Raw genomic sequence first — 72,089 nt, forward strand, 5'->3', positions numbered from 1 at the left:
TATATATATATATATATATATATATATATAAAGAAACAGAAAGACGAATACTTCGCAAGGTTTAGCACAAAAAATCCCCCCGATGAAGAAAACAGAGCAAAAATAAAAGAGTTTTCCTACGAGAAAGTGAATTAAATAACACGAGATTTGTCGATTTTCATGTTTAAATATTTGCACGGCAATTCGCTTGTTTCGCCGTCCACCCCCGCATCAACAAACCGACATGATTGATCGATGTGTGGGCTTCTTTCCTAATATGAACATTGCGGATATTATAAAATAAATACCTTAATAATAATCGCGTGACAAACGATCAGTCTTTGACAACCATAGTTCTTTACATACACGAGAGTTTTAATAGTTTTCAGATTATCAACAGAAAAGCCGACGAATACATACATACATGTATATATGTATGTTTATATATATGTATATATACATGCATATATATATATATACAAACGCACGCATATATATGCACATATATATATATATATATATATATATTTATATAGTTAGTAAGTTATAAAATATATAAGGCGATTAAGCTACACTGAATATTTCACGTTTCATCCACTCTAGGATCCTTCAGGCTTATGCGAGAATTTTGTGATTGTTTCGCGTTTTTATATACGCACGTTCTATTGAGTTTTTAGTTAGCCAATCAGCTTTCTAGTATCCACCACACCCTTCCTAATCAGCCAATGAGCAGGCACTTACACAACAAAGGCCCGTTTGACCTCCGGTTAACCCGTTCCTTTGTGTGTGCTATTTAGCGTGGATATCTAGTGTCTTGACTTATTTTAAATCTAACCTGAAGAATACTAGAGTGGATAAAACGCTAAATATTCAGTATAGCTTAATCGCCATATATATTTTAAAACTTACTAACTTGCTCTATCTACGTATTGAGCACTTAAATACTTAAAGTTTACGCATATATTCATACTTTCGTATAATTATTTATATGAGTAAATAAAGTATATATATATATATATATATGTATATATATATATATATATATATATATATATGTATATATATATATCCAAGAAAATATTATTAAATGCAGCGAAGACATTTTGCTTCATGGTTCTTTTTTTTAATTTTTTGATTTTCCATATAATCTTTTTTGTATCAAAATCCAAATTATTAATGAAAGTTCCATAGTTGTTGCTGTCACGATCGCTTTCGATTTGTCCACGAATCATCATCAGGTGTTGAAGTAAAAGTCCAAAGGAGCGAAAATGAGAATTAAAAGTGACACCTAAAATATACAGTAAACGGCTAAAAGTTGAAATATAGAGAGAGTCGATGGAAAGTCGATTAAAAATATAGGTCAATTAAAAATTCGAGTATTAAAAACAGTAAGTTTGTGGAAACCGTTCACAAAGTCCGTCCAATACGAACTGCGCAAGACATTTTAGAATATTACTGCTTTTCTCGAATGCGATATCATTTATAGTGGGTTGAAGGGTTCTAATATATGACGCTTCAAGAATTTTTAATTTTTTAATATTATTTTCATGCTGTATAATTTTTATCTTGTCAACAAGGAACTTTATAAGATTGGAGGGGGGCAGTGATATCTTTTATCAAATTTTTATATATAGAAATGTTGTTGTATGATCAATGTATCTATTATTTTCGGAGTTACATTCTCCCATAGAGCATTTGAATTTATACACTACATTGGTTTGTTCCAACATGTTTATAGCCGGTGAGGAGGTGTTTCTTACAAAAAAGTTTTGTGTTCTGAATTTCTTGTAGTAGAAAATAAATTAAATTTTAGAATTACTGTCAACAGGCGTCAAGTGTCTACATATATTTCAATTGCGTTTTCTTCGATTTTGAAGTTCGATGTCATTTGATTTTGATAAAATATATTAATGGGCTTTGTATTGCAGTGTTGGCTAATATTATTATTAAAGTTTTCAATGGATTGTAGTATTCGTTTTATTTGTTCATCAACATTGTACTTAGGAAAATGATTGTTGATGAATACTTGTTTAATGTTTTGTTTATTTTCAATTAGTAATGATTTTTCGTGGATGATATCATTTTACCGCGATTTAATATATTTTGTACCTTTGTGGGCAATCACGTTTAAAGTTCAGGAGGCTGGAGTTCATGTTTGTTGTATTTTTTATACAGAAGTATTAAAAGTATTATTGGACGTGTCAATAAGGGTATCAAGAAATGAAATTTTATTATTATTATTATTATTATTATTATTATTATTATTATTTTACTCTACTGTAAATCTAAGAATAGAGCTAAAATAAGGATGTCATCCACGTAGCGTACATATATGGGGGGGACTTTATATTATTTATAAATATTCTGTTCTCTAAATCACCCATGGAGAATTCACTTAGGGTCGGTCCAAGTGCTGATCCCATTGCCACTCCGTTTATTTGAGTATATATGTTGCCGTTGAAGTCATAGAAGGGTACGTCTATAGTGCAGATTAATAGTATTTTTTTTCAATACTTTTTTATTAATTTTAAGTGGGGAGGAGTGTCGGATTATTATAGATGTTCTATATCATTATGTCTTTTGTTTCTACTACAGGTACATTAGCGAATAAACTTTCTACATCAAAGGAAGTAATTATTTTCTTTTCTGGTTGCACTGATTTTAATATTTGCATTAGGTCATGTGTGGATTTAACACTATATTTGTTCGGAGTATATGGGCTAATAAATCCATTTAATGTTTTCGCTAGATGATAGACGCAAGTGGGAATTAAGGATATAATAGGTCGGAATGGGAAATCAGGTTTATGTATCTTGACTGTGCCATATAAGTAACCAGTTTTATAGTCTCCAATTATTTTAGGGAGTTGATAATTTCCAATCTGTGTATTATTAGCTGTAATAAGTTTATTGACTTGCGTTTTAATTGTATTTGTAGGATTTTTACTATTGTTTTTAAATTTCGTATTGTCACCCCTTCCCTATATATATATATAAAATGAACTCATTTTTCCCCTCTGATTTTGACTTTAATAGGATTAAAACTCAAGACATCTCATGCAAATGTAATATGAACAAACTGCAGCATAAGGTGTGGTGTAGGCTAATTCTTCTCCACTTCGTTGATAATCGTATATTCCTATATTTTTTCTGCTGAGAGTTCACTGCCAAAATCGGTTAAACTCAATGGTGGTAGTAAAATCTTTTCTCTCTAATAAATTCCTCCTTCCCTCGCCACCACTTTACACCGTTGCGGGATCGTTCACAATGGACAGTTACAAAAAAAACACCGGTTTGGGGTTTCTTTACTTCGTAGACGCTGAAACAACCTTGAATGGACTTGACATAATCGAAAGGTTATTTATGACATATTTTTTTCGCTTTTCACTGTGTTTTTTTGTTTTAGTTTTTCCGAACACATTAATCATTTTTTCCTGATTTTTTTTTGTTTTTTTTTAAATTTCTTTTTTAAAGAAGTTTTTTTGTTTTTGTTTTTGTTTCGCCGATTTTTAAACAGGGTTATTACTACGCTTATTCATTACTATAGCCCCCCTTACCCACACCTACAAACAACCGGGCAACGCCGGGTACCCCCGCTAGGTAATAATATTTTAAAGTGTTTCATCACAAATAGAAACTCAAATAAAAACTCAAATAAAAACTTAGAGGCTGAAATGATGAAAGAAACTGTGAAGAATATCATTAACAGCTCACACAAGAGTAGGTCCATGGGCTCTTCCGGCGTTTGAATGGTACAACAAATACCTTGCAGCCGGAGGAGTTTTAAATGTTTATTAATTTATGAGATTCTCAAAATTGTAGCTCTTCTGTTCTGCGCTCCTTTTTTACAAAGAAAAGGCGCTAGTCATTCATTTCCCTCCCATAGTCGAAAGATGTGACACAAAAGTCTAAAAGTGGTATTAAACTGCCAGCAACTAGGAGAAATAGCACTGTGGTGTGCCAAAAAAAAAAATAAAATAAAAAAGCCTGGGCAATCAACAATCCACATTAGGTTCCCCCAGACCATTAGTAATAACCTCAAAAAGAAAAGTAAAACCTATGAGAGTGGACCTCCTAGAAATGCACGTGGCCTGCAGCATACCGGAAATGACATAGATTCTGTTTTTGTTTGTTTGTTTTCTTTTTAAGTGGAACCCCAAAATTAACAGCATTTTTTTGCGTTGCAGTTGTGAATTTAAAAAGATATTGAAAATACATATAGACTTTACTTAAACAGTGCCGATTCAGGAGAGGTGTGGTTGGTGATTGCACAATACTTGCATCACAATTACAAATTTATAATTTTTCGCGTAATCATTATTCTTGTATGTCAATGACAATACGAACAATTCTCTCTCTTTATCTATCTCTATCTCTCTCTCTTTATATATATATATATATATATATATATATATATATATATATATGTATATAGCCTCTATTTTTTTGGTCTGATAAATTGGTTTCTTTGAATTGGGATTCCACTGAAACTTTTATGGGGGGCGGGAATACGAATAAAATAAAATATTTAAAATTTTGCTGGATTAAAAAGAAAAGTAGTTTTAAATGAACCACCTGAAATCCGCAATTCAAAATGGCGGATTTAGATTAACTTCGGGTCATAATAAAATTATGCCCAATAACAAGTAAAGCCTGTTCTAACACAGGAAGATACGTGCTTAAATCCCTGACAAATAAACCACATGCTAAATGATATATAGTGGGGACAAAGGCGAGAGTTAAAATATATCACCAAATTAGTCAGTCTCAATTCTCGCACGTAGACCCTCTCTTTGTCGACAGAAAGAATTCTTCAAGTCATTAGACATATTTTGTTGTTTTGTTGGCATCAGTGATTTATTATATATATATATATATATATATATATATATATATATATGTGTGTGTGTGTGTGTGTGTGTGTGTGTGTGTGTGTGTGTAACGTTGTCAGGGAACGACTAAACGTTGTGTCCTGTTTCCATTGGAAAGGGGACCAAAGAAAAGAATATGAAATAACCCCAACTATCTTGTTCTTTGTAGCAACAACATTTATTCTAGGGCGTCATCCACACCTCAGATTAGATCGTGATCGTTATCGACGTTTCTCACGCGATCGTTCGCTTAATTTCGTATGCATTTACCTCCGCGCAGCTGCGCTATATATATATATCGTCAAGGATGAGATAAGAGTTCATATAGAAACGTTGTTTTAATTTGAATAAAATAAAATACGCATCAATTGCGTTTGAAAGCCAAATACAACGTAATATTAGAAAAAACAAAACAAATATTTTACTTGTTTGAAATTTATCACAAGTATATTTAAGAGATATACTCCATCTTCAGAATGTTGTTTTGTTTCTTTTTTTCCTTTTCTTCTTTCTTTTCCATGTTGTAAATTTGGAGAAAGAAGTCTGTTTGTAAAAAGCCGCGCGTTGTTTCTAGCGGTTGTATTTTGAGATGTTTGAACTGTGCGTAGGCAACGCGAGAACAACGTCAATGATGGGATGAGAGTCCATACAGAAAAATTGGTTTAATTTTATTTAATTATATATATACATATATATATATATATATATATATATATATATATATATATAGCAACCACATAAAAGGAAATGTAAGGCGAGTAACCTATATGTGACCTCGAGATAGAGAGGGACAGACGAAAAAGACGTAAGGAAAGTAACTCCAGTTATAAAAATACATTCCATTACAGTAAATATAAATACGCATAAATGTAGGAATAAGAATAAGAAAGGACAGAGTAAATAATAGGCAAAAATGGATATTGAGACGAAAATATAAATTACAAATACGAAAATAAGTTTTAAAACAAGTATTTTGGTTCGCACGATACCCAAGATGGGCGATCTGTAACAACGTGGGTATGGATTCCCCCCCCCCAAAAAAAAACGAACGAACCAGGTGCATCATGTACAAAATTAACTTTTTGTTAGTAACATCGGATTGAAATTACATTTGACGAGTTGGTTGATGAGAAAGAAAATTTCTATGAAAACATAAAACTATAGTATTGCCACCCTATTTCCGGCTGTAATGAAGAGATCCAAAATGAAATAAACAAGAGCTATATGAAAGAAAAATTAAAGTCTTTGAATTCAAAGATGTTTCTTATGCCGTGTATATATAAACACGGCATAAAGAGCATTTCGTTTTTTTTACATGGGGTTCACCACTTATAAAGGCCCAAATGCCACTCGGGGATAAGTGTTATTGTACAGTAATCAATGGGATAATGTACTATTGGAGAATTGATAAGGTGTCATTATTTAAGGGGGCGGTTCATCATTTCCCTTCTATTTTGTCTTCTTTGTTTTGAATAATGAATATATATATATATATATATATATATATATATATATATATATATAAACGTGAAATTGTCTCTGTCTGTACATTTCTCTTCCAAATTACTCCGTCAATTTTGGGTCTACAAACTTGAGATTAAACATAAAAGGTACTGAAATTTGGGAAAATCGTTTCAATCGGTTGGCTTTCATGGGATCAAACTGCAACAGTTTGGCTTTTAAAACTCTACCAAACTCCTCCTTCAATTTTGAATCTTAACTCTTGAACTTTATGATCAAGTTTACTTGGACATGGATCAAACTTTTTGATTGAATTTGAGCCGAAAACAATAAGTGTTAAGCGTTCAGTCAATTTTATGTGTAAAATTATAAAGCTTACACAAAGTGTAGTCAGATAGGGCAAGCTTTTTAATCGGTTTTTGACCGAAATTTTGGATACCAAGCAGTAAAAGTTCCAAATATTTTACCTTTCGGTCTCTAGCAAACTATTTAACCAATTTTGCGTCTAAACATTTGAAATTTTACATAAACTGTGTTCAGACATCTAGAAAAATTTTTTGTTAGTTATTTTGCGAAAATTTGGCTGCCAAGAGGTCAAAGTAGAAAGAGTTGGTATTTTAGGACTCTTCAAACTCTTTCACCAATTTTGGGCCCAAATACTTGAAATTTACGATGTAGGTTACCTTGACATGAGTCAAACTTTTTAACGTATATATATATATATATTTATATATATATATATATATATATATATATATATATATATATATATATATATATATACATATACACATTAAGTTATGAACAGTATATGGGACCGGGCAAAGCTGGGCTGGACTGTAAGTATATATATATATATATATATATATATATATATATATATATATATACATATATATATATATATATATATATATAGTAATTTATAAAATATATATGGCGATTAAGCTACACTGAATATTCTGCGTTTCATCCAACTATAGGATTCGTCAGGCTTATGCGCCTTATTATATATATATATATATATATATATATATATATATATATATATATATATATATATAACTACTTAATTTACTCACATAAAATTAATATACGAAAGTATAAATTTATGCGCAAACTTTAAGTATTTACTTCAAAAGTGCTCAATACGTAGGTAGAGCTAGTTAGTAAGTTATAAAATATATATGGCGATTAAGCTACACTGAATATTCCGCGTTTCATCCACTCTAGGACTCTTCAGGCTTATGCGCGAATTTTGTGGTTGTTTGTCGTTTTTATATACGCATCGATGCCTGAAGAGTCCTAGAGTGGATTAAACGCGGAATATTCAGTGTAGCTTAATCGCCATATATATTTTATAACTTACTATATATATATATATAAAGCTGAACGTCTGTGTGTGTGTATGTGTGTGTGTGTGTGGTCACCAATAGGCTCCTATATGGTTGACTATTTTTAAAAAATGATTACATATGATAGAAGATGTATCGAGGATGAGTAATGGGTATGTTTGATCTGGCAGAACTGTGGTTCATAAAAATTGTAGGGTCTGCGTTCGCGCCTGCCCCCCAACGTATGGAAATAAAAAATGAAAAAAAATAACGTTTACAAGGGGTTTTTGATATAGATGTACAGAAGAATACTTTGATAAGTATGTTTTTACTTAAATAGGGATGGTATGATAAAATTTTGGGGTCTGCGTTCGCGCCTGTACTTCATGGAAATATTGCACAAACTTTAACAAAGATTTTCATATCTATTTGCTGAAGTATACTTTGATAATTATGTTTCAGTTTGAAGAAATATGGCGTGATAAAATTATTGGGTGTTCGTTCGCGCCTGACCTCCATAGAATATAAATATGTCACAAAGTTTAACAAGGTTTTTTTAAAAGGGGTGAGGGTCCATAATAATACCATAACTTTAGTCTTAATTCACGTTAACGCTTATTTATTTTTTTTAGCTGAATCATATTGTGTCGAATAAATTCACCTCATAAATTCACGTTCTTATTAAAATAAAATCCCCGCCCAAACCTTTAGACAATTCTCGACACAAATTTTGCATAACTCTGTTTTTTCCTTCTTCACTTGCACGTGGCACTCTTTCGAAAATAGATAAATAGATAAATAATAAAAAGTAAGAACGGTACTTGGTTTTGTGTCAAAAGAAGGAAAAAATCCTGCTCATGTGATTACGTGTTTTTTAAAAATATTTACATAACCTTTTTATTTTATTTATTTATATATCTTTTTAAGCTTTATTTGTCAATGTACCAGAAGGAATTCAGTTGAGTACAACCCTTTCTGCGTGTTCTTTATATTACAATAGTACAACCCTGAATCCGACGGCGTAATACTACACCGTTCAATACTATAAAACTGAAACGAAGCTGTTCTGCTTGAAAAGGGTGCCATTGTCTTCTTATTCATATTTATATCAATTCTTTGCTTTAAAAACTAAAGTAATTACGTGTTTATTTTTTTAATATCCCATTTTGCTGTTTCGGATTATTTTACTAAAGTAAAGCTTCATTATTTTTCAAAACTGTTTTTGTTTCTTTGTTTTTCGATATTTCGTCGATATTATTTATTAAGACTGTTTAGCAGAAAGGCCAACAAACGACTACATAAAAAAATAAATATACAAGAAATAAATATTACCATAGTCAATAAAAGTTCAGTTCATGTTTTTTTTTGTTTTGAAATAGTTTTTAATGCTCTTTACTTGAAATAATTACAGCGAACCGAAATTTAAACGAAATTTGAGGCGATAACTACTTAAATGAATTTTTATATAAACTACACATGCCATAATCGAATATTCCTCAAGCACAAATTAACGGAAAACATTAAAATATGTTTAAAAATAGTCCTTACGTTGACGGAACTCTCTTAAATTGTTAACACAGAATGCTCAGGTGCCCCTTCTTCATATTGAAAACGGGGCTCTCGATTTCAAAGTAGCTGCCATTTTGTTTTTTTTTAACCGGTTCGTGAATTAAACATTTTTTTTTTACAAACTACTTAAAAATACAAACCAATGAACTTCTTACCATAAAAGTAACTTTTATTTACTATTTTAACATTTATTTCTTGTATATTTATATATAACATGTCTCTTTGTAAGGAAACATCATTTTGTTGGTCACTCCTGGCTACGAATAGAAACAAGGTTGATATAAAAATATATTTTCGCAAAAATTATCTTTACTTTCATCATATTTTGCTTAGGGTAAAATTTTTGAGTATCAAAAGCTATCTCTTTACAACGCCCTCCTTTTCATAACCTATCATATTTTCATCAATCACAGTCCATCTTCTGTATACTAGTTTTGAACACAGTCAACGACGGGTACTTCTGCTAGTAAATATATATATATATATATATATATATATATATATATATATATATATATTTCAGTGATGGGACGATTCCAATATCTTTTTCTGATTCTGATGTAGTTACCGGTTCTTTACGTAATTCTTGTTTTGCGTTTGCTTCTGGTTATAAATGATCTAGTCCGCTTCACAGGCAACCAAGCAACTCCCAATGCTGCCTCTTGTCACCGTGGAAAATGTGTGCAAGAAACAAACACATGTGATTGTTTAGCGAATTGATTACAATTGTTTTATTTATTTATTTATTTATTTTTACAGAAATCAACAAGGGTTGATGTGACATTAAGTCTGAGCGGTTGTTTTCTTTCTTTTCTTCGTTTTTACTATTCCGTTCCCTCTCACCCTTCACTCCCACACGTTCACACGCTCTCTTTCTCTCTCTTCTCTCTCTCCCTCTCTCTCTCTCTCTCTTCCTCTCTTTGTGTTCCTATTATTTGTTGTTCGACAAATAATCAAGAAAATTTGGCGCCATTTTCGCTGTCAGGTTCAATAAAAAAAAGAACACGAATCAAAATGGATGCGATGACAGAATGATGAACGACTTTACCTCTCTCATTCAACGCACACACATAGACACACACACAGACACACACACACACACACGCATACCCCCCCTCTATGTGATAGATTTTTACTTCCCGGAAAAGCCCGGAAAGAACAATCGAAGATTATTATGAATTCATGAATTCATGATTATCGAGATTATTGTGAAGTTAGAAATTGTATTTCGTAAATGATATTTTAGGAATATTTAAACATTATTTGTTATTGTTATTGGAGTCGAAGTCATGGATATTGTTTATAGTTAGAGTTGAGGTTAACAAAACAATTTGGTAAGGAATTCGAAAATCTATGGATCAAGTCAGTTGGCAACAACGTGATTCGACATTCACACGTTTCCGAGCGTGATGAGTAGGGATGTGATTAATCACACGAACTCACGACTAGAGCTGTAACAAAATCATATTCTGTTCATTGTTTTGACGCTTGCGTATATATCTGTTAATATCTTATATGTTTTTATATATATTTCATATGATTTTTTTAATGTGGTTCTTGGTTGGTTAAGTGTGTCTATCTGTGTCGGATATATGCCAGAGAGTCAAAAGAACGAAAAGAATATTCTGTTGTCACAGCCCTTGTGATGAGTGACGTCATAGGAATTAATTTAATGTAATATAGAGTCAAGTTTTTTTTTTTTTGTGGAGTTGAGATCGGAAGATCGAAGAGAGAGAGAGAGAGAGAGAGAGAGAATCGCTTTGCGACGCTGGAAGCGGCGTCAAGAGAAATTTTCATGATGTTGTAACGTCGTATTTGTGGTTCTAAAATCTATTCCAGACGTGAATAATTTTGTCTTGTAACGACTAATATAAATATTGTTGTTCCCTTTTCATATATGTGCTCCCCCTCATAAAAAAACCCACTCTTAAGTATAAAGTGCAATGTCACAAGCAGCTTTCATCCGACATATACGCGCATGTTGGTTCTTTTTTTCTTTTTCTTTTTTACACAGGCATCACCACATTATCAAGGCAATAGGCCACTCGAGGATAAGGATTAAAGAGTGTACTCTAGAAATTGGACAATATAGTAGTAATAAGTAATGGAAATTCGGTAAATTTGTTAACTTATATGGAACGGCTCATCAAGAACTTATTTACGTTAGACTTGAACACAACCATATTGTAGTCAGCCGGAAAGCAGGAAAACGGAAGACAATTCCACAGGCGTGCAGTTCTAAGAAAGAAGCTTTGTTCATGGAATCTATGTTTAGGTTTAGGCACAGATAAAGAGTGGGGGGAATTATTGATAGTGTTTTTAGCTAGACGAGTGTTTCTTGTGAAAGTTTGGCGAGGGGGGACCATAGACTGAAGCTCAGTCGAACATTTTCCATGAAAATAACGATTGTTTTTTTCCACAATTTTCGTAAAAACTCGTTAAATATGCAGATATTTTCCTAAACGTCAAAATACAATTGCGGCCGATGATCTATCGATTTTAGCTTTACTGGTAATTAAAAATCAATAAATATTTATTATTTTATCATTTATTGCCAGCAATGAAAGATTTTGATTTTAAACAACATCAGATAACAAACAAGACACTTAAAAGAATCGTTTCAGAATCGGAAAAATAGGCATCAATTTTTCCGATTCCGATAACGATTCCGATATTCCAAAATTTTCTGATGTTTCCGATTCCCGATTCCGATTAATCGTCCCAACACTACAATATGTCTATCATTTATATTCTCGTAATCCTTCATTTTATTTGGATCGAAATTCCCTAGATCCAATATACCCTCTCTTGAGACTAACACTTGACCTCTATATCAGATCCACAGATATTCGTGTATTTTTTTTTAAATTAAATTCCTCTTGCTACTAAATCTATAGCTATAAGAATGTGACAAGTTTTACCTCAATTATATCTGTTATAAGATTTTTCTTTTACATGGTAGCCACTACTTATCAAGGCCCGGAAGCTACTCGGGGATAAGGGTTATTGCGTGTACATTAATCAATGGTATAATATTGTAGTAATCGTTAGTAATGGAGATCTGATAAAGTGTCTTACTTAAGGGGGCGGTTTATCAGAAATTTGTTTATGTTGGACTTGAAGAAATTCAAGTAGTAGTCAGGTGGGAAATAGACAATCGAAGAGAGTTCACAGGCATGCACTTCTAAGAAAGAGGCTTTGCTCATGAAATTTACGTTTTGATTTAGGCACAGATAAAGAGTGAGGAAAATTCATGACAGTGGTTTCAGCTAGACGGGTGTTTTTCGTGAAAGATTGGCGAGGGGAACCAGAAATTGGAGCTCAGACGAGCACCTGTCATGGAAATAACGATAAAACAAAATCTGGCTCGCAACGTCTCTTCTGTAGGAGAGAGGTTGCAGAGAAGAGAAAAGGGCATCCCCCACTAAGCCACGAAATCTATTTTATACTCTGTCAAGGCAGGATGGGCTTTATTTTCAGCTCCTGCCCAGATGTGGCAGCAGTACTCCACCTTTGGACGTACTTGGCTCTTATATAGATAGAGAATTGCATCAGCAGTGAGATATCTTCCTTATGATTTTTTGTTCTACGAGAAAAAGAATTCATCTAGTCTGGGGCAGTATCCAGGTTAATGCTGTTATATAAAGGCGAGTTACTTGGAGAAGGTGCCCCCTTCCTATATGAGCTAGTGTATAGCTGCGTCGCGTCGATTTTATTCGGACTACAAATACTATGTTATTTTAGTAGGATCTAATTTACGCACTTTTTTTTTGATAAAGAGCAAAGTAACGGTCGAAATATTTCGATAAAAAACTTTAACACATATAATTAGCACGCGTTAACGTTTTCAATATAAAACAAAAACAATGAACAGTATATACTATATTAATAACAGAACAGCATGTTCTTTTTCGGTTTTGTTTCAGATATTCTGGTGGGGGTGGTGTAGCATGTTGTCTCATAATCATCAAAATCACAGACATTTCAATTAATCTTACATTTAAAAAGGATAATCATCTATTCCTTGGGAGAGGTCGGAGCTAAAACATATATATATATATATATATATATATATATATATATATATATATATATATATATATATATATATATAGATAGATAGATAGATAGATAGATGGATAGAAAGAGAGATAGAGAGATAGAGAGAGCGAAAAAGAAAGCGAGAGAGTGGGAGAAGTATTAATTCCATAGGCATTGGCTATTTACAAACTTTAAACTATCGCACTACATTCTTCCCCATTATATAGACCAACAAATGACTGAAGTACTAATTGTAAAAAAAATAACTCTAATAGGATTTAAGCATAATATGACGAATGTAATGAAGCGGTGCGGTCTTTCGGTAACAAAGCGTCGAGTTCTTCACTCGAATAATAACGAACTCTTTTATACACTCTGTCTAAGAGATAGAGAGTAGTGACAGATGCACCAGACCAGATATTGCAACAATACTCCATACATTGGCCAATAATGGTTTCATAAATTTCAGGTGTATGTAATTCACTGCTACTAAGACTAAGCTGCTTTCCTTACAGAATTATGAAAAAAAAAAGAAAGAAAAGATTCTCAACAACAGATTGTCATAACGGATATCATCTTCCTGTGAGCTCGTCCAAACAGCTTGACACAGCTTGACATCCATAGGCAGTTAGCTATAAAGTGACTTCTCCTAAAAGCGTGAGGACACAATATGGGAAGACATGACATAAAAATAACCACACATTTTCTTATACAAAGAGTTTACCGTATATCAAGGCCCGGAAGCAACTCGAGGATGAGTGTTAATGTGTTTAGGGTAGTCATTGAAACAATAGCGTAGTAATTGATAGTAGTGGTATACTTAGATTATAAGAGGACAGTTCAATAAGAACTTGTTTACATTGGACTTGATGGCAGCCATATTGTAATCAGCTGGAAAACAAACCAGCAGAACGGAGTTCCATTATCAGGCAGTCCAAGGAAAAAAACTTTGTTCATGGAATCCACGTCTAGGTGTAGCCACTAGTGCAGAGTTGGGGGGGGGGCATTTTTATAGCGATTTTTGCTAGACGAGTTCTTTTGCGTGAAAGATTAGCAAGGGAGGGGAACTATAGATTGGAGCTCAGTCGAACACTTTCTGTGGAAAACAGGTTGCAGAGAAGAGAAAAGAGCATAACTGACAGGATAAAAAAAAAACTCCATCGCTGCCATAATGGCCCGGCGGTGGAACTGATTCTGAAGTATTACGGTATAGCTAGACTAAAGTGAGTTCATGTGGGTAGACAGGTGTGGTTGTTAGGAAGTTGAAGCTGCGATTTAAATAGGGTAAACGCAATGTACTCGAACCTATCTAATAAACAATGCTCCAGACGGTCTTTAAACAGATTATCAGCACGACGCTTCTTGCAATGTATCGAGATGATGGTAGATAATGGATTATTATATTGACTGCCACGACATATCAGACCCCTGTAGGTTTATTCTTAGAAATCTAGCGTTATTATAAATAAACACATCATTGCAACCGGTGGTTTGATTTAACTGGTTAACACCGGTTCTAGAGAATCAATAGCTAACTTACATTTAAAAGTTCGAAGCACCAGTTTCTGAAATTTTGAAACGTATTTTCCCTAAAGCTAAGAATGCGTAAGCGCGACAATGGTTTTCTTGCTTTAGGGGTGTTTTATTGTTCTGTTCGGTCCTAGAAGGTTCACGTTCCCAGGCTTAAGATTATTTTTGTGATTGTTTTTAAAAATGGCAATCACTCCAGACATGGCATGAAGCTACTTTATGTAAGGAGCGTACAAGAACGAAAGCTGGTTATCGCAAAGAACGTTTGAAATTACAAAAATAATAGTAAGTGGAAAACAACCAGAAGGACTTAATTTGCAGAAGCCAACAGCTCTTAGAAAGAAGCTACTAAAATAGGAAGGTATATTCTAATGATGTATCAAAGCAGCGAATGAATGAAGACCACTAGACCAAGGAGTCAAACGAGCAGGAACAAAAAATGCAGAGAATAGGAACACATTTCTAAATAACACATAACATAATAGTATTTCCAAAAAGACTGAGACTAGCACCATCGCGTCTGTAAGAAAGAAAGGGGTGTTACAGAGAAGAAAACAGAATGAATGTAATCAAATTTCAGTATCTGTTTTGTTTTTTTACTCGGAAGTCATCATTTATTAAGGCCCGAGGACTGATCGAGGACAATGGTTAATGAATGTAAGTTGATAGTGTAGCAATTCAATTCCAATTTTAACTTTAAAACGTGATTGCTTATAAAAAAAAGACTGAGACTAGCAGCATCACGTTTGTGAGAAAGAGATAGAGGCGTTTTGTTTTGTTTTTTCCACATTTTAATTTACAACCTTGCCTCAACGGTTCGGGTTCGATCCTCATAATTACTTTTTTGTTTATAACTCCACCAAACACTCGGGCAACGCCGGGTACCCCTTGCTAGTTGCTTATAAAAAAAGACTGAGACTAGCAGCATCACGTCTGTGAGAAAGAGATAGACGCGGGAGTTACAGAGAAGAAGACAGACTGGGTCTAATCAAATTACAGATATGTTTTTGTATTCGTTTTTTATTTGGGAGTCACCACTTATAAAGGCCCGAGTGCCACTCGAGGATAAGAGTTAATGAATGTAAGGTGTTAGTGTAGTAATCGCTAGTGATGTCTATATGGTAAAACTTGATTATTTATGGGACGGCTCAGCAGGAAATTATTTACATTAGATTTGAAGGCTATCATGTTGTAGTCAACTGGAAAGTAGACCAGCGGAACAGTGTTCCACAGAAGGCTACCATCGCGTAGTCAACTGGAAAGTAGGTGAGCGGAACAGTGTTCTACAGGCGGGAAATTCTCGGAAATAATTTTTTTCCTGGAATCTGCGTTCAGATTTAGACACAAATAGAGGGTGGGGAAATCGTAGATAGTCGTTGTAGCTAGTCGAGTGTTTTTATTGTGAAAGTTTGGCCTTGTGTCATACATGGAGAAAATCTATGTCGTCGTATTAGTTGTGAACGTTCACAATTAAAAAAAAAAACTACCTGGGAAATATACTCGGTGAACCAAGTGCAAGAGATATACAAATCATTGGATTTGAAGGCTACCATGTTGTAGTCAACTGGAAAGTAGGCCAGCGGAACAGTGTTCCACAGGCGGGAAGTTCTGGGAAAGAAGCTGTGTTTATGGAATCTGCGTTTAGATTAAGAGACAGTTAGAGAGTGAGGGAAATCGGGGATGGTCGCTGAAGCTTTTTTTTACATAGGCATCACCACTTATCAAGGCCCAGAGACCACTCGAGGATAAGGGTTAAGAGTGTACAGAAGTATATTGGATAATATAGTAATTGTTAATAAGTCGAGTGTTTTTTTTTGTGAGAAAATTTGGCAAATGGGAAGACTATAGATTTTTCAGAAGCTCTAAAATAAAGGCAGCATGCCGAAATACATTTTACATGATATATCTTTACGGTAATTTGCGACTTTCGAAACATGTGAGTTCATTGCAATTGCAAAACCAGCCTACTCGTACGCACGATGGTTATTTCCATCGACTCGATAATTCTTGCTACGAAAATTTAATTCCAATTTTAACTTTAAAGCGTAATTGCTTAAAAGGGTTAATTAAGAGAAATGGATGCTTTCAAAATGGAATACTTTCAATATCAAATCCGTTCGTTCTTCTTAATTAAACCTTTTAATCAATTACTTCGCTCAATATATGCCATTTTGTCACTCGCATTATTTTTTTTTATAGGCTAGCCACCACTTATCAAGGTCTGACAGCCATTCAGGGACAAGGGTTATTTCAAGTACAGTACGTTAGTGTGGAGATTTGATAAAGTGTTTACTTAAGGGGTGGTTCATTTGGAATTTGTTAACGTTAAACTTGAAGACATTCAAGTTGTAGTCAGGTGGGAATCAGGCAGACGGAACAGAGCTCCACGGGCGTGGAGTTCTAAGAAAGAAGCTTTGTTCATGGAATCCACGTTTTGATTTAGGCACATATAAAGAGTGGGGGAAAATTTTCACAGTGGATTCAGCTAGACGGGTGTTTTTCGTGAAAGATTGGCGAGGGGGAACCAGAGATTGAAGTTCAGACGAGCACCTGCCATGGAAATAACGATAAAACAAGGATAAGCTCGCAACGTCTCTTCTGTGGGAGAGAGGTTGCAGGATAGAGAAAAGGGCATCCCCCACTAAGCCACGAATCTATTTTAAACAAGTTTCGCTCGAACGTGGTGTATGAGGACGCTGGTTACAAACAAATCCGCCAGAACTACCACCACTCTTTTAATCTTCAAAATAACAGGTAATCATAGCTAGTTAATATAGTGCTTCTTGTATTTGTATCTTTGTGTTCAATATATTGCCTATGATATCTTCGTCTATTGTTACTTGATTGCTATTGGATATATCAACATGACTGTCTTATAATGTGTAGGTATATGTGGTGTGTATAAGCGCCTGTTACTGACAAATCCGCCAGAACTACCACCACTCTTTTAATATTCAAAATAACAGCTAATCATAGCTAGTTAATATAGTGCTTCTTGTATTTGTATCTTTGTGTTCAATATATTGCCTATGATATTTTCGTCTATTGTTACTTGATTGCTATTAGATATATCAGCATGACTGTCTTATAATGTGTAGGTATATGTGGTGTGTATAAGCGCCTGTTACTTACAAATCTGCCACTACTACCACCACTTGTATGATGTATATGACTGACTAATGGTAAGTGTGTGTGTGCCAACCGAGTACATTACAAAGGTGTAAACACATAGATACATACAAGCACTTGTAGACACACATAGATACACGTACATACATACACACACATGCATACACATATATTTTGATTGTATGTACTCTCATTTTACCTATTTTATTTATTTATGCCCCCCCCCAAAGATGTAATTAATTTTTTTATATATTTTCTTTGTATGCACCAAATAAAAATATTATTTCGAATTACATCTAATATTTGCTAATGACTTTTCCTCAAAGGAGATGAGCCTACATCGAATACCCATGGGTTAAGGAAAAAATCTAAAATGTATTCCTTATTCAAACAACAAATTTCTACTCTTAAAATCAATGTTTTTTCTGGATAATATTTAAACAAAGAAACTATATATATAAATACATATACATACACACACACAACCCCCCATATATATATATATATATATATATATATATATATATATATATAAGCAAACAGTTAATAAAACATGTTAAAAACACTTTGAAATGAGTTAAAAACATATTTAATCCGAAAAGGAAACACTAGATAAGTGGATAGTCCTTAATCCGCGGACTTTCGAAGAAATACTTTCCTTCTCATCAAGGGTAGGAATTAGCAAAATGCGAGATCGGATTTTTCATGCAAAAGTATTTGATGAAACAACAAGTAAGTCAAAGATCTTACTTGATAACAAAAAAAGTGAAGCAGAGGGAATATGGCGAAGAAAAAGATGATTACACATGAATGGATAGTCTGCTGGAAGATAAAAAAATCCAATGACGGTAAAATCCAAATATATAACTTCAAGAAAGTTAATTGAATTTCCATTTGCACAAGCAAAATCCGAGGAAATCTCGTAACTGGAAGAAGATGGTCCATAATAATCCAAAGGCAGAAATCCATGGAATAATTCACAAAAATGTGTACAAGGGGAAAAAAGGAAAAAAATCCCAATAATATTAATAAAAGGAACATAAAATATGCTTTTCACTCTAATATAAATGAGAAAGATCAGGGAAGAAAAAGAGGAGAAAAAATAGTGATAGAATTAAATATAAAATAGAGAAACAAATGCCAAATGACCCAGACAGGAAATGTTAAAGGCGCGAAAAAATATATAGGGCAAAATAATATAGGTCAACTGAAATGTACAGGTCATCACTTAAAAAAATGGCAGCAAGAGTTGTTAGAAGACACTAAATGGAAAATAAATAAATTAATAAATAAATAGAAAATAAAATTTTGGTGTACAGACTAAAAACAGTATATATAAGTGGTTTGGTCATGTAGAAAAAATGCGACTTAGTCTTCAGCCGGTAAAAATAGCTGCTAAAAGATAAACATTTAAAAGTTATTTAAGTTGGCGGGTATATACCAACTGAAAGTGCTCTTTGTACCCATGTGCAAATATACATTTATACATTAAAGTCATCGCATAATTCTGATGATAGCTCTAACGGTAACGACTAAAACTGGAGCGCTAAATGTTTTGGTTTCGATTCTAGATGATTGTACACAAGTCATATTTTTCTTTTTACCTTTTTAAAATAACAAATGTATTCGGTACAATATAATAATCAACATAGAATTCACTCCATGATACAAAAGCTGCATGAATTAAAATATCATATTTAAGCATATGTTACGACTGTCAAATGACGGGCGCCCTACTAATATATATATATATATATATATATATATATATATATATATATATATATATATATATATATATATATAGTAATTTATAAAATACATATGGCGATTAAGCTACCCTGAATATTCTGCGTTTCATCCACTCTAGGACTCTTCAGGCTTATGCGCGAATTAATATATAAATCGATATAAATAATATAAAAACGATAAACAACCACAGAATTCGCGCATAAGCCTGAAAAGTCCTAGAGTGGATGAAACGCGGAATATCCAGTGTAGCTTAATCGCCATATATATTTTATAAATTACTAACTAGCTCTACCTACGTATTGAGCACTTTTGAAGTAAATACTTAAAGTTTTACGCATAAATTTATACTTTCGTATATTAATTTTATGTGAGTAAATTAAGTAGTATATATATATATATGTATATATATACCTATATATACATATATATACATATATATGCATATATATACATATATACATATATATATATAAATATATATACATATATACATATATATATACATATATACATATATATATATATATATATATAAATATATGCATATATATATGCATATATACATATATATATACACATATATACATGTATACATATATACATATATACATATACATATATATATATGCATATATATATACACATATATATATATACACATATATTCATGTATACATATATACATATATATATACATATATACATATATATATATATATATATATATATATATATATATATATATATAAAACTAGCATTATCTGTGTGTGTATGTGCGCACATGTGTGCATAAAGCCTCTACGAAATTATTGTAACCCTTTGGACTGCAGACTTGAAATTTAATATACAAGGGATCCGGACCTGTGGAACGAATTCGTTTTAATTTCTAACCGATAACACTACACCGAAATGAAAATCGAAAAATCGGAACTTGACCGATATAAGTGCTCCTCTACGCATGCGCAAATATACATTTATACGTTAATCTGCGTTAATCTTTACCATTCGATGTGCATCTGAACTTAGCTCACGTTATAGAGAATAACGCACCCAAGTCATTTATACTATTTTACTTTTAAACTCACTACGTCGAGCCTGGTTAGTAGCAGATGGGTGACCATCCGGGAATTCTAGGCGCTGTATGAGCTCTCCGCTTATCCCGGCATTTCTTTCCAGTCGTCCTGTACACACTTCATTGGCAACTGGTATTAAACAATGTTGACTAAGGAGAAGTGTGGTTGGAGATTGCGCACCTCCTACCTCAAAAACAAATTCATGCGCAGACCTCCCTTCGTGGGTATCCATAGTCTGTCAACGGCTGAAGGAGCCCTGATTTTATTTATATAGACATAACATTACATAGTCGTCGATACACTGAATATGCTAATCTTTCGGAACACCTGATTTATTGAATAAACAAAAGCACTTTCTCAGGCGACAGAAATACAGCTCCTCTGCAGTTCCAAATAGCTGGTTCTCAAATGAAGAGGAAGAAAAAATGTTTACTTTTTTAATTATAAATTTGAAATATTTACTCGCTTACTTGAAGTGGGAGGGGTGATACTAAGTGACATTATAGATTCAAAGATGCACAAATGTGCAATAGATTTTAATTATTGATGTCATTTTCATAAATATCGGTACATTAATTATAATTAATAAATTTACTAATTATTAAATAGAACATTTTTGGCAAAATATTACTAAATTAATAAAACTTGTTAGTACGAATGGATCGGTTGAGTTACTTTATTGCTAAATTCAAAATGGCGCAGTGGAAACATATTATAAGGCATTTACAGCTTCTCTTCCAATTTTCGGATTTTTAATCAAATCAAAACGCTCTTTATTTCCTTTTGACGGATTAGTTGTTGTTATTTCTTCTGATGAGTTAAGGGCAAAATAGATAATATATTTATATTACTTACATATATATTTATATATATATTTATTAATATTTATATAACAATTAAGTGCGTTATTTTGTGCTACGAAACAGATAATGTCTAGAATTGTAAATGTCAACTGAATTAAAGAAACAAAGTGTAAGGTGGACAACATCATGAATTTTTGTATATAGACTTTTGTCAATCATTCACGATATTGCTCTGTAATTACATTGAGCTTCTTAAATAAGCATTGACAAAAAAAAAATCCCTAAGTATGGCAACATTTTGTTACATTTTTTACAAATCCCTTTCGTTATACAAAAAGAACCGGCTATTATTTTTCCTATACTGGCTTTTTTCGTGCATACACTCCTCAGAAAAATGAGAAATTCTTCCTTATAAACAGACAATCTATGATAATATAATGTTGAAAAAGAAAAAAAAAGAACACTCATAGAAAACTACACATCGTGCCTTTGTTCTGGCAGCCATCAAATATAACTGAAGACATATTTTACAAAGGAAACACACACATCTGTTTATATAAATATTTATGTATATGTAGGTCTCTGTGAATATAATGCATTTAAGACAAATGCTATTTCTCACGATTCTCTCAGCGTTGTCATTATTTTTAATCCACATCGGGAGACATTTCTCACTCACTTATATGACTTAACTCGATCAAAGAAACGATCGAAACCTGTTAATGTGACTCTTATTTCTTGGTTCTTAGATAAAAGTAACAGACACGGCCACCCGTAATTCAGTTTATCTTCTGAACGAAGCTTGCTTTTAGCGATGTTTGCTTTGTGGTGTCAATTTAGAGTTGGAATCGATCGAAGATCGCTAACTGAATGATCAATATCTAATTTGGCACATCGCTCTTTGATACCGTCTGGGCGAAAGCACGAACAGGCAATAGTTTCATTTTTGCTTATGCAGAATACGGAATGTATCATCGTCGGCAATTTCTGAAAATATTTGTGTGGATCGCTGTTTTATATTGACAGAATTCCATTTCTCCTTCGACTGACCATTGATGTCACACTGCGGTCAATTTATAAAACGTATTTCATCATTGTTTCGTTTGCTATTCTTTTTACATATACGGTGTTTCCCGGATCGTAGGATTAAAAACGCGGCATTGTCCGGCTATAATCTAACAATATAAGGAGTGGTTTTACGTAAACCGCCAGAAAATGCACAACCGCTTAGCCACGATAAACGGTGTATTCTGTTCAATATTTTTGTTACGATATCTTTGAATTCTTAAGTGAAAGCACCGAATAGTTAAAAAAAAAAACGACCCTTTCTGTACGCTCCGGTTTAGCATGTCTTTCGAAATAAAAAACATAAAAAAAAAACTCTTATCCGTCGAGTGATCGCCGGGCCTTGATAAGTGGTTACTCCTATATAAAAACAAAATAGATAGCGGGAAAACCTTCGGCAAACTGAATAGACAAAAAGCAAATGATGACATCCCCAAGTATAAGCAATAAAGATCTGTAATGGGGAAAAGTAGACTTAATGGGCAATGTGAATAGATTGAGAGGACTAAAATAACAAATCGTAAGTACATTCAAATGACGCCATAGGCGAATTATCATCCTCTCATAGCGGTTTTTTTTACATAGGCATCACCACATTATCAAGGCTAAGAGGCCACTCAAGGATAAGGGTTAAAGATTGTACATTAGAAATTGGACAATATAGCAATCATTAGTAATGAAAATTTGGAAAATTTGATAAATTATATGGAACGGCTCATCAAGAACTTATTTGCGTTAGACTTGAAGACAACCATATTGTAGTCAGCCGGAAAGCAGGAAAACGGAAGACAATTCCACAGGCGTGCTGTTCTAAGAAAGAAGCTTTGTTCATGGAATCTACGTTTAGGTTTAGGCACAGATAAAGAGTGGGGGGAATTATTGATAGTGTTTACAGCTAGACGAGTGTTTCTTGTGAAAGTTTGACGAGGGGGGACCATAGATTGAAGCTCAGTCGAACACTTTCCATGAAAATAACGATACATCTGAGAGAAACTCGCAACATCTCTTCTGTGAGATAGAGGTTGCAAGGAAGAGAAAAGGACATCTCCTACGAGGCTACGAAGTGTATTTTGAACTCTATCAAGGCAGGACAAGTCCTTTCTAGCAGCTCCGGCCCAGATGTGGAAACAGTATTCCATCCTTGGACGTACCTGGCTCTTATATAAATAGAGAATAGCATCAGCAGTGAGATATCTACCGGATCGATAGAAAGATCCCACCATTTTTCCAGCGGCCTTGGCAACAGGTTGTGCAAAATCAAAAGATGGGAATCTGCTGATGGATAAAACAAACATACTGAACAGATAAACGGAATATATTGAAGACTACGATGATGGCAACACAAGAAATCAGCCCGAGATTACCAAATCAACCGAGAAAAACATTGCACTCTATTTTTTCAAATTGTTAGATCTATGTAAATAAACCATATTTTCTCGTGTGCTTCTTTGCATGTTGTATAGAAGGTAATTCGTGTTTATGAAGGCAATAATAATTTTTCCCTAGGTTGTGTTGCTAGTAATTTGCACATTGATGATAAACATATTATAAGCATCCTGATTATGAGGATAGTTGGTTTTATATTTTGCCTTCCATTCTGATGCGTATAATTCATGGATATATCTCTTCAGGTTCTGAATTGTATTTTCCTGTAGTGTTGTAAAATTTATATATATATATATATATATATATATATATATATATATATATATATATATATATATATATATGCATTTTTTATGTTATGACCTAGTGATCTACACTTTGCATGGGTTTATTGGGTGATTTCTTGATTTATTTCTCTGTCACATTTCGATTTGCTGTGATTTTTCTTTAATGTCTCATCATTCAGTTGCTCTTATCATATCTGCCTCCTTTATTTCATTTTCATTTTTAGAAGGACCACCAATGTTAGAGGCAGTTAAAAACGCCATAAGAGAAATTGACCGGATTCTCTACCAATGGAAAAATATGAAGCACTAGACAAAATAGTCATTAATAATTAGGGCAATGACAATAGAAAATTCTTCATTGTTTTGACTCTCGAGTATATATCCGAGACAGTTAGACACAATTAATCAATCGAGAACAACATCACACTCTATTTTCTGTACGCCAGGGGTAAGAATTTGTTTATTCTGTTTTCTGGGTGCTACAGTGATGAAGCACCTTATTTCTCATATGTAAGTCATAAACTCGAATATTAAACGGGACTTTTTGTATGTCATATGTAAGATTTTCTTTGTTTTTTTTTCATGAGTACTATACTACACAAGTACCTTATTACTTTGATAGAATTTCTTGTACACATACATACATTAAAAAGTGATCATTGTTTGTGATTTGTGGAATATGTTTTTTTTTCTATAGCATCATGACAGTAGAAACATACCTGCAGACATGTTTATCTCCAAAATCATCACACTCTCTATAAATCCTGGAACAACCGGCAGATTATCTTCAGAGAACGAGTATTTAACAATATAGCTGTTGTATTTGTTCGTTGTTTGTCTGTAGTTGTTTGTCTTTATTTTCATGTGTCTCTTATAGCCCGTATGCGAGAGACTATCCGTTGTCCTTGGTCGTGCACGGCTGAGTTTTCTTTTCAAATTATGCACTACGTGGCTACTTTGTGCTAAAAGATGTATTGTTACGGTATGCCAAAATGAACGACACCCAACTAAACGGGTGTATACGGTTCGTGTTTGTGACGTGCTCATAATTTGTTACTTATGTATTTAGTGGTTCTTCACTTTCTGAACCGTGCTCATCTATTTATATTGTATAATGTATATATGCACATTTTATGTTCCGTGATCGCCTAATTTTATATGCGTGTGCGTGCCTGTGGTGGTGTCATATATCCGACATACTTTATATTCACTGGTTCATCTGAATTCATCTTCTTGGAAAGGTTAGAAAGAATGAAGCCACATCCAAGGGAGGTAACTTGCATAATGATTGTATATTATTCTAATGGTATTCGACAACAAAGCTACATCCAAGGGAGGTCAGTTGCATATTATAACAATGATTGTATATTATTCTAATGGGATCTGACAGTGAAGCTTCATCCAATGGAGGTCACTTGCATAATGATTGTATATTGCATAATGATTGTACATTATTCTAATGGTATTCGACAACAAAGCTACATCCAAGGGAGGTCAGTTGCATATTATAACAATGATTGTATATTATTCTAATGGAATCTGACAGTGAAGCTTCATCCAATGGAGGTCACTTGTATATTATAACAATGATTGTATATAAATGTAATGGCATTCGAGAATGAAGGGAGGTCACTTACATATTATTGCAATGAATGCATATTAAGCTAATGATATTCGAGAATGAAGCTACATCTAAGGGAGGTCACTTGCATATTATGACAATAATTGTATATACATATAATGGAATTTTAGAATGAAGCTACACTCAATGGAGGTCACTTACATATTATGACAATAATTGTATATTAATCTATAAATATTAATATTAAGAAGATAATTAGTTTTAGTTTTTTATTCACTTTCTCAGATGTCGAAACAGATGAACATGTGAAGTGAGTTCTTTTCTTGTGGTCTTAAACAGTCTCCATTGAGAGACACGTCACCTCCCTTCAAAGGGAGAAGGAGATAATAATTAACCCAACCGCTGTTCACCGTGTCCAAATTCCAACTCCAAGTCATCCCCAGCTAACCTGGTCCACGTGACTCATGACAAATTGAAATGGGTACCTTTTATGGGCAGATTTATATGGGTACTTTTCTTGTCCAAATTAGTGAGGGCACATGTATTGGTTAGATTTGTAAGGATATCTTTCTTAGCCTAATTTGTAAGTTTACCTTTCTTGGCCAAATTTTAAATCGTGCCTTCTTTGGTCAAATTATTAAGGGCACTTTTCTTGGCCAAATTTTAAATCGTGCCTTCTTTGGTCAAATTATTAAGGGTACCTTTCTTGGCCAAATTTTAAATCGTGCCGTCTTTGGTCAAATTATTAAGGGTACCTTTCTTGGCCAAATTTTAAATCGTGCCTTCTTTGGTCAAATTATTAAGGGCACTTTTCTTGGCCAAATTTTAAATCGTGCCTTCTTTGGTCAAATTATTAAGGGTACCTTTCTTGGCCAAATTTTAAATCGTGCCGTCTTTGGTCAAATTATTAAGGGCACCTTTCTTGGCCAAATTTTAAATCGTGCCTTCTTTGGTCAAATTATTAAGGGCACCTTTCTTGGCCAAATTTTAAATCGTGCCTTATTTGGTCAAATTATTAAGGGCACCTTTCGTGGCCAAATTTTAAATCGTGCCTTCTTTGGTCAAATTATTAAGGGCACCTTTCTTGGCCAAATTTTAAATCGTGCCTTATTTGGTCAAATTATTAAGGGCACCTTTCTTGGCCAAATTTTAAATCGTGCCTTTTTTGGTCAAATTATTAAGGGCACTTTTCTTGGCCAAATTTTAAATCGTGCCTTCTTTGGTCAAATTATTAAGGGTACCTTTCTTGGCCAAATTTTAAATCGTGCCTTCTTTGGTCAAATTATTAAGGGCACCTTTCGTGGCCAAATTTTAAATCCTGCCTTCATTGGTCAAATTATTAAGGGCACCTTTCTTGGCCAAATTTTAAATCGTGCCTTATTTGGTCAAATTATTAAGGGCACTTTTCTTGGCCAAATTTGAAATGGTGCCTTTCTTTGCCAAACTTGTAACCTGTCTAGCTTTGTTATATTTTGACAGGTTTTATGAAAACATTATATCCATCTCTTGTCTACCTCTTCAGTTTGATAGATAGATCGAGATGGGCAGATAACTAAATCGATAGATAGACAAATAGCTACAGATTTAGATAGATAACTTATTCTGCTCTGCCTCTTCCAAACCAGTATCTATCGTCGAATGCTTGATGGCATCACCACGTATAAATCTAAGAAATAAATATGTGTACTGGGGCAAAACAGAGTAAACAAGGATGGAATACTGTTACCATATCTGGGCAGGAGCTGCTAAAAACAGCCTATCCTGCCTTAAGAGAGTACAAAATCGACTTCATGGCTTAGTGGGGAATGCCCTTTTCTCTTCCCTGCAACCTCTCTCACACAGAAGAAACCTATCTTTTTTTAATCGTTATTTCCATGGAAGGTGCCCGTCTGAACTCCAATCTCTGGTCCCCCCCTCGCCAATCCTTCACGAAAAACACCCGTCTAGCTGAATCCACTGTGAAAAACTTTCCTCACTCTTTATATATGCCTAAATCAAAACGTAGATTCCATGAACAAAGCTTCTTTCTTAGAACTGCACGCCTGTGGAACTCTGTTCCGTCTGCCTGCTTCCCACCTGACTACAACTTGGATGTCTTCAAGTCCAACGTAAACTAATTCCTGATGACCTGCCCCCTTAAGTAGACACTTTATTAAATATCCCCACTAACGTACTGTACTTACAATAACCCTTATCCTTGAGTGGCTTCCTGGCCTTGATAAGTGATGACCACCTTCTAAGAAAAAACAAAAAAAACAATGTAAACAAATTTGAAATCGTGCCTTCTTTGGTCAAATTATTAAGGGCACCTTTCTTGGCCAAATTTTAAATCGTGCCTTCTTTGGTCAAATTATTAAGGGCACCTTTTTTGGCCAAATTTGAAATCGTGCCTTCTTTGGTCCAATTATTAAGTGCACCTTTTTTGGCCAAATTTTAAATCGTGCCTTTTTTGGTCAAATTATTAAGGGTACCTTTCTTGGCCAAATTTTAAATCGTGCCTTCTTTGGTCAAATTATTAAGGGCACTTTTCTTGGCCAAATTTTAAATCGTGCCTTCTTTGGTCAAATTATTAAGGCCACCTTTCTTGGCCAAATTTTAAATCGTGCTTTCTTTGGTCAAATTATTAAGGGTACCTTTCTTGGCCAAATTTTAAATCGTGCCTTCTTTGGTCAAATTATTAAGGGCACCTTTCTTGGCCAAATTTTAAATCGTGCCTTATTTGGTCAAATTATTAAGGGCACCTTTCTTGGCCAAATTTTAAATCGTGCCTTTCTTTGCCAAACTTGTAACCTGTCTAGCTTTGTTATATTTTGACAGGTTTTATGAAAACATCATATCCATCTCTTGTCTACCTCTTCAGTTTGATAGATAGATCGAGATGGGCAGATAACTAAATCGATAGACAGACAAATAGCTACAGATTTAGATAGATAACTTATTCTGCTCTGCCTATTCCAAACCAGTATCTATCGTCGAATGCTTGATGGCATCACCACGTATAAATCTAAGAAATAAATATGTGTACTGGGGCAAAACAGCCTATCCTGCCTTAAGAGAGTACAAAATCGACTTCGTGGCTTAGTGGGGGATGCCCTTTTCTCTTCCCTGCAACCTCTCTCACACAGAAGAAACGTTGCAAACCTATCTTTTTTTAATCGTTATTTCCATGGCAGGTGCCCGTCTGAACTCCAATCTCTGGTCCCCCCTCGCCAATCCTTCACGAAAAACACCCGTCTAGCTGAATCCACTGTCAAAAACTTTCCCCACTCTTTATCTATGCCTAAATCAAAACGTAGATTCCATGAACAAAGCTTCTTTCTTAGAACTGCACGCCTGTGGAACTCTGTTCCGTCTGCCTGCTTCCCACCTGACTACAACTTGGATGTCTTCAAGTCCAACGTAAACTAATTCCTGATGACCTGCCCCCTTAAGTAGACACTTTATTAAATATCCCCACTAACGTACTGTACTTACAATAACCCTCATCCTTGAGTGGCTTCCTGGCCTTGATAAGTGATGACCACCTTGTAAGAAAAAACAAAAAACAAACAATGTAAACAAATTAGAAGGCTGTGAATAACAGATCGTAAGTACATGCACAGTAAAATCAAGGATATCACATGCAAGATATCATCTTCTCATAGCGGCTTTATGTTGTAGACCCGTGCTAGGGCTTACAAACGAAAGAAACCACAAGTAATGTGTATGAAATATAATATGTATTTATCATAAAGAATACAGGAGGCACTAAAGTGGTATGAGAGGACCGTGTTCGTAGCATGCGGTTAAACATGGTATAATGGTCTACATTTAGTCTCTGAAACGTACTCAAACCCTTTATAAAATCAAAACATTGGAATGTCCTGATAAATAAAAACGACCTGCTGAACAGATGGGCAGACAATTCTAAAGACATCTTTTATAACGACAGAGCAGATCACTCTTGGATTATTTAACCGATAAAAGGACCACCGATCTTAGAGGCAGAAGTTGAACATGAAATCATAGAAATTAACAAAGTAAAGGCTATTGGAATATATAATGCGACACCATAGGGTCTGCAATATCTCCACGGGACCATCTGTAAAACGTTGAATATTAAACGCAACAGAAAAATCCAGCGAACTCGAAACAACCCAGAACTGAGTCATACACAATCCTTACAAATACGTACCTAGAAATGGGAGACCATTTTGAAGACAACAGGGTAGAAGTTGAACATTTTATAAGGACAAACATTAAAGGAAAAGCCCACACATCACCAGCCGAAATGCACAGGTTTACTAAACGCTGTGAAAATAATATGATGTGAACAGTAGTCTGAATAATCCAAATAATAAGAGATAGGTGAGTTTGGAAGTAACTTTTTAAAAGCCGTCCAACATATGTTAGCATGTAAAACAGATGATGATGATGATGATGATGATGATGATGATGATGATGATGATTTAGTTGGCTCAATTTTTAAAAATTCATTTTCATTTATGTCTTTCAATAATTCTAATAAATTTCAACATTTTCTTATAAGGATGTCCAACGGGTTATTACGGTCCAAAATGCCTAAGCAAATGTGGTAATTGTTACAATGTTGCATGCGATGTTATCAGCGGATATCGTCCGGAGGGATGCCTTTCTGGTTATACTGGAAGCAAGTGTGACGCCGTTGTAAATGCAGGTTGGTAAAAGAATAAACGTTTTATCATCAATTGATTGTTTTGATCATGTGACTATTTTATCTTAAAACTTTAAAAAGTAGGCATGTTGCTTTGTGAAAATATTTCCATTTATTCCATTTTGTTAAACGAATTGATCATTAAATAATCTGAAAGCATTGGTAAAAGGTAAAATAATCAAAACCAAAGCAAATTCTATCGTCAACGATTTTTTGCTGTGCAAATTTTTTAAAAATCCATTATTGTTGTGTCTGTATCAATAACAACACGAACACAGAAAGTAAAGGTAAACCAAATATATTAAGATGAAAATATAATACATATTTACAAAGGTGCAGTTGTACTGCAGTTGGAAGATTGTCCGGCAGAGGGCGTATTAAAGCCTTTCATTGAGCAACCGGCACATGCGTTCGAACACAGCTCTCCGGTCTTGCTGACTTGATACCTTTATCTATATCTTGGCAGAATATATGAGGGCAGAAGATTTTCAAATGTTTTTTTTTTATGGAAATCGCTTGAAACAAGACATAACCCTACTTTATGTAAGGAGCTAACATGAATGAAAGTTGATTATTGCAAAGACATGCTTGAAGGAAAACAGTAGCAAGAAGAGAGTTCAACAACCTGTCAGTCCTTCGAAAGAAGCTATTAGATTAGGAAGTATTAAAACAGTCAAACCATAAGTCAAACGAGCTTAAACAAAGGAAGCAGGGAATAGATCAGACAATTCTGAATAACACATACCATTGAAAACGTGTGAAGATTAAATAGGTATTAATAAGCTTTCTGTTCTTTTCACTAGCATAGGCAGGGTCAAAACATTAGGAGGGAGTAAGTATTTTTGACAGAGTCTCCCTTAAAAATCTACCAAAAAATCGGATAATCATCCAATCAATAAGAAATTTTCACCGATTGTTAATTAAACTTTATAATTATATGTTTTTTTCATAATCGCGTTATTATAAAGAAAATCTGTTTCGCAGGTAATTAAACACACTTGCTGTGGTATAATTATTATAATAAATCCTCGTCAAAACCGATTAAATTTTATAAACAAAAAACAAAAAGAGCAGGGGATGATGGATTTTGTTCACATGTGTCTCTCTGACTAACTCTTCCCTCGTTAGGATGCAAGTAAATGAGGACATTAGTTTTAATTATTTTTCTTTAACAAATAAAAAAGGTTACTTAAAAATTAAGAATAAGTGAAAAAAATGTCCTCCGAATTAAAATAAAAAAAATAATTTAGCTTAGAATAATATTTCGAAATGAAAACAAAAACTAGAAATATTTTATAACGTGCTCCGTTTAAAACAATTTTTCAATTAAACTATCACATTTATTTCCCCTTTTGGTTTTCTGGGTATTGGTTTGAAAATATAACGGTTTAAGATTTCAGATAAAATAAATTAAATCAAACATAACTTGAAATTTAAATACACTAAATAATTGAAATTTTTTTAATTAGTACAGTTGAAACAAAGCTAGTATGTCGAATAAGTAATGGCATCGAGGTAATTATTTCACTAGATTGCATTTAATGTGATATATTAATGACCATAACTCAGTAATGGAATAGTGGTTTGAAGAATGCTATATATTGAAAGTCCGTATACAATATAATGTCTCCTTTGACAGAACTATCCTAACATGCGCATTAATATTTCTTGACCAGGAGAGGTGTACTTTATATTTCTTTGATGATTGGTAGTTGTATACACACACACACACACACACACACACACACACGAACGCTACTACTTTATATACTTTATATATATATAGATAGATGACACCAAAAGAAACTGGAATCTTAGGAAGATTCCCATCATCCCAGTAATATTAGAAACAAACGGATTCATAAAAAAGTGTTTTTGTATACTTAGCAAATATACCTTATGCACCAAGTGCAAGAGAGATTCAAACATCTGCATTTACATGGACGGTTAGAATCTTAAAAAAAGATCTATCGATTGGAAGGTATGAGACAGTTGGTGAACGTCTGGCATCCGGTAGGATGACCCAACTACATCTTGAACAAAATAATAAGAAAATAAGAAATAAAAAGTGAGGCATGCATGCTCCCCCGAAGCATAAAAAAATGATCAAGTTCAGCACCCCCCCCCCAACCATTTAGCCCCAAAAGTCCCCAGGGGACGTCAAATACTGGTGCAAATGAACAAACGGTGCAGTTTTAGACCTTAACATTTGCTAAGTTCTGCACCATGTAAAATAAGAACTGATTAACTCTGTCAGACTCCCCCCCCCATTTATCCCCCAAAATCCTCAAGGCCTTAACATATTTAAATCTGAATTCAACACCACGCAAAACTGTTAAATATACATACACAGAAAATTTTGGAGAAAGTTGGTATAATAGTCCCCAAAATGGCATGTTTTAATTAGCTCTAAAAGAGCCCCTGGGGTACACCCAAGAGTCACCGCGAAGTATAGACAACCAAAATTATATAGAAATCAGTTACAACTTTTCAGAAAGTTTTTATAAAAATCCAAGGCATCATTTTTTTAATAAGCACAAAAGTGTCAATTTTATCGATTTTAACCCGAAAGGAACCCTTAGTGGAGTTTTCCCGGGAAATCCGTTCTGTTACTTTTTTTACTCATATCATGTTTAATGTTTGTGCAAAATTGAAAAAAATTCCAAGGCGTAGTAATTGAGAAAAGTGCAGACAGACGAATCGATGAAGGGACAAGGGTGAATTGACAGGTCCACCCTCCTTTTGTCAGGGGGATTAAAAAGAAAAAAAAAGCTTATATTTGTTCTTCATATCGTAGCTGATATTTATTGTTTAACACGCGGATTTTGTGCTACAGCGTGCCGTGGTTCCCAAAAGAGGATTGGCGCTACGAGAAGAATCTCGCTTGACAACGGTTAATCCACGATCGATACTTGTTCCGTTTTCAACCAGACTTTCGGTAGGTAATATCGTTTCTAAAAACGTAACGTCTCTTCCTATTTCTCCGATGACAAGAAAGAGAAAAGAAATGCCGTCATGTTTGTCTGTGGATGAAAAGTGTCGGCGATAAAGACATTTCGAATTCAATTTGGCAAAGAGAAAAAAGAGGAAATCCACTTAAAGCTCCGAGAATTAACGCTGTCAACAAATAAACTTCGCTGTCAATTAGTCCAGCACGAACGCTAATCTACCGTCAGAGGTCTTTAAGTACAGTTTAGTTACTTTTCGTACTTTATCATTTGATTTATAGTGATCTATCTACGTAGGTGGATCAATTCCTTGTCATACAGTCTATAACAATTAATGTTGGGACGATTTATCTTAATCGGAATCGGGAATTGGAAAAATTAAAACTTTTTTGAGTATCGTAATCGCTATTGAAATCGGAAAAAAATCGTGTCTATTTTCCGTCGCCAAAAACGATTCTTTTAATTACTATATATTTCGGCGTATAAGTCGACCCTTAAAGTTAAAAAAAAAAAAAAATTGGTTGGGTTTTGCATCGGAATGTCTCCGATAAATATCGATAATCTAAAAAAAAATCCAATGAAAATTATTGTCGAAATTAGTAACATATCCAAAAATTCTGAAAAATGATGAAATGTGAGTTAATTGATGGATGTGTCTGAAATGAAATAAACAGCCCATTAAATAAGTTATTATTTCAGTAAGGAGGAGGCTATGGGGTGTTTTAAACTTATGAAAAATTATTGTGATGAAAAAAATTATTGAAATATTCAAAAATTATGAAAAATGATATGTGATTTAATGAATTAGTGTGTTTGCAATGAAATATTCAGACCAGACAATATATTAAAGTTATTATTTTAGTAAGGGGGTGATTACGTGGGTTTAAATGATGAAAAATTATTGTAAAATTAATAACGTGCCCAAAAATTATGAAAAATGACGAAATGTGAGTTAAATGATTGGTGTGTTTAAAATGAAATAATCAGCCCAGGCAATATAACAAAGTTATTATTTTAGTATTCGGAGTATAATAAGAAGTGATTGTAAAAATTAGTAAGATATCCGAGAATTATGAAAAATGATGAAATGTTAATTAATTGATAGTTGTGCTTTTATGAAATAATTAGCCAAGACAATAGATCAAAGTTATTTTATAGTAAAGAATGGCGATGAGGATGGTGTAAATTTAAAAAAAAATATTGACGAAATTAGTAAGATATCCCAAAATAACGAAAAATGATGAACTGTGAGTTCACTAATTGGTGTGTTTATAATAAAATAGTCAGACCAGACAATACACCAATGTTATTATATAACTAAGGGAGAGGGCGATTAGTAGGGTTAAAATTATGAAAAATTATTGTCGAAATTAGTAACATATCCAAGAATTACTAAAGATGATGAAATGTTAGTTACTTAATTGGTGTGTTTGTAATTATATAATAAGCCCAGACAATATATCAAAGTTATTATTTTAGTAAGGGGCAATGGCGTTGGTTTAAATGATAAAAAAGATTGTCGAAATTTGTAACATAACCAAGAATTATGAAAAATGATGAAATGTGAGTTAATTGATTGGTGTGTTTGTAATGAAATAATCAGCTTAGACAACAAATCCAAGTTATTATTTAGTAAAGGGGGAGGTGCGAAAATATGGTTAAAATTATAAAAAAAAATGATTGTCGAAATAAGTAACATATCCAAGAATTATGAAAAATGAGGAAATGTGATTCCATGCATTAGTGTGTTTGTAATGAAATAATAAGCCCAGACAATATATCAAAGTTATTATTTTATTAAGGAGGGGGCGATAATCTGGGTACAACTTATAAAAAATGATTGTCGAAATTAGTAACATAGCCAAGAAGTATGAAAAATGATGAAATGGAGGTTAATTGATTGGGTTGTTTGAAATGAAATAAGCAACCCAGCAAATATATCAAAGTTATTATTTTAGTAAGGTTGGGCGATAAAGTAGCTTTAAAATATTTAAAAAATATTGTCGAAATTAGTACCATGTCCAAGAATTATGAAAAATGATGAAATGTCAGTTAATTGATAGTTGTGATTTTTATGAAATAATCAGCCCATACAATATATCAAATTTATTATTTTAGTAAGGAGAGGGCGATAATGTTGGTTAAAATTATGAAAAATTATTGTTGAACATAGTAACATATTCAATAATTATGAAAAATGATGAAATGTGAGTTAATTGACCGGTGTGTTTATAATGAAATAATCAGCGCAGAAAACATCAAACTTATTATTTTAGTAAGGGGGCGATACTGTTTTAATAAAATGATAGAATAATATGATTGTGCCTTCATTCATGTTGACCCAAAGAATGCTCAGAAACAATATATCACATATGAAAAATGCCGATGTAGATTTCCACAGGTTCCGCTATTAATAATAATAATAATAATAATAATAATAATAATAATATAATGATAATGATTATAATGATAATGATTATAATGATAATGATAATAATAATAGTAATCATAATGATAATAATAATACATACATATACATACAAACATACATACATAAAACATACATGATGATGATTACAACGTCTTGTCAGACGAGTGCCACTCCCTCAGACATTTAAAATCCATGAGCCCAAATGCCTGAGGGAGTATCTATACAAAGATGATGTTACAGAGTCTTAGCTTTGTACGACAGCTAAGTCTCTCTTTCGGTTCAAAATGTTGAGATCCAGCAACAAGCAAGAGCAAGATAGCCAGCAACAAATTAAACTGCAGACCAGCTTAATGCGGGTACTGTTCTCCCGCGTTATGGTTTTTTAAATCAAAGATTTGCTTCTCCTAGAAAGGTTGCCTTCACCACGGCTTACGGGAGCCCTCTCCACCCCAATACACATACACATACACAAATATACACGGTGCTAGTTGGCCGCTGACCCAGAAAAAGAGTTCATTCGCCCTTTGGAAGGTCTTGTTTTTAATCCTCCAGGGAGACTAGCCGTCCTCCTCACCAAACAAGTCTGGTGGGGGAACCAGTTTAGTCGCCGGTGACCCGACCATGAGGCAGGTTGTACTGGGTTACATGGTACCAGTAGCATATGACATGACCTGACACAAAAAACATACATACATACATACATACAAACATACATACATACATATATACATATATTAACATTAATATTAATAAATTGCTACAAAAGATTAAAACTGTCGCCATGACAAAATATGTGCACATCTGCATTGGAGGTTGTGCGAAAGGTTTTTAATGCAATTCACGGACAAAAAAAGATTTCTTGGTAAAATTATTTATTACAAGGAATGGAAGTCCATAACAATTATAGGGCAGTCACTCGGATGTAACAATCACACACAAAATAAATGGATTACCTACACGCTATATTAAACATCTTTTCCTTATAAGGGAAATGGTTTCCATAATGTTTTATTGTTAAAGTGTTTTTTTTCCAATAAGTCTGACGAAAGGCTGTTCTGAAAATTTTAAAGGACCTAATATATGACTGCTTAATTATGAAATATGATAATTTAGTAGCTTACAGTTTAAGTCTTCTCTTTTATGCTTAAAAACCTATCGGTGTATGAACGATTATTGAATTTTCAATTTTTAAAACCCAGCAAAATTCGGAATACTATAAATAAAACCATATATATATATATATATATATATATATATATATATATATATATATATATATATATATTCAGTATAGTTATTAATCTGTGTGTGTAAACCTGAATATATATACATAATTAAGCTTAATAATGTTCTCGATGTACGCCAAAAAAAAAAAAAATACACATTTTTTTCGTGGATAATAATCAATCCCCTATGCTTATTTGCTAATTCTATATAAATACCTGTATGCAAGGAATTTTGTCGTTTATTTGTTTGCTCCGTATAGTTATTGTTATTTTCTCTCTAAAACTGTTGATTGCCAAACATAATGCCTTCGTTTATTTCTTTCTTTTTTTCCCCTTTCGTTTCTTTTTTTTTTTTCACAGCGTTTTTGATTCTGTTCCAACGAGGACGTAACACTACTTTCATCTGACACTAATTGTTTTCGTATTGGTAATTTGTTTTACATGTTTTTCAGGCGTTTATATTTTTAAATTGGTACGTATATATACATCAGGATATTGATTATTATTTTGTGTCATATTTCTCGCTTCTCGTTCAATCTGTCTGTCTGTCTGTCTGTCTGCCCCCCTCTCTCTCTCTCTCTCTCTCTATATATATATATATATATATTTGTAGTCATCGACATACAGTCCTGTTTCGTTGTATCACAACTCATCAGTGCCGCTAGACTAGCATCTCTCCTAAGCCAAGGATTGAACCTAGAACCGTTGTGTTGACAGTTCTCCCACTCGACCGCAGAAGGGACGCCCGCAGATAACTCGTCGGAATGTCTATTTAAATATGTCTGTCTATATATATATATATATATATATATATATATATATATATATATATATATATATATATATATATAAGTCATCCACATAAAAAAACTGTTTCGTTTTATCACAACTCATCAGTGTGGCTAGATAAACACTTTCCCATCGCTTTACAATGCTCAAACTGCTAATTTATTTACAAAAAAAAAAAAAAAAATAGACAGCTTAATAGCCAAACGAAGCACTGGATGAAAGTAAATTTGCAATCGCACTCAACCCAAAGAGGTGGGCTATAATAGTCATTCACATATAGTATTGTCTCATTGTATCACAACTCATCAGTGTGGCTACACAAGCACCTTCCCCTCCCATGAATCGAACCTACACCCATCGAGTTGACAGTCGACAGCTCTATTCGCAAAGTTCCCTCATTAAGTGACTGTTAAAGAAGCACTTGCCCAGTTCTCTACACCCGGATTGAATCATGATCAACGAAAGTTCTATACTCCCATTTTTTATTGTCATTGAATCGGTGAAATCGCCTATTTTAAAATCTAATCGATTTATAGTCTGCTCTAGAGGTAGAAAGCTTCACATACCTCTCGCCGTGCGTCTACAATACATTGTAGTCTACATTGCACTGTAGAGAATTTTATAAACTTTTCTTTTATGTCTAAAAGCTTGTAATAAAGATTAGAATGCAAAAGTCAATCATCATGCTTCAATTGTGTTCTAATAGAAATATTCATTTGGAACGCGCCTCTGTCATATAGAAGAAGCTACTGTTGATTTTATATGTATGGCATAATTGCTTGTGCAGTAAAAATAGCCTGGATCTAAGTTTAAAACGAAAGAGTGAAAAACCATTGTGGAGTTTTGCTTTTAAGGGAAATATGAATCCCAAACCCGCCCTGTCATACCAAATAATCTGTTGTTTATTTTATGTTGGGCTTCCATGGTAAAAAAAACTTCTTAAATTCACTTGTGATGTTAGGCAGTGTAAGGCGTTAACTTTGGTTTAAACCGCATGTTCTTTCTTTCATCGGATTATTTCGATTATAGGCTATCCTTACTTATTGGAGATATTCCCATACAAAACCTACCATAAATACACTGCCAGGCACATGAAGTACCTTAGTGTGAAATTTCATAAATATCGAGCCAGCCGTTTTCCAGTCCATAGGGAACGAATCACAGGCGCACAGACAAAGTTTTTTTTTATATAAGAGTAAAGAGAATATATATATATATATATATATATATATATATATATATATATATATATATATTAGACTATTCGTGACCCGTGGGGTCAGTATGTTATATTAGTTATGGAATTAATATATGAGCGTGACATTTGTCATGTAAAGAAAATAGTTTGTTTTTTTACACGAGAGAAACATTTCCATGAAAGTATATTAAAATGAGAAAATAATATAGATCGATTTTTATGAGTCGTTCTGTTTATTATAATTATTTATTTTTGAAAAAATATTACAGTTAATGAATTATAAGTGGTTGGCCATACTTATAGGTAAATGTGCACTGAACAAATACCATAATACTTACAATTAAATTCAAATTTTGATATATATTTTATTTTAAACGCGAAAAAAGACAATTGGGACGCAGAAAACGTACACAGAAAACAATACGTTTTATTGTCGCGTTGATTATTTATTTGTAACGAAAATTAAAAAAAGTTTCCAGGTTATTTATTTATGTTTGTAGTGTAGAAGAAAATGCATGAATTTTTTATGTTTACGAATCGCCTTTGTAAAACGCTCTTATGGTTGTAAACGGGTTAAAGTAGATTTATTTGTCAGAAAATTGCGTTAAAATAACTTAAACGTAATACGAAACTGAACGACGTAAAGAAAAATGAAGAAAGTATTATCAATTTTTTATTTGGATAATTTAAACGCGAAAAACCAAACAATTGGGGCGCGGAAAACGTACACAGTAAAACAATACGTTCTATTTTCGCATGATTATTATTTATGTACGCATGCGCAACCAGAAGTCGTAAACAGGATCTTTGATTACAACACTCTTTACAAGGTCATTTGAGTTTTATAATTATATATATAAATATATACGTATATATATATATATATATGAATATATATATATATATATATATATGTATATGAATATATATATATATATGAATATATATATATATATATATATATGTATATGAATATATATATATATGAATATATATATATATATATATATGAATATATATATATATATGAATATATATATGAATATATATACATATATATATGTGAATATATATATATATATATATATGAATATATATATATGAATATAGTAATTTATAAAATATATATGGCGATTAAGCTACACTGAATATTCTGTGTTTCATCCACTTATAGGATTCGTCAGGCTTATGAATATATATATATATATATATATATATATATATATATATATATATGAATATATATATATATAAATATATATATATATAAATATATATATATGAATATATATATATGAATACATATATATTTATATGAATATATATATATAAATATATATATATGAATATATATATATGAATATATATATATATGAATATATATATATATGAATATATATATTTATATGAATATATATATATATGAATATATATATATATATATGAATATATATATATATATATTTGAATAGATATATATATGAATATATATATATGAATATATATATATATATATATATATATATATATATATATATAAACATTAATTCCCTTTTCATAATTTCAATATATATATATATATATATATATATATATATATATATATGAATATATATATGTATATATATATATATATATATATATATATATTGAAATTATGAAAAGGGAAGACATGTTTAGATATCATGATTAAATCCATATAATAAATGGCAGGGCAGCTGACTGGTTTCGCCCTGACTCTTCTAGAGCTGGATCGCTATATATCTTAAATAAAGCAAGGTGTGATCCATACATTTAATTTTTTCAATCAGGAATATAAAAACATGCTTTCCCTTCAGGCGTTTTATATAGAATTTTTATACACCAGAAATAATTTTCATATGTACATATATATATATATATATATATATATATATATATATATATATATATATATATACAGGGTGAACAGAAAGTCCTTGGACCAATTCAAAAGTGGTTTATTAATAGAAAATTACAAAAATATAAATTAAACATGAATGAAAATTATAAGTTAGGAAACCAAGAATAAATTCAAATTATTTATTTTCAATGTGATGTCCCTTCCTTTCGATTAGACGTGGAATTCTCTGTCTGAAGTTACCAGCCGAGGCACGCAGCGTTTCGTGAGGTATTTTAGCCCATTCACTCAGAAGAGATGTCTTCAAAGCATCAACACTTGGATGAGCAAAAGAGCAGACTTTTGCCTCCAACAAAGACCACACAGAAAAATCCATGGGATTCAAATCAGGCGATGCAGGAGGCCACATCTCCTCACTCCAGAATCTTGGAAAATGACGTTGGCACTAGTCCTGACTTTTTCTGGAGGTGTGGGATGGTGCTCCATCTTGTTGGACGGTGAAAGGCTGATCTTTGAAGTGTTTCTTCATCTCTTCAAATGCTGGAACCAAAATATCGTTAATATAGCGATCTGTGTTGATGTTAACCCCCTGCTCCACGAAAATCAGACGCGACTTCCAAGATTTGGAGACTGCAGCCCACACCATGAGGGAAGACGGCTTTTGTCGGCGGAAAACTATTCTCACGGAGTCATCAATGTCTGCTGAAGATTTTGCGTAAACTTTGTCGTTCTGATTGTTAACAGTCGCTTCAATTGTGAAGACAGAACAAACGATCTCTCGCTCTGCCGTGCCAGCCTTCAGTTCTACAAGAAGAAGCTTTGCTCTTTCAAGTCTCTTGTGCTTTTGGGCAGGTGTGAGGTACTGTCTCTTTCTCATCTTGTAGGGGGACAACTGGAGATCGTTTTTTACGATTGTTCTCATCGAGGTCACGCTCACATTCATGTCTTTAGCCATTTGTCTTGCAGATCTCTTCGGGTTCCTCCTTACCCTCTCTCGGACAGCTTTAATCACCTTCTTTGTTCGAGCAGTGCGAGGTCTTCCACTCCTAGGACGGTCTTAAGATGTACCAAGTTCCTTAAATCTGTTCACAACATGGTACACGGTGGATTTAACCACTTTCAAGAGCTTAATAATCTCTGAGTTTGTCCTTCCCGGGCAATGAAGTTGAATTATGGCCTCTCGTTTGCTCATTTTTCTGAAAGTTTAAACAAAATTATTTTAATATTTTTGTTGAAAATAATTAGATCAATAGTTAGACTAAATACTTACTTTATTCAAAAATAGAAAAATTGATTTTAACCATATTTAATTTTAAAACTAAAAATGGTCACAGTACTTTCTGTTCACCCTGTATAGATTTATACATAGATATAGATTACGACTTAATTTAATCACATTACTTAATATACAAAAAATAATTTTATTAATAAATTTTTAGTATTTACTCAACAGTATTCATTATATTGGAATAGCTACGTAGTAATTTATAAAAAAAAAATTATATGGCAATGTAGCTATACAGAAGATTCTGCGTTATGAAAATTCGTCAGGCGTGTCTAGCTTAATTGCAATATATATTTTATAACTATGTATATAGCAATTAAGCTACACACACACACACACACACACACACACATATATATATATATATATACAGTGGATACATAATAATAATCAGTACAGAAATGAATCTTTAATAATAAATTAAAATACATTTATGTCAATATATATATATATATGTTAATTTTAATATAATTTTAATAATATATATACATATATATATTTATATATATATATATATATATATATATATATAGTCATCAACATACAGCAGTGTTTCGCAGCTCATCAGTGCTGCTAAACAGGCAACTGCCTAAAGCCAGGATCGAAACCCGACCGCCCAAATGATAGTCAACGCTATACGGCTGCTGCTGTGTGGGTAATGCTCGATTTGGTTACACATGTAAGTATAAAAACGTCATATGCGTATATATATATATATATATACACATATATATACACATATATATACACACACACATATATATACACATATATATATACATATATATATGTATATATACACATATATATATGTATATATTCAAGCAAATATTATTAAATACAACGGAGACTTTTTTTCTTATAATTCTTTTTTTAATTTTTCATTAATATATTTTACCAAAATCAAATGACGCCTAATTTCAGAATCGAAGAAAATGCAATAAAAAATATTATACGAAGATACTTGACGCCTGTTGATAGTAATTTTAAAATTAAATTTATTATCTATTATAGGAAATTTCGAACACAAAACCTTGTGGTTAAAAACAACTCTTCACCGGCGATAAAAGCGTTGGAACAAACCAATGTAGTGTATAAATTTAAATGCTCTATTGGAGAATGTAACTCCAAAAATAATACATACATTGGGCATACAACAACAACGTTGTCCCGGCGAATAACTATGCACCTTAACGACACAAGCGCGATTTACAAACATTTAAAAAAAGAACATAGCTGTCCCCCCTCCAATGTTAGAAAGGTCCTCGTTGACAACACAAAAATTATACAACGGGAAAATAATGTAAAAAAATTAAAGATTCTTGAAGCGTCGTACATTAGAACTCTTCAACCTAATATAAATGACATTGCATTTCAAAAAAGTAGTAACGTTCTGAAATGTCTTGCGTAGTCTGTGTTGGACGGACTTCGTACATGGTGTCTACGAACTTGCTGGTTTTAACACTCGAATTTTTAATCGACTTTTATTCTTAATCGACTTTTATTTTAACTCATCACTGACTATATATATTTTAGTTTTCATTTTCAATCCTCATTTTCGCAATCCTGTATTTTTAACACCTGATGATGATTCATGGACGAATCGAAAGCGCTCGTAACAGCAACATGTATGGATCCTTTATTAATATTTTTGATTTTGAAACAAAAAAGACAATACGGAAAATTGAAAAATTAAAAAAAAGAATTATAAGAAAAAAAGTCTCCGTTGTATTTAATAATATTTGCTTGAATGAAAAAATGCTGCCTAAATATACCAATATGTATATATGTACATATATATGTGTATATTTATATGTATATATATACATATATATATATATATATATATATATATATATATATATAGTAATTTATAAAATATATATGGCGATTAAGCTACACTGAATATTCTGCGTTTCATCCAACTATAGGATTCTTCAGGCTTATGCGCGAATATATATAGATATAGATATATAGATATATACATATATACATATATATATACATATATATATATACATATATATACATATATATACATATACATATATGTACATATACACATATATATACTAATATATACATATATATGCATATATATATACATATATATATACATACATATATATATTCATATATATATATATACATATATATACATATATATATACATAGATATATATATATATACATATAGATATATATATACATACATCTATACATATATATACATATATATACATATATATGCATATATATACATATGTATATAAATATACATATATATATATATACATAAATATATACATATATATACGTATATATATACGTATATTTTTATATATATTTATTTGTATTATTAAATATAGTTACGTGTATAAAAGCTGTTTCCTAATAATAATAATAATTTCCTAATAATAATAATAATAGTAATAATAATAATAATAGTATATATATATATATATATATATATATATATATATATATGCACACACCTGTATATTAATCTGTTATATTTGCTGCGTTGCTTACTTATTGATTCTTATTCGACTTTTGTTGTTACGTTTTTGTAGGAAGTAGAATTGTTCCTTTTCGTACCTGTTTTTAACATTATTTACTTCAATTCTGTTTGCTTCTATTTTTGTTTTATTTTTGCACATTCGTTCATATTCGTAATTTCTTGTTTCTATTTCCATGATTAACAGATTTCATGTATTTTTTTATTGGAATTTTTGTTCTTTTTCTGACAAAGGCAACAAGTGGACATCGGCCATTATCGCGAAAAGGCGCTTTAACCCGCGGCAGTTGTTGTACCTTGCTTTACCCACAAACCTCATTAAGGTAGACTAATCTTAGTCGGTTGTGAAGAAGCCATTGGGTAGGGTAATGGGTTAAGGCACTTCGAGAACATGTTTAGGGCATAGAATGGCACTTATCGCGTCCAATCAGGACTCTAGACGATGTTCGATAGATAATCAGTTACAAATCATTGAACTATACACTAAGATAGAAATAGATAGAAAAAGACAGAAAGTGAAATCTAATATATAAAAGGTAAATGTGTGTGTGTTTGTATGTCTCGCAAAAAATTTTGAGATCGGTATCGCATTGAAGTTCGATCTTTCGGGTGACGAATATCGAAAAATTGACCAAAAACATTTATTCCTTCACTCTCAACTCGCATGTGTAACACAAGGAGGGGTCGATTGACTACTCTTAATTTCGATGTTTGCGACTTCCGGTTTTGCCACGGACGTATCAGCAAAGGCGTCACGTTTTTGTTCACTGTTCTTTCCTCCTTTAAGCCTGTCTGCCTACTACCACATTTTTAAAATAACCCCTCTCAACCGGGGCTGAATACTGTTGGTTTGATCCCCCCAGTAGAACGTGTAGATTATAACATGCTTAAGGGTTGAGTTTTAAAGTGTATATATATATACATATATATATATATATATATATATATATATATATATATATATAGAGAGAGAGAGAGAGAGAGAGAGAGAGAGAGAGCGACTAGAAATTAGGAAGCTGATTAGTAGGGACGCGGTGGAAGCTAGAAAGCTGATTGGCTAATTGAAAACTCAATAGAATGTGCATCTATATAAAACCGCAACACAACCACAACTCATCGTTGATGAAGCGCGGAATAATCTGTGTAGCTTTATTGCCATATTTCATAACTTACTATATATATATATATATATATATATATATATATATATATATATATATAATATTTAGCTGAACGTCTGTATGTGTGTTTGGTCACGAATAGGCTCCTATATGGTTGACTATTATAGAAAACTGATCACATATAATGATAGAAGATGTATAGAGACACAGGAATAGGTATGTTTGATCTGGCATAATGATGATTCATTACAATCGTGGGGTCTTCGTACGCGCCTAGGTACAAGGTATGGAAATAAAAAAACTTGAAAAATAAAAACGTTTGTAAGTGTTTTTGATATAGATGTACATAATAATACTTAATAAGTATGTTTTAACTTAAATAGGGATGATATAATACAACTGTATATATATATATATATATATATATATATATATATATATATATATATATATATATATATATATATATATATATATATATATATATATATATATATAAAGAGAGAGACACACTCAGAGGGAGAGAGAGACGGCATAATCACGTTGACACGCCGATCCTCGCCAGATCACCGAAGTTAAGCAACGTTGAGCCTGGCTAGTTCCAGATGGGTGACCATTTGGGAATTCCAGGCGCTGTATGTGCTCTGTGCTCATCTCAGCATTTGTTTTCAGTCGTCCTGTACCTCAACTTGCCACTGGTATACAACAATGTTGATTCAGGAGAAGCGCTGTTGGTGATTTCGCAACTCTTGCCACACAAATTTCACGCGCAGACACCCTTACAGTGGGTATTCATAGTCTGTCAAGATCGGAGGAAGCCACTTTATATCTTGTTTAGTTTTGGTAAAGAGTACCTATTTGTAGTTTATAGAAATTGATCTGTGTTTATACGCTAAGATTAATCTGAATGTGCCAGTGGGCCTAATAGTAAATTGTATGTCATAGTGTTGGGACGGTTAATCGGAATCGGGAATCAGGATAATTGGAACTTTTCAGAGCATCAGAGTCGTAAACAACTCTGTCTATTTTCCAATGCTAAAAACGATTCTTTTAATTATCTTTTTTATTTGATCTTCTTTAAAAACAAAATCTTCCACTACTGGTAGCCCTGTCGGTCGGGCATTAGAATACGCCGGCCTCCCCCCCTGTAGAGGATAAAATCCCTCAATGGGGGTCCTGGATATGACCTTAAACTATATCAAGTGGTGAAGCCCCAGCTTGTGGGCTTTGGGGAGTGTGGAGCCACCCTTTAATTACCATTGCTCCCAGGTCCACTCTGACCCGGAGTGGTAGTATCTGTTAGAGTCCAAACTATGGGCTAAATAGAAACCGACGTGAAAACAACAAATATATTCTACTAAAAAATTTTTTTCTTCAAAATCTTTGGATTCGGCATTAAATAACCCGAAAAGGGTTGATATGCCGTAAAACAAAAACAACCAACCAACATCCACTACTGGTAGTAATAATAACATAATTGTTGTGGAAACGCCCACTAATTAGCATACGTGGGTGAACAAGATATAGATAAAGGTATCAAGTCAGCAAGACCAGGGAGCTGTGTTCGAACGCCGGATAGGCAAGACGCAGGTGCCGGTTGCCTCATGAAAGACTTTAACACGCCCTCTGCCGGACAATCTTTCAACTGCAGTACATATGCACCTTTGTAAATATGTATTATCTTTTCGTCTTAATATATTTGTTTTACCTTTACTTTCTGCGTTCGTGTTGTTATTGATACAGACACAACAATCTATATATCTATAAAAGTGAACGTGTCTGTCTGTGTGTCTGTGTGTCTGTCTGTCTGTGTACATTTCCCTACGCAATAACTCTGTCAATTTTTAGTCTATAGACTCAAAATTTGAAATACCGGGTACTGAGATTTGGGAAAATCGATGTGAGGGATGTCAGCCAGAAATTTGGCTGTTAAGGGGTCAAATTTCAACGATTTGACCTTTAAGAACTCTACCAAACTCCTCCGACAATTTTGGGTCTAGAAACTTGAAATTTTAGATTTAGGTTCCTTGAACATGGATCTAACTTAATAAAGTGATTTGAGCCAGAAACAATAAATTTTAAGGGGTCATAATAGGGGTCAAAGTTTTAAAAAATTACCCATTTTTTTTTTTGCTTTTTTTGCACAGCATACACCTCCAAACACCCGAGCAACGCCGGGCACCCCTGCTAGTAATAAATATTTATTAATTTAAAACTACCAGTAAAACTAAAATCTACATATTTCCCTCGTAAGTGTTTTTTTTACGTTTGAGAAAATAAATACTCACATAAAATGTTCTTTTACAGTAATCGAGAAAAATAACAATTTTAAAGTTAAATATTTAGAGATGTATAATGAATCGGAATCGGTAATTGTATCAGAATCAGGGAATTTAGGACGGAATCAGTGATTGTGTTGGAATCGGGAAAATTTTTCCAGCTTCCAGGTGAGATGATATGTGGATGAGAATCCCGTCAACATATCTAGTGAAGAAGATGCTGGAGTCGTAGGTATGAAATGCACGTTGTTCTAATCTGTTGATATATGTGATGCCGAATAATCTTCAGAGCCTCACATAAAAAAAAAAAAAAAAACAGATGGCCAAAAGTTTCATATGAAGAGTTCGATTGCAAAATGCGATAAACGCTATATTTCCATGCTTTGAAAGTGACGTTTTTTGGTATTCTATCAAAATACGATTTTTAATACGAATTAGACTTTTTTTAAATGATCATATTTTTGTTTACAAGGTGGTCACCACTTATCAAGGCCCGGAAGCCACCCAGGGATAAGGGTTATTGTAAGTACAGTACGTTAATGTGGATATTTAAAGTGTCTACTTAAGGGAGCGGTTCATCAGGAATTTGATTACGTTGGACTTGAAGACATCACAGTTGTAGTCAGGAGGGAAGCAGGCAGATGGAACAGAGTTCCACAGGCGTGCAGTTCTAAGAAAGAAGCTTTGTTCATGGAATCTACGTTTTGATTTAGGCATAGATAAAGAATTGGGGAAGTTTTTGACAGTGGATTCAGCTAGATGGGTGTTTTTCGTAAAAGATTGGCGAGTGGGGACCAGAGATTGGAGTTCAGACGAGCACCTGCCATGGAAATAACGATAAAACAAGAGATAGGCTTGCAACGTCTCTTCTGCGGGAGAGAGGTTGCAGGGAAGAGTAAAGGCATCCCCCACTAAACCATGAAGTATATTTTGTACTCTGTCAAGGCAGGATGGGCCATTTTTAGCAGCTCCTGTCCAGATATGGCAGCAGTATTCCATCCTTGGACGTATTTGGCTTTTATATAGATAGATAATTGCATTAGTAGTGAGATATCTTCTGGGGCGGTAGAAGGATCCCACCATATTCCCAGCGACCTTGGCAACAGATTTGATGTACGTGTTCCATTTCAGATCAGGAATGAAGGTCAAGCCCAGAAGCTTGTCAAAACATGGGGCTTCTCCTAGACGAGAGCCATCCATTTCAATTGATGCCAGATGGGGATCAGAGCGTTGATGATGTAAAGATAGGAGTTTGGTTTTAGATGCATTAAAGGTAACCAGCTACATCTTCCCCCACTAAACCACTCGTTCGAGATCAGAGGAGAGAGAATCTGAAAGAGCTTTGCCATTTACAGCCTTTGATGTGTTGCTCTAGATGGTCGTGTCAGTGTAAACGTATAAATGTATAAAAATAGGATCATATACGTTAGTATAAAACCATTAATATTAACAGCTTTAACATAAAATACAAATGGAAATACAAAGTTCAATTAAAGCGACACCGTCAATAAAATATACTGTCTATGCGTGACAGATTAATGTCTATATTATATGTGACGAAAGCACTTTTCTCTTCCCTGCAGCATCTTTCTTACAGAAGAGATGTTGCGAGCCTGTCTCTGCTTTATCGTTATTTTCATAGCAAGTGCTCGTTTGAGCTCCAATCTATGGTCCTTCCCCGCCAAACATTCACGAGAAACATTCGTCTAGCTGAAAACACTATCAATAATTTTCCCCACTCTTTATCCGTGCCTAAACCTAAACGTATATTTCATGGACAAAGTGTCTTTCTTAGAATTACACACCCGTGGAACTATCTTCCGTTTTCCTGCTTTCCGGCTGACTTTAATATAGTCGTCTTCAAGTCCAACATAAACAAGTTCTTGATGAACCGTTCCCCTTAAGTAAACCAATTTACGAAATTTCCTCTACTAACGATTACTATGTCACTGTTCTATTGACCGCTGTATACTTATTAATCCTTATTATCGAGTAGCCTGTAGGCCTTGATAAGTGGTGACTCCTTTGTAAAAAAAAATAAAAAAATGCAACACACTATTGAAAATACCATGTGTTTTAAAAGCGTTACATATTAATAATAAAAAGAAATGTGTTAGCTGAGCATTGCATACTAGTAAAAAAGCTATATGTAATGTAAGCTTCTCAATAAAACATTATGCGTTACAAAAGCGTGACATATCAATAAACATACTATGTGTAAACTAAGCGTGACAGACGATAAGTTCATAAGTAGTGGTTGATGGGCAGAAATCAGAAGCTCACAGTATTTATGTTGGAGTCCCTCACGGGTCCATCCTGGGTCCAACTCTCTTCCTGATCTACATCAATGATTTCCCAAATAACAATCTAAGATCGTTCGTGAACATTTATACTGAGAACACTCCAACCCAACCGATACATACCAATAAAATACTTTGTGTATCACAACTATGACATATTAATACAAATACTTTTTGTAACTCAACCGTGATATGCCAATAAAAATACTTTGTGTAACCCAACAGTAACATACAAATACAAATACTTTGTGTAACAACTGTTACATACTAATAAAAATACAGGATTATGAAAGTACTATTTCAACTTTACGTCCGATACACCGACAGTTACATCGCCTTCAAGTCCAACATTACACGTACTGTTACATCGCCAGACAGACAGATCGGCCTTTCACCAAGAGAAGTGTCTTAAGTAACACATCGAGAAAACTGGCAACAAGATTGCAAATGGAAAGCCGGTAAAAATATTTTTAAAAATATTCAAAACAAAAAGCAAAAACGGATATGCTGAAATAGAAATAAATAACTAGAGATAGGAGGACTCTTGAGGAGGAGAATCGGGAAGCAAAATAAGAAGTGCCAATCATTGTCCAATCTGAAATCCATAAACACGTAATGAACTCGATGGGCGCAGAACAAAATGGCGACCGAAATTATCAACGAAGTTGATGGTATTGTTTTTTTTTTTTTTTATATCGCAGCATTCAATGATTTTTTGATTACACCAAATTCGGAATTATTGTTTTGTCGCTACGAATTGGCAACGTTATCACAACTATTTCACTGTTTGTTATCGATTATCTGCGTGACGTAGTCGATAATGTCCACACTCGCAGACCCACACGTTTTATGCGGACAGTCGTAAGAAAACTAAGACAATGGGAAGAATTCGACTCACTCTTTTTTTTTTTCGGTGAAATAGCAGACATTTATTTACAGGTACTTTCTAGAATAAGGCCTTGTTTCTTGTTCAAAAGTCTTCTCGGACTCCAATATGTTTAATATGCTGAACACGTATTTGGTATTTGTTTGACCATGTTTAGAACGCGCATTTTCCAGTCGCTCGCGGTCCACGTGTGTAACACCTCTGTGTCTCTTTTTTTATAATCTTTTATTTTTTTTCCTAGCTGTGACGGCACCTCGTATACAGCTCGGTCATTTGCATACAGCTGCTGATGCTACTATACGCGCGTTCGCGTACTGTTACATCGCCAATAGTTTTTATTTACCCTCTTTGTTAACAATCCGTTTTGACATTTAAATTTTTTTTATACGTATGACTAAACCTAAAATCCAGGATCAAAGTGTAGTACAAATATTTCTTTATTATTCGTTTCTGGATAGCAACGTCATTAGTCTTCGATTGAATTTGGGTGAACATAAGTTTTCCTTTATATTCAAGTACTGTTTTAAGGCATGCTTAGTCTTTTATCTGCTTGCTCTTTCTATCCTTAATCTTTCACGGCTAGTTTGTGTTTGTAAAGCCTTCTTTATAAAATATTTCCAGTACTCATTGCTTTTTTCGATGATGATTACGCATTTCTCTGCCTTATCACAGCATCCGGTTTGCATTGATTTATCACTGGAAAAAACATTGAATTAGGGCGGCAATCATCCTTCCAAGTGTCTCAGTTCTATTCGTACTCATCAAGTAACGGTCGGACTATATTGCGTGGTATTAACAAATAATATATATATATATTTTTTTAATTTTTTTTGAGGATGCAAACTTTATGAACTTTATTTTTTTTTAGGGGGGGGTGCAAAATTTATAATCTTTTAAAAAGTTTCAGTACCCTTGGTGTCATGTGGTGTCTTTTCTATCTTTATTTTTTTATTATACTTTTGCTGTAATTTCCATATGTTTAGTGTTTAATTAGTATATTTAGATCATATCGGTTAGTTTCTGCATTCCAGGGTTTCCTTAAGATCTCCACTGGTTTTCTTCGTTAACATTCACTTCAGAGTCTCAGCACATAGACTATCAGCATCTTCTTTTCGCAGTCTTCCAGCATTTTCCGTAGGGGGTTCCTAACAAGGCAGACTTCTGAAGTACCCAAATCTCGCAATGGACCCCAAGCTCCTCAATCCATCTCTCATAACTTTGTAACACTTCCCTGTGCCCCAATAACAACAGCTACAACTTGTACCTTCTTTAACTTCCACAAGCCTTTTACCTTCCTTTTTAAGTCCTGGTTTCTGCATTCCAGGATTTTCATGAACATCTCGCTTTTTAGTGATACGTTCGATTTCTTTTCTATTTCCTCCATATTCACATCACCTGCCATTGCTATATCAATGAGTATTGCTCTGTTTTCGTTTTTAACCAATAAGACTAAATCTGGTCTCCTTGCTTCAATCACAAAAAATATTGGATGTTCCTATCTCTCAACAATTTCACATTATCACAGTCCACCCCCTCTGCTGAAACATGCTTGATCTATTTTCTATTGTATTATAACACTATTTTCTTACATATATACCAATTAGAATCGCTTCCAATATTGTCATGTCGCCTCTTGTACTCCTTTTGAGTTAACTGCTCACAACTACTGACAAAGTGTTATACATTCTCACCTTTCTACCCACATAGTCAACACAAAGAACGTATTATTATTATTATTATTATTATTATTATTATTATTATTATTATTATTATTATTATACCTAGCGCTAGGATGACTTCGATGACGCAATGATATTAAATACCCACTAGGTGATAATATTATGCCAGATTTTATAAAGCTAGTTAAACATTATGATCAACTGGTTGTAATTGCCCCAAGAAAACCGTAAAATGACGTTTCCGGTAAACCGGCTCTAATTTCGTAATTAGCTCGGCCAATTAACTGTACACCTTATTACTAAAACCGGCACCAATCTAACAAAATAGCAAGTGTTGCACATAGATCTTCAACAAACCCCTAACCCTCACACGATACCGGAGCTGCAAGGCAGTGTCTCCCTCTATGACTGATGAAGCAGAAACATTTTCCTATTTATATGCTAATGCCAGGGTTTCTAGCGTGGCGTCGTTAGGTTAGATTAAAAGTCGTTTGAGTTGTTCAAAGCATGACACCTGCCGGTGATTAATGCATGAACAGGTCTGCGCATGCGCTGACAATTACTTCCAAAAATGGGATCTTGTATTTATTGAGAGGACATCTGTAGCTTGCGCGAATGGTTTCTCTAGGTAATTGGAAGCGTGTCTAGATGTATTAGCACAAGATCACAATCAACGTTGATCGTCAGGCACATTTCGGTGCGTCTGTTAACCTTTGACTTAATGACGAAGTCTAATTAACTATTGTAAATGAGAGGTATGTACGCGTATTAAAACACGCTTACTGAAGCTTCATTATTTTTTCAATACTATAAACTGCAGGATGCGCCATATAATATTAAAACGCAATTTGTATATATATATATATATATATATATATATATATATATGTTATTTTTAAAATATAATTATCCATTGACACGTGTTTCGTCGTCTACGACTTATTATGGTTTTGCCAGTGATAAATCAATGTAGCGAGATTCGGCCAGTCTGATGGGGTGTAGACAACGAAACACGTGTCAGTGGATAATTATATTTTAAAAATAGTATATATACGTCGCTCCCAATTTAGAGAGTACCAAATTTGTCAAAGGGAAAATTATTCCCAACTCACATTTAGGTAAAAATGTACTTTCGTATAAATAATTGAATTTGTTCAAAGAGTATCGCCAACAAAAACTAATAAGAACATATATATATATATATATATATATATATATATATATATATATATATATATATATATATGCACACACTCACACACACACACACGCACATATATATATATATATATATATATATGTATATATATAAATACATAAATTAAAGGAGCTTAGAACAACAGGGTGTATTTTAACATAATAGTAAAATCACTAATGTAATTAAAATACAAGAAAAGCTCGTTGTAATGCACATATATAATAAGCTCAATATGCATATATATCCTAGAGCTATTTTAATATTTACTGAGATAATTAATACTTTATAATTAAAATTAAAAATTAAAAATTGGTTTCATAAGGAGGAACAAAAGAAAATCAATAAATTGTACGATCGTTTCGGAAACGATGTTTTTATTGTGATAGACATTAAGTCATGGACAATAATTTTAACATATAGTTTTTTGAAACAAAGTCTCCTCATCAGCAAAGATATTGGGTTTTTTTTTTAAAGACACCAAAAATAAACCCAGCATTTTTTTTTTTTTTAAATAAGGCATATGTATCTGGAAATTATTTAAATATAAAGGAAAATAGTTACTTTTTTGATGTTGAGAAACAAAGTAATATAAGTTGAATTAGAATAAAATCATTTTTTTGACATTGGCATCACCACTTCTCGAGGCCAAAAGGCCACTCGAGGATAAAGTATGTACAGTAGAAATTGGACAATATAGTAATCGTTAGTAATGGAAATTCGGTAAATTTGTTAACTTATATGGAACGGCTCATCAAAAACATGTTTACGTTACACTTGAAGACAACCATATTGTAGTAAGCTGAAAAGCAGAAAAACGGAAGACAATTCCAGAGGCGTGCAGTTATAAGAAAGAACCTTTGTTCATGGAATCTACGTTTGGGTTTAGGCACAGATAAAGAGTGTGGGAAATTAATGATACTGTTTTCTTTTCTGCTAGACGGGTGTTACTTGTGAAAGTTTGGCGAGTGGGGGGAACATAGAACAGAGCTCAGTCGAGAACTTTCCATAAAAATTACGATAAAGCAAAGACAAACTCGCAACATCACTCTTGTGAGAAAGAGGTTGCAGGGAATAGAAACAAGGCTACGAAGTCCATTTTGAACTCTATCAAGGCAGGATAAATCCTTTCTAGCAGCTCCTGCCCAGATGTTGGAACAGTACTCCATCCTTGAACGTATCTGGCTTTTATATAGATAGAGAATTGCATCAAGAGTGAGATATCTACTGGATCGATAGAAGGATCCCACGATTTGTCCAGCGGCCTTAGCAACGGATTTAATGTATGTGTTCCATTTAAGATCAGGAGTAAAGGTCAAGCCCAAAAGCTTTTAAAACATGAGGCCTCCCCAAAACAAGAACCATTCATTAAAATTGATGCCAGATGGAGATCAGAGCGCTGATGATGCAAAGATAAAAGCTTGGTTTTAGATGCATAAAAAGTAACAAGCCACCTCTTTCCCCATTGTATAACTTGCTTAAGATTAGAGGATAGAGAATCAGAGAAAACTTGATCGCTTGCGGTCTTAGATGTGCTACTATAGATATTAGTGTAATCAGCATAGATGTCTACAAATGATGTAAGGATGTGATTTGGAAGATCATTAATGTAGATCAGGAAGAGAGTTGGGACCAAGATGGACCCCTGAGGGACTCCAGCACCAAATACTAAGAGCTTCTGATTTCTGCCCATCAACCACGACTCTTATGAACCATACACACATACACACACATATGCATACATATGCATACACATATATACTATCATATACAAATACATACACACATATACATACATATTCACATACATATACGTACACCTGTATGCACATATACATACATACACATAAAGTTACCTACATATACCTACACATACATATATATACACCTATAAACATACATATATATGCATATATACATATACCTATACATACATACATACACACAAATATGTATACGTATATACATAAAAACACACATAAATATTTATACACAATGAATAAATAAATAAAGATATATACACACATATATACATACGGATACAAATAGGTATACATACACATACATACACTAGTAGATATATTAACATACATACATACATACATACATAGATACATATATATACATATGCATATATAGAATGATGGCAGATCAATATTACATGCTTCCAGCGTTTCAGGGCTACACACGTGACACTTTTTCCATCGCCACGGACAATTTTTATAGACAAATGCCTGAGGAAGTATCTATACAAACATGATGTTACAGAGTTTTAGCTTTGTACGACAGCTAAGTCTCTCTCACGGTTCAAAATGTTGAGATCCAGCCACAAACACTAGCAGGATAGCTAGCAACAAACCAAACTGCAGACCATCTTAATGCGGGCACTGGTCTCCCGCTTTATGTTTTTTTTTTTTTTTTTTTAATCAGAGATTTTCTTTCACCCAGAAGGGTTGCCTTAACAGGGCTTTTGGGAGTCCTCTCCAGCCCACACACATATCGAAATAAAGATATACACGTACACATACAAGCGTGCATACAAACAGATGCACGCAAACATACATACGCAAGGAAAAACACACATGACAACATGCACATACACACATACATTCATACATACACGCATGGACATACATATGCACACACACACGTACACATACACATACATGTAGAATATTTACGAAGGAGCATTTATGATGACAATGATGATGGTTGTTACGAATAGGTGAATTCAACATGAATAACAGAGTAAAACAATCCCAAACCCACAGAACATAGAATAGAGAGACGTTCGCTATATATATATATATATATATATATATATGTATATAAATATATATATATATATATATGTATATATATATATATGTATGTATATATATGTATGTATATATATGTATGTATATATATATGCATGTATATATATATGTATGTATATATGTACATATATATATGTATATATATAGTAGAAATAAACTTGATTATAATAGTCAAGGGAACTGAATTAAGTATGGTTTCAATTTAAATCAATTTATTATTTAATATAACCATGAAAGTCAATAGTTTTTTTGGTAGTTTAGTTTATTTTCGTATATGCAAACATGTATACTAGTTTATAATTATTGATGTTATTTTCATAAATTACAATAAATAAATTTACTAATTATTAAATAGAACATTTTGACATGAGTTAATAGAGAATGTTAGTACGAATAGTTTTAGTTTAGTGACTTTATTTGATAAAATTCAAAATGGCGTATTGGAACCATATTAAAGGTATTTGCAGCTTTTCTTCCAATTTTCGGATTTTAATTATGTAAAATCATATTTTATTTTTTTTTGTCGGATTGATTGTTGCTATGTGTTCTGATGAGTTAAGGACATAATAGATTCACTGATTGATATAATAATTAAGTGACTGATTTGTGTTACGAAACAGACACTGTCAAGAATTGTATAAGTCAACTGAATTAAAGGAATAAATGATAAGATGGTCAACATAATGAATTTTGGAATTTAGCTTTTTTAATTTATTCAGTATATTGCTCTGTAATTACATCGAGCTTCTATAATAAGGATTGGTATATATTATGTAAAAAGATTGTTAATTCAAGATTCGCACAGCATCCGCTGGTTAGCGTAATGGTTAGGAGTCTTGACTGTCGTACAGGCTGTCGGGGTTCTATCCTGGTTAGAGATAGTTGCCTGTTTAGCAGCAGTTATGAGCTGCGAAACAGTACTGTATATGGATGACTATATATATATATATATATATATATTAATTTTACTTATACAAACATTAATGTTTGTATAAATAAATTAATATACCTGCTCTGTTCACTCATTGAGCACTATTTTGGTAGACACATGTTGTTTCATTGGATGTACTTCTAGGAAACTAAACTCTACTGGCTCTCTCTCTCTCTCTCTCTCTCTCTCTATATATATATATATATATATATATATATATATATAACTACTTCATTTATTCACATAAATTTAATATACGAAAGTATAGATTTATGCGTAAACTTTAAGTATTTACTCCAAAAGTGCTCAATACGTAGGTAGAGCTAGTTAGTAATTTATAAAATATATATGGCGATTAAGCTACACTGAATATTCTGCGTTTCATCCAACTATAAGATTTGTCAGGCTTATTAGGCGCATAAGCCTGAAGAATCCTAGAGTGGATGAAACGCAGAATATCCAGTGTAGCTTAATCGCCATATATATTTTATAAATTACTATATATATATCCAGACTGTGATTTTAAATTTACATAAAATATTTGGTGCTAATGCAGAGTGATCCGCGTATTTCCACGTTTAATTAAAATTTTATGATATGTTATTTTTTATTCAATTGTAAGGTTAAAGTACAGAATAGGTAAAAAAAACACCCTCCCCTCCCTATGGTAAGAACGGCTTTTTAAATAATAATGTTATTATTTCAGCACGGATCACTGTCTGCATGAATACCAGAAATTTATTGCTTGACTAAATACCCAAAGAACCATATTATTTCTCGGAGTTTCAGAGAACGGCATTCTTCTCTTCAGGGGGGGGGTAGCAAATTATTATTATAGCCGAGCAAAAAAATTGGCTGGTTCTGGCATTAAGTGAAACAACACTTTATTATAGTTCGTTTTATGACAAAGTATCTGGATGATGATGATGATGATGATGATGATGATAATAATAATAATAATAATGATGATGATGATGATATTTATATTAGATTTGAGATTACACTTGCTTTTAGTTGATAAATCTTTATTCATATTGTCTGAATTGATATATATATATATATATATATTTATATATATATGTATATATATGTATATATATATATGTATATATAAGTATATATATATGCATATATATGTATATATATGCATATATATATGTACGCGTATATATATATGTACGTATATATATATATGCATATATATGTATATGCATATATATATATGCATATATATGTATATATATATGCATATATATATGTACGCGTATATATATATGTACGTATATATATATATATATATATATATATATATATATATATTTATAGGAGACAATAACATATACTTACATTTATTTGGGGGAGAAAAGTATCCCCCAAATAAATATTAAATAAATGACTCATCCTGTATTTTCCAATATATAGTGTTTGTAAATTCATTTTCCACTCCTATATATGCTCCATTGAAACTTGTTTGGCTTTATATTATCCCGATAAGTCGCCTCCTGTGGAATTGAATTTTTTCTCTTCCTCTATCTACCCTCGATATATATATATATATATATATATATATATATATATATATATATATATATATATATATAAATATATATAGTCATCCAGCATATAAAGTACGGTTTTGTGATACCAAAAATCATTAGCAGTGTATCTTATGTACAGTCGGCAGCTCTACCCACAAGGCTACGAATCGTACGAATGTATATATATATATATATATATATATATATATATATATATATATATATATATATATATATATGTGTGTGTGTGTGTGTGTGTGTGTGTGTGTGTGTGTGTGTGTGTGTGTATAAGAAATGTAAAAATACCAGCGGTGGTTGACGTTATGTTTTGAGAAAAAAGAAAGTCATAGATCGTACGAATAAGTGAACAGTTTTTGAATCCTACCCATGTCGGGAAGGACAAACATATGTGCGTTCTCTTTTGTGGACAAACATTTTCGTATGACTTTTTCTTTTCTTGCATTTTTACTTCAATATCCTGAAGATGTCCTCTGAAATAAGGACGAAACGTTGATTATGTTAATAATTTCATTCGGTTTTTCTAGTTTTCTCAAAACATATATATATATATATATATATATATATATATATATATATATATATATATATATATGCATACACAACTTATATTTAATACATGATATGGATGCATTTTAAAATATAAGTAATATATATGCACATAATATATCCGTGATATATTTAATATTTATAATATATTCTATATACAAATTATGTAATATTTTTCATAGTAATATATGTGTAATGCTAATAAAAGCACACACACATACACACACTTTTTGCATTTCATACTATAATATTACAGGACTAATAAAACGCGTAAAATATCAATATAATGTTGACTGAAATATATTAAATTGTAAAATTAGTTTTACTTTTTTAATATATATTCGTGTTAGGTATTTACATAGGAGACTGAATTCTGTACATTTGATAAATATTAGTAATCTGCCCTGTATTTGTTTTATGGCAAGTGCTCGTCTGGTCCCCCATCCCCAATCTTTCACGATAAACACCCGTCTAGCCGAAACCGCTGTCAATAATTTTCCCCAATCTTTATCTGTGCCTAAATCAAAACGTACATTCCATGAACAAAGCTTCTTTCTTAGAAGTGCACGCCTGTGGAACTCTGTTCCGGATGCCTGTTTCCCACCTGACTACAACTTGGATGTCTGCAAGTCCAACATAAACAAATTCCTGATGAACCGCCCCCTTAAGTAATGACACTTTACCAATTCTCCAATACTAAAGATTACAACACTGTCCCATTGATTACCGTAACACAATAACCCTTATCCCCCGAGTGGCTTCTTTTTTCATTTTTAAGTGTTTTGGCGCCAAATACACGGAAAAACGAAAACACACAAAAAAAATGGATTCGAATTTATCATTCGTTTTTGGTGATGATTCGAGAAACATGGAGCTATGTCTATATTCAATGAGCAATCATACAGTAAAAAGACTCGATACCCATTGGAATAGAACTATAGGAAACCATAAAAAACTCAATAAAGTTAAAATAATATAATTTGGTGCATGATTTTAATGACAGGTAGTTACGTGGCGGTTGTAAAATATAACACGATTACGTTGGTAAGTAATAAGACACACAAAAATAGCAACAGATTATATATATATATATATATATATATATATATATATATATATATACCTTCACGGGTTCGAGCCTCCCTGCCGAATATCACTTTTCTTTCTTTTTTTTTAATTTTTTTTTTTTTACACCTGGGGAACGCCAGGCGACCGGGCCAGTTTTTTACAGATTGATAAATATTCTGAAATTAAAAAAAAAATGTCAATTTCCTATTTTTAACAATGAGCTGATGATTCTAAAAACACAAACATTTTTAATTAGAATAAACTGGTCGGATTAATCATTATCTCTGAGAAAAATAAATAAATTTATATTGTTTCATCAAAATTACAACACAAACAATTCTCCACGTGTTCTGCCGTCATGTTTTGTCATATCCGGTCCTGCGTGCAATCATGTTGCGTGTCTTTATATCCCATAATCTTCACCTTTGTTTGGTTCATTAGTTCAGCGTCCATTTTTCTTTTCAAATTCCAAATGGCGCCACCTGGCGAAGTTTTTTTTTCCAAAATATTTGCCTTGTTTTGAATAGTTTTACCTTGGAAAATCCACAAATAACGTCGGCGGTGTGTTTGACAACAAGTCTTAATTACCTCCCCTTATTATTTGACACGCATTTGTTTATTTATTTCAACCAACTCAAATGAGAAACTTTTCTTCTTTTTTTTAATAGAAAGAGAGGATTTTTTTATGATAAAATATATAATATATACTACCAGGCCGCCCAGTGTTGCCCGGTTGTATGATATGCATAAATATTATATTTTATTTCATATATAAACCGAAACACGTACATGTGAGCATTAGAATTTTTCTAAACTGTTCACTTCTTGAAAGTAAAAAAAAAAAAAACTAATACTTGGGTTGAGATCGAAATCAAAAGACGGTGAGTCAAGAACGATAACCATTACCTCAGCTTGATACGAACTTTACAAAGTGTTTTAAGCAATCTTTTTCGTAACATAAAGAAACTGTCATATTTCTTGACCGCGCATGCGCATTTGTGAATCCGACGGCCCCCCCACATCCTAATAAACTATTTTTACCTCCTTAGCAGCCCTTTTTCCGGATGAAAACTAATTAAATGTTTCCATATGTATAGCTATCCTATATACCACTTTTAAAGACATAAAAAATCTTGAGATTGAGAAGTGTCCTTACATGCAAGCAGAATTACCACTTTTATATATATACTAGCAGTTCAGCCCGGCTTTGCTCGAGCCCTAAGTACTGTTCATAACTTGCCGTACGTGTGAATACACTTTATGTACGATTTCAAATCTTTTAACAAAAATTTGGCCAAGTAATTTCGTAGAGACAGCAAAGGTAATTTTGTTATAACTTGCGTCACAATTTGGACCCCTTAACATTTATTTTGGTCTCAAATAAAAATACAAAGCTTTACCCATGTCGAAGTCACCTACATAAACAAATTTCAAGCCTTTAAACCCAAAATTGGCAGAGAATTTTGGCAGCCAAATTTTCTCCCCACAACTGATTAAAATAATTGCTGCGTGTCTGTATGTATATATTTTAAATATTTAGACCCACAATTGGCTGGGTAGTTTGCTAGACACCACAAAGTTCAAATCTTTTGAAGTTTGACCCCTTGGTAGCTCAAATTTTCGACCCAGACCAATTAAAAAGCTTGCTGTATCTCCGAATATCTTTTATGCAAAATTTAAAATGTTTGTACCAGAAATTGGCTGCGTAATTTGGTAGAGACCGCAGGTTCAGATTTTTTAATAAATTTGATCCCAATTTTAAGCTATAATCCTTTATTTTTTTTGGGGGGGGGTGCTCAAAACGAATCAAAAAGTTCGATTCATGTCCAAGTAACCTACATTTAAAATGTCAAGTGTTTAGACACAAAATTGACGGAGTTTGGTAAAGTTTTCAAAGGACAAATCAAATCGTTGAACTTTGGCAGACAAAATTCTAGCCGAAAACTGATTAAAAAGAGTTTCGCAAATATCAATACCCCTTATGTCAAATCTCGAGTCTCTAGACCGATAATTTATTTGGCAGGGAAATGCACACACACACACACACACACACACACACACAAAATGACTTTTAGATAACAGCAGAGGTAGAGATAAGCAAATAGGTTCTAAAACATATACCTACTATCAATTTGTTTCATTTGTGTATTGTCATTCATATTAAAAGCCTTTTTTCTATTTATTTAAAAAGAAAACTTTCTTATATATGGATCGTGGAATTGCATTCATTAGCAAAACATCTAGCTAATTTGCATATTCATTTTAAACATTCATTTTAATTAATTCCCTACTAGTTTTTATCGGTTATCTTAAGGGATGGTCATCTTTAGTTACGTGTAATTATATTCATGCAGATATTCTACATTATTTATGCTTACGTAATATTTGCGTAAAAAGTTTATAGTAAATACAAATGTCTTTCTATATATTTATTTATCCATGCGTATATATATATATATATATATATATATATATATATATATATATATATATATATATATATATATATATTTGTTTAAAAATAATTGCCTATCAAACTCGTCTGTCAGTATTAGGTGTACGGACATGGAACTTAATATATAGGGTATTCGAACCCATGAGAAACTTCATATTTGGGTTTTAACCGAGGAAAATCGATGCAAAAGTGTTAAAATTAAAAAAAATAATAATAAAATTTTGCCAGTTGACGGTTGAACGACGGCATTACGAATATGCAAGCGTGATGTAGTTGCTATTGATTAACTTAGCAAACATGTCTTAAGGGCTCAGCTATTTACGTCAAAGGAAAAAGTAAATCGCGATCTAAATGTTTTGGTTTCGATTTTCTGTGGTGGCGCACGAGTCATTTTTAAAAAAAAAACTTTTTAGATTATTAATATATATTGGATCCAATATAATCTATATATCCATAAAAGTGAAATTGCCTGTGTGTGTGTGTGCGGGAGTACATTTCACTACCAAACTACTCTGTCAATTTTGAGTCTACAAACTCCAGATTTCGCATAAGGGGTATTGAGATTTGGAAATTTTTCTTATTAATTTTCGGACAGAAATTTAGCTGTCAAGGGGTTAAAGTACAACGATTTGACTTTTCAAAACTCTACCAAACTCCTCTGCCAATTTTGGGTCAAAATATTTGAAATTTTAGATGTAGGTAGCTTGGACTTGGATCAACATTTTTAATTTGATTTGAGCCCAAACAAACAATGTTAAGGAATGAAAATTGGGGTAATTTTTTAAAATTTTGACCTCTGCGGTCTCAATCAAATTACTCAGCCAATTTTTGGTCTAAATATTTGAAATTTTACATACAGTGTATTCAAACATAGGTCAAGCCTTTTCATCGGTTGGTGGCCTAAAATTTTGCTGTCAAGGGGTCAACAGATTTTTCCATTTCCGGTCTCTAGCAAACTATTCAGTTAATTTTGAGTCTAAACATTTGGAATTTTACATAAAGGGTATTCAGACATGCAGCAAGCCTTTTTAATAAGTTTGTGGACGAAAGTTGAAAGAGTTGACTTTTGCCGATTCTACCAAACTCCTCCGCCAATTTTGGGTTTAAAACCTTGACAATTTAGATGTAGGTTTTCTGGACATGACTCAAACCTTTTAATATATATATATATATATATATATATATATATATATATATATATATATATATATATATATATATATATATATATATATGCATACATCATCGTATAACGATTAGATCACTGTCTGACTGACATAAAGAATATTTAAAATTAAAATATTTAAATTCAACGTTATTTCACGCGGTTAATGGTAGCCGAATGGATACGGTCTTGGCTAATCGAGCGAGAGATGTCTCGTGTTGCCGAGTTCGAATTGTTCGACTGGTGTTAATCGTGATACCCTGCACTGAAGATTCCTGAAAGGATGAAAAACTAGTGTCTGTAGGTATTTAATTATTATAGTAAAAAGTAATCTATATTATAAGTATTATTAATTATTATAGTAAAACATAATTATATATATATATATATATATATATATATATATATATATATATATATATGCACATAAAGTTATGAACAGTACATATGGCCCGAGCAAAGCCGTGCTGATCTGCTTGTAATAAATACGAAACTTACATTAATGAAATTATATTGGAGTGTATTTTACGCCCGGACAATACCGGGCTGCCTGTTATTTCTTAAATAAATAACGATTTAAAAGCAAGTAAAATACAGGGGGCATCAGAAGTGTGAGAAGGATTTTGTTGGGTTCTTTAAGTCCATCTAATAGTTAAACGAACATATGTCTGTCGGTCTGTCTGTCAGTGTGTCCGTCTTTTTTGTATATTTTCAAACTCTATCTTCCCTAAAACTAACAGTTGCAGAGCGGCGTTAGGGGCCTTAAATTATTGGATTTTTCACTGGCCATTCTTTTGGAGGTCTTCCACTGGAGTCAAAAAATTGATGAGAATTGACAAAAATCGTTATGCATTGTGTACATTCATCTTAGTTTATTTCTATGTTTAATTTTTAATCGGTTTATATGTGTGTAACGTTAGCCGAGTGGTAACATAACCAGATTTGAATGTTACACATTCGATTTCAGCTGATGGTACCTAAATACATTTATTTTTATTTTTGAAATCACAATTCTGTAATAATATTTTATTATAAATTTTCCTAATGTCTGTCTGTGAGTGTGTGTGTGTGTGACGCGGTTTATCTCAGCCTACAGGTATTCCACGCACGCAAGTAATGTACCTAAATGAAGCTTATGACACAGCGGATGTTTTAGTGATACTTATATCCATGTTTGGTGTATGGATATGAAAAAATGCAAAAATAAAAAAAAAAAAATTTACTAAACAACGTTTTATTTACTGGATATTTTTCCGATATTCACCAGAAATTATTATCTTCCTTAGTAAGTTCGATTTAATGTGTGTGTGTGTGTATGTGTGTGTGTATGTGACGCGGTGTATCTCAGCCGATCATTTGTATCACAGACATATGAAGGCCGTATCAAAGTTAAATCTTTTATTATTATTATTATTATTATTATTATTATTATTATTATTATTATTAAAAAGTTGAAATGCTACGAAGGCTGGAGTTTTAACATTAAAACAAGCAATTTTTTGTATCACAGACTTTAATTTACTACATAGTCACAAGAATTCTCAGAGCACTTTTTGGCAAGCATTCTATGACGCACCTCTGCTTCTGACGCACGCCCATGATAGAAATTGATTTCTTAGGGTTTCACACCGACAACCTACCCAGGCAAGTAAGGTACCGAAATGAAGCGTATGACCCAGCGGATGTTTTAGTGATATTTATATCCATGTTTGGTATATGGAAATGCAAAAAAATAAATAAAAATAATGCAAAAAAAAAAAAAAACGATTTACTAAACAACGTTTTATTTTTCTGGTAAAACGACCCAAGTTTCACCAGCAAACTTGGGTGCTTGTATACAAAATCTGCACGAATTAAACTATCATATTTTAGCGGTTTTTTTTTTCACACAGATAAAGCCGGGCTCCCCACCCAACCACTGCTAGTCGTTTATATAAAAAAGTGGCAAAGTTGAGTATAAAAATGTCAGATGGACTTCAAAAGTGAAGTCAGAGTTTTGTTCGCTTTTAAAGTTTTCTCCTAAACCTAACCATACCTGGTGCACGGATCGTACTATTGTACTATAGTACGCCAACACACGAACGGCGTTCTGAAATAAAGTCGCCATTTTTTTTTAATTTGATAGAATGGATTAGAAAAGACTGCACATTGTATTCTAATGCAGACTTATGCATTCATGACCCGAAAATTCCATCTCTCTGTTGCAGATATTGACGGTGTGAAACTCTAAGAAATCAATTTCTATCATGGGCGTGCGTCAGAAGCAGAGGTGCGTCATAGAATGCTTGCCAAAAGGTGTACTGAGAATTGTTGTGACTATGTAGTAAAATAAAGTCTGTGATACAAAAAAGTGCTTGTTTTAATGTTAAAACTCCCGTCTTCGTAGCATTTCAACTTTTTAATAAATAATAACAATAACAATAATAATAATAATAATAATAATAATAATAATAATAATAATAATAAAAGATTTAACTTTGATACGGCCTTCATATGGCACAGAGCACTCCGGACCCACATGCATAATCATCGTCCATGGCTTGCAAAAGTCCATTGACAATGGCAGTGATTATGTAGAGAAATAACTACTGGCCCCTTAAAGGTCGAGCGATTTGATGGTACATTTTCGTTTTTGTAGGCCTTTAACTGATTGGAGTAATTTTAGGTTTTTCGTTCGCAAAGACCTTCACATAAACGAAAAATATCAACGAATCAGTGAAGCTTGTTTATTTGTAATCTTTATCGACGAAGAATTTGGTAAATGCTGTTCTAACAGATTCTTTATCCATCGAGACGATGTCACATTCTATAAGAATTATTTAATCTGTGACGAAGGGAATATTCCCGAGGGTGGAGCTGAGCGTGTTTAAACTGATAAATTTAGCTGAACGTAAATTAAAATCCAATATCCCCTTTCGCAATGTGGATTCTGATTAGCTAGATGACGTGTCATTACTTGTTTTCAGTGATTACCGCCATCTGCCAACCGGGTATGTCTTCCAGGCATCGTGAATTCCATCGGAATTAAAGGTTTGTACACTAACCTGTTCCGTTTCTTCCAGTCTCAGACTAATGAACTCCTATAGAAACTATATGGGATTAATTTCCCGCCATCCTTCCAGGAAGAAATTACTCTCTTAGTAAAAGGTGTTTTTTTTATTTTTTGTATTTACCTATTTTTTATTCGCATACTAGCAGTTCAGCCCGGCTTTGCGCGGGCCCTATGTACTGTCCATAACTTGCCCTACGTGTGAATACACTTTATGTAAGGTTTTAACTGTTGCAACCTAACTTAGTCCGAGTAATTTCGTAGAGAGGACGGAGGGCAATTTCTTTTAAATTTGACCCCAATTTTGACCTCTAAACATTTATCATTTTGGGCTCAAATAAAATTAAAAAAAGTTTTACTCATGTCCAAGTTACCTACATCTAAAATTCCAAGTGTTTAGACCCAAAATTGGCGGAGGAGTTTGGTGGAGTTTTCAAAGGTCAAATGGTGGAATTTTGAATTTTTGACAGCAAAATTTCTGGCCGAAAACCGATTAAAAAAGAGTGATGGAAAGAATAAGAGTTCAGTGAGAGATGAGTAACGTTACTTGCGGTTGACTGGCTAGTCAGGAACGCGGTGGTGGCTCATGGCTCCACCGGTGCGGTGTTTGTCACATGTTGACTGTTTGAGCGTTCAGCAGAAAAGAGGGTGAAATATGAGAAACAGGAAGTGACGTAGCTAGGTCGCTCTTCTGAGTTAAAGGGCGACAATCGATTTAGGCTGAGAGTGTTCAACTCCCACAGATTTTCCCAAATCTCAGTACACTTTATGTCGATTCTCGAATCTTTAGACCGAAAATTGACAGAGTTATTTGGTAGGGATGTACACAGACAGACACACACACACACACACACACACACACCCACACACACACACACACACACACACACACACACACACACATTTTCACTTTTATAAATATATAGATTTATATCATTCCTGTTTTTTTTGTTGTTTTTTGATGATCACATTATAAGAACGGTTCGTTGTAGAATTTTTAAGTCAGGTTTTGTTCAGTATGTCTTCTTTACTAAAGCCAATAAAAAATCAACTATTATGGCGAATTCAAAGACGATATTACTAATAATGTACCACTCGGTCAAAGGTCCTTATGGGACAACTCATCGAAATCTGAATTACAATTTGGAAAAAAAAAATCGAATTTTAGCTGCGGTATCGGAATCAGAAAATTTAAAAAAAAAATCGAATTTTAGCTGAGGTATCGGAATCAGAAAATTAAAAAAAAAAATCGAATTTTAGCTGCGGTATCGGAATCAAAAAATTTTTAAAAAAATCGAATTTTAGCTGCGGTATCGGAATCAGAAATTTTTTTTAAAAAATCGAATTTTAGCTGCGGTATCGGAATCAGAAAATTTTTTAAAAAATCGAATTTTAGCTGCGGTATCGGAATCAGAAAATTTAAAAAATAAAATCGAATTTTAGCTGAGGTATCGGAATCAGAAAATTTTTAAAAAAAATCGAATTTTAGCTGAGGTATCGGAATCAGAAATTTTTTTAAAAAATCAAATTTTAGCTGAGGTATCGGAATCGGAAAATTGAAAAAAAAAATCGATTTTAGCTGAGGTATCGGAATCAGAAAATTAAAAAAAAAAACGAATTTTAGTTGAGGTATAGGAATCGGAAAATTGAAAAAAAAATAAAATTTTAGCTGAGGTATAGGAATCGGAAAATTGAAAAAAAAATCGAATTTTAGCTGAGGTATCGGAATCAGAAAATTAAAAAAAAATCGAATTTTAGTTGAGGTATAGGAATCGGAAAATTGAAACAAAATCAAATTTTGGCTGAGGTATCGGAATCGGAAAATTAAAAAAAAAAACTCGAATTTCAGCTGAGGTATCGGAATCAGAAAATTTTAAAAACATCGAATTTTAGCTGAGGAATCGGAATCGGAAAATTGAAAAAAATCGAATTTTAGCTGAGGTATAGGAATCGGAAAATTAAAAAAAAAATCAAATTTTAGCTGAGGTATCAGAATCGGAAAATTGAAAAAAAACTCGAATTTTAGCTGAGGTATCGGAATCGGAAAATTAAAAAAATAATTAAATAAATTAAATTACTGAGGTAATTCTTTGATATTATATATTTATTATTGCAAATAATGGTGAAGCATAATTTGTTCCGTTAATTTTGACGGAGGGGGTGTACACTTGCATACTTATAGATGAGACTAATACATCAGATATATATAATTATATATATATATATATATAATTATATATATATATATACACATATATACTCACACACACACACACACACACACACACACACACACATATATATATATATATATATTTGTATATTTTGGCATTAAGTCATTATTAAAGCACGTCAAAGTGAACACGACAGAGTTATTCTTTTTTCCGATCTTTCTGGATTTCTTTTCCATTTGCCGAGCGGTCTTATTATTTTAGCAACCATGTTATATAAAATGGCGCCTAAAAGTTGTTGTTCAGCCATATCCTTCTCAAGCGCTATCGATGCATCCGATTATCATCAGGAGCGATTGTTGCTGTTATCGTTTTCTTTGAGGTTTGGTGTATTTATAATTTTTTTAATGGGCTATAAAAGTGGATGCAGGACGGTTGGTGGCTAATCGTTTTTATTTATTTTTTGTTTTCTTAATTTCGATCTTCCTATTTTATAGTTCTTTTAATTTAGTTTACATATATATATATATATATATATATATATATATATATATATATATATATATATATATATATATACTTGTTATACCTTATCAAATGATGGCACTCTTGATGCGGAAATAAGACAAAGAATCAACAAGGCATCATATGCTTTTAGAAGGTTACCAGAGTCTGTTCGGATGGTGATCTAACTCTAACAACTAAAATATCAGAATATCAAACATGTATAGCGCCATCCCTACTATATGCCTCTGAAACATGGCCCTTGTACAAGTGAGAGGTTTTATCAGCACTGCCTTACACATTGTTGGTTTAAAGTGGGTTTCATCAGCACTGCCTTAGACACATTGTTGGATTAAAGTGGGTTTTAGCAGCACTCCCTTAGACACATTGTTGGTTTAAAGTGGTTTTCATCAGCACTGCCTTAAACACATTGTTGGTTTAAAGTGGGTTTCATCAGCACTGCCTTAGACACATTGTTGGTTTAAAGTGGGTTTCATCAACACTGCCTTAAACACATTGTTGGTTTAAAGTGGGATAGTTTTGTCCCTGATACATATGTCTTCAATAAGGCCCAACATAACCAGTATTGCTACCATTGCTATTAAGAACCTGATGCGCTGGGCTGGCTATCTTGTCCGGCTTGATGAGTATCGACTCAAAAACCAGTTGTTTTATAGTAAGCTTTTTCTTGGCAAAACTCCAGCACAAGCCCATAAAACGTTTCCGTGATAACATTAAAGAGTGCCTAGTGAACTTTCATGATCCTGTTGACAGTTGGAGCATTTTATTAATTATTTATATTTTAATTTGTCCAGATATTGTATATATTTTTATAGAGTCATGATTCCAAAAGTTTTAAAAATATATATATATATTTGGGTGCCACCTGCTAGAATCGAAACCGAAAGTATAAATGCAGTATTTAAATCGGTGACGTTACCACTGCACCTTGACACGCATATAAACGTATTAAAAATTAAAAGGGTGGCTCTCTCTACCGTGCTAGAAAACTACTTCCGCCTGAAAGTATACCGTATATCCAAAAGTCCACTATTCGCCCATGTATGGAATACTGTTGTCACATTTGGGCTGGTGCGTCTACTCTCACTTCTGGACAGGTTTCAAAAGAGAGTCGGCAACCTGATAGGTCATGAACTACCATCTAGGCTTCAGCCTCTGTCCCATTGAAGAAATGTTGCATCCCTCTGACTGCTCTACAAGTACTTTGGTTGGTAATGCTATTACGAATAACAAGCACTTGTACTCCCGCGACGTGAATACCCCCGACAAACCCGACAATCAGCAAAAGCCCACCCCTTCACAGTAGAGATCCCAAGATGTAGGAAAACCTTCTACTCTATTATTTTTATTTAAGAAATTCGTTGTAAGATTTTCCTTTTTTTTTTTTTTTCACTCGTGGGCTTTTTACTGTCACAGTTTTACACAACGTTTTTTTAGGTTGCAATTTTACCTAAATTCGTTCTGATGATCTATAAATTATTATTCTACTGGTAGTTTAAAATCTAATATAAAAACGGCCACATGTCTGTGTGTA

This window comes from Euprymna scolopes, chromosome 36 (genome assembly GCF_053919585.1).
Source record: "Euprymna scolopes isolate OS-2025 chromosome 36, ASM5391958v1, whole genome shotgun sequence".
NCBI lineage: Eukaryota > Metazoa > Mollusca > Cephalopoda > Sepiida > Sepiolidae > Euprymna > Euprymna scolopes.